We start from the raw sequence: 51,436 nt of genomic DNA, 5'->3' as shown, positions 1-51,436 counted from the left end.
TGTCACGCTCCCTCAAACCTGCAACAGCAAGCGCCATGTACTTACAATGGTGGGAGCAACCACCAGATGGCTGGAAACACACCCTGTGCCCCATGCCACTGCCCCGAACACATGAAAAACAAGTCCTGTGGCAACATGGCACCCCGTGAAGAATTGAGTCAGACAATGGACTTATTTCTGAAACAACCTCATAGACACCTGGGCCAAAGAGCGCAGAATTGAGTGGGCATATCACATCCCCTATCATGCACCAGCCTCTGGGAAAATCGAGCATATAATGGCCTGTTAAAGAGCGCACTGAACATAGAGGGAGCTGGGACATTCAAAAATTGGGATACACATGTGGCAAAGGCCACCTGGTTAGTCAACACAAGGGGTTCTGCCAACCAAGACAGACCTGCCCAATCAAACCTGTTACTTACTGTAGAAGGGAATAAAGTCCCCGTAGTGCACATAAAAAGCATTCAGGGTCAGACAGTCTGGGCTGTTCCTGGCTCAGGCAAAGGCAAGCCCATCCATGGGACTGCTTTTGCTCAAGGACCTGGGTGCACTTGTTGGGTAGTGTGGAAGGATGGGGAAGTCTGATGTGTTCCTCAAAGGGATTTAATGTTGGGTGAGAATAGCCCATGATTTGAATTGCATGATGTTAATTACTATATAATACCATAGGTCATCACTACTATAATTGCTATCTGTCACATTCATGGTATTACGCTAACAGTCACACAGATAACGATGAATGAATTTTGATAAAACTGGACAAGCACAGCGGTGTGATGGAATCAGAACAAGATTCAGCATGCGACGATCCAACACCACACACCATCTCTTCTGCACTGAAAGATTGTTGTGAGAGATGGAGCCCAAAGTCATTCACAGACTAAACAAACTCAGTGGACGTTTCATATACGTATATGAAAAGTGGTGATTAATTGGAAAATACTGGAAAGTGTGGGACCTGAGCATGACATACATGGTATGGAATAAGGGGTTGGTATTGTCCTGGTTTCAGCTAGGATAGGGTTCATTGTCCTCCTGGTAGCTGGTATGGTGCTGTGTTTTGGATTTAGCATGAGAATAATGCCGGTAACATGCTGAAGTTTTAGCTGTTGCGAAGCAGTGCTTACACTAAGTCAAGGACTTTTCAGCTTCCCATAGCACCCCACCAGCGAGGAGGCTGGGAGTGCACAAGAAGCTGGGAAGGGACTCAGCTGGGACAGCTGACCCAGGTTGGCCAAAGGGATGTTCCATACCATGTGGTGTCATGCTGAACAATTTCATGGCGTAGCGGGCTGTAGTAGGAGAAGGACAGCTGCTTGGGGATGGGCTGGGCATTAGTCAGTGGGTGGTGAGCAAGGGCATTGTACATCACCTGCTTTGTACATATTATTATGTCTCTTCCTTTTTTGTCTGATTAAACTGTCTTTGTCTCAACCCACAAGCTTTTTATATGATCATAGCACTAGTCAAATCTATTCCCGACCAAAAGATGGAGGCGCAAGGCTTAACAAGAGGGAGTCCCTGTCTTGGTAGAGGAGAAGGAGCACAGCCCGTCAACTGCCTCTTTTAGGTCTCCAATCTCTTCTTTCTCCCCCAAACTAACTTTTTTTCTATCTTTTCTCTCAGTTTGTCTTACTAATGCTAACACTAACTCCTTCTCCTAGCATTAACCCTTTTTTCTTACTGAGTGTGTCAGTCTCATTTCTCAGGTGACAAGTGATAAGGCAATGGCATCAAGTTGCCCCAACAGAGGTTTAGATTGTCTATCGGCAAGAATTTATTCATGAAGAGGTTGGTTGGTCATTGGAACATGCTGCCCACGGAGGTAGTGGAGTCGCCATCCCTGGAGGTAGCTAAGACATGTGGGGATGTGGCACTTAGGGATATGGTTTAGCAGTGGACTGAGAGTGCTAGGCTAATGGTTGGACACAGTGATCATAAAGGTCTTTTCCACCCCAAATAATTATATGTTTCTGTGAATTTTAAGAAATGAAGACCAAACTAAGAAATAAAGAATGGTGCCTTTTTAGTTTCTGAGCTTCCCACGATCTGATTCCCTAGTAACTAGCTATCTAGTGACAGTGTCAGGAAAACGGTTCCTTTTACTTTACAGGGCTGGGAAATGACTTGAGATAAAATGTAGACAGACAGGTAAAGAGAATATTTTAAGGAGGTTTATCAATATCCCATATTAATAGTAACACTATTTATTTTATCACTGCCTTCTACACTACTGACCACAGTCCTAAGCCAGAACCCACTGTGCTAAGTGGTTAAATGAGTGCCCAGAGCTGAGACAACGGAATCCTTGTTTACAACCAGAACTTGTGGTTATAAGGTGATCTTTATCAAGGAAAGAAAGCACCAATGGCTGAAGAGCACAACTAGTCAATATTCTTTTAATGACAGGGTGAAAAGAATTCTAAATAAATAAATACATAAAAAGTTACCACAGAAAGTAAGTAGTGTAATTACATAGCCTTGTTACCTGCCTTTTCTGAAGACTTTCCCATAGTTGACATACGGAATTGCAAGCTTACCTATATGTAAAGATATATTTACTTTATTCAATAATATTTACTCCTTATAAATTCACCAAATAAATTCCTGCTGTGGGATTTTATGGTAATGCAAGCAGACAACTGGCAATGTTGCCACCCAGATTCACCATCAGAATTCACAATCAGAATGTTGCGGGAAGGGATTGTGCCGCCCTAATCAGTGCTGGTGCAGACTCCACTTGAGTATCATGTGTGGGTTTGGGCACCACAATATAAGAAGGACTCAAACCTATTAGAGAGTGTCCAAAGGATGGCTATGCAGATGGTGAAGGGTGTAGAGGGCAAGATGTATGAGGAGCGGTTAAAGTCACTTGGTTTGTTCAGCCTAGAGCAGAGTAGGCTGAGGGGAGATCGCATCGTAGCCTCCGGTATCCACCCAAGGGGGAGCAGTGGGGCAGGCGCTGATCTCTGCTCTCTGGGGACAGCGACAGGACCCGAGGGAAAGGCACGGAGCTGTGACAGGGGAGGTTCAGGCTGGGTGTTAGGAAAAGATTCTTCACTGAGAGGGTGGTCGAGCACTGGAACAGGCTCCCCAAGGCACGGTCATGAGACTGAGTCTGCTGGAGTTCAAGAAGCATTTGGACAGCACTCTCAGACATAGGGTCTGGTTGTTGGGTGGTCCTGTGTGGATTCTTGTGGGTCCTTCAAACTCAGGGTATTCTGTGATTCTATGATTACTCTTTAACAAATTTCCAGTATCTGAGACTTCTTCCAGATGAATTTTTACTGTGATTTATATAGCTAGGATCAAGTTGTTTGACATACCTAAGTGCCACGCTCTCTTTCTGTTGAAAGACTTTGACAAATTATTATTTTTTACTACCATGTAAAAATATGCTTAGCTATATTAACTACACCTAAAAGAGACCGCCTTCTTTTCTCCTTCAAGTTAATCTATAATTACAAGATGATTTCCAAAATAGCCACTTTGTGCCCCGGTCCTCTGTTATTTAGCGTAATAAAGTTTGCTTTCATATGTCAAAAAGCAGCATGAAAAAATGAAACTCGTATATGTTTGTCAAAACTGAGTAATCAAAGGATACACCCATAAGCTGCAGCTTTTGAAAGCTAAAGAACCAAAGTAACAAAAACAATTTTGAGCTCAAGAGGTAAGATCTAACAAGGAGAATGGCTCTGCCAGGAGCATGTCAGTCCACAGCTGGCTCCACTGCTGAAATTTAGGAGGCCAGAATTCATGGAAATCTGCATGATTAAAAACCGTTCCCCTGCCTTATCAAGTACCTCACCCAGAGGGAAGTGTTGCTAGTATTTACCTAAGAGAGGCCCCATTTGTGCACTGAAGTACAGCAGTAAAAATAGAGATCCTCAGTGCTTTGGGGTCATTCAGGCCAAACCTCTGAGTGAAGAATTTCCTCCTGGCCTCTAATCTAAATCTCCCCTCTTTTAATTTAAAACCATTCATTGCCCCGGGATGACTGTACTGCAAAGATTGCTTCAAATGAGGGGGGAAAGAAATAACACAGCCAGACTTTTGGAAAACTCAGTGGCAGGAAACTGTCAAAGAACCTTCTTAGCCCAACGACAGTATTTAGAGATGTGTCAGTGTTAGCCCGTGCCTGAGGATTTTCCTGGAAACACAGAAAAACATAGAGGCTTCTGGTACTGAGGAGTAATTTGAAGAATTTCCAGAAGATCTCAAAGATTCATTCAAAGGACCAGATGAAACTTCCTTATTCCTGGCAGTGGGTTGTCTCCCCTGGAGCCTTCTTCCAAAAGAACTGACAACTCTCCTACCATTGGCTCCTTCCACTTTTGTGCTGGCAACTAACCTGAAAGCCATGCCTGTCAAAAGCATGTGCCGGGAGGAAAACAACTAAATCACACATCTCCTGAGGTCCACGGTATCTCTCCTGAGAATGCTGCCTCTCTGACAAAGCCAGAGGGACAGATACTCCCTTACCAGCCTTTCTCTACTGGATCTGCTTGCACAGTGCGCCATCTTCCCTACAGCCATCAGATGCTGGCCAAAGAGTGCTCTTCTGCTGTTAAATCCCCACTGCCCAAGTGCACTGGCAGCAGCAGAGCTGTGTAACTCAGCGAAGGGCCAGGATAGCACACTCCTTCTCTCAGTGGCACCACCTGCTGGAAATGAAAACAAACATCAGTCTTTAAAACAATCAGGTGAGCATTTTCCTGTGCTTCCCCGTATGCAATACTGTGCTAAGCAATAAAGTTGAAAAAGCAAGGGGCAAACAGCTGAATCTGTGGCTAAGACTAAACACTCTATAGGGCTCCATAAAGGAAGTGCGCCATGACAGCCTGTGCCAGATCTTGCCTTGCAACGCTGATGCTGTTCCCCGCAGTGCTGACAGCAGCCGAGGCTCCACATACTCAGAGAAACAAGTTCAACTGCTGCTGCCAAGATTGCCTTGCATTTGCTGGAAAAAGTCCTCACTTGCACTGCCAAACTCCTGATGCAACATTTCTGGGAGAAATGAGTGCAGCTGATTTTTGCCAAGGAACAGAAGCCCAGCTGGCTCTGAAGAGCAGAGCTACTGAAGGCACTACCTCGAGCTCTCAGCACTGTCCTCCTTGCCACCGGCCACAAAGGAGCAACACCACTTGGAAGCCAAGCATCCCCTGAGGGCTCAGCACTCTCATTCTGCAGCAAGCCGAGGACAGCAACATGCTCCACAGACAGGGCAGATGGCAGCGCTGGCTTTCCTTAGAAGAGACGTTCCTCAGGATCGTCTTGAAACTCACATGACAAAAACCACGCCAACCACCTGGAGGGACCTGCAGACGACTTGGCTCGGCCAGAAGCTCAGGTGGGTTACTGAGACACCTCTTGCAGCAGGCCACCAGCACCCTCTGTCACCCCTCCCAGGCTTCCAAGAACCTCCCACCAGCCTTACCCTCCAGCAGGCAGAACCCCCCTGCCTCCTCCCAATTATGCCTTCTCTTGTGACTGGTAGCCCAAACCGGCCTATGTGTCTGGCTTATGCAGTGGCCACGGGAACAAGAACTCCCTCCCCGTGCAACACACTGGGGGCTGACATTTTGTGGCGATGAGGGAGCACTCATCTCACAGTGCCTCTCTGATTGGCTGCGTGCTGTTCGAGCAACATGTCATGTGCTCGCCCGCTGATTCGTGGCTCGCTGCCTTTCGGCCGGGAAGCGCTAAATGTGAAAATATCTATCTACGATACGTGCAGTGTGTGCAAGTCCGGACACGTGTATGTATATCTACAAATAAATGCAATTATGTGTAAATATACACAGTGGTTTTCTACGCAGACACGCTATTTTATATACATGCATGCATGTATTTTCTTACATGTAATTGTATATGCATATTTGCATTCGTAAGACAAAGTAACTAAATACCTGTATATCTGCAAACGTATCGGTGCAGAGTAGATAAAACATTTCATGCTAAGACCTAGTGGAGCACATAATAAATTTTGTGAAAAAGAGTGGACTTTTGGACTCTGTCCCCTCAAATTGCTCCAGGAGCAGGGCCAACCTTTGGGGAACCAGAGCATCTGTCTGCCTCCATGGAGGCTAGCAGGGGCTCCAACGGGCCAGTCGCAGCACTGGGGTGTTGTGGATATCCCCAGCTCAGGCCAGGTTATTTTGGGGCACAGAGTGTGAGTGAGCAGCCGCGTGTCATTGAAAGGACCCGTGAGTCCAGTGGCTGCTTCAGGGACTCAGGTTACACAGCAGCAAAGACGAAAAACTGTCAAAAGAGATGATAATTAAGGAAGTTCAGCCAGGACCCCAGAAGGGCCTGGCAATTGGAAAACGAACATAGCAAAAAACAACAATAGCAAGAAACCATAATGGATTTGTGTGAGAAGTGTAAGGTCTTTCTAGAAACGTAGGAAGAAGGAAAAAATGAAAGAAGGAAACAAGGAAACAATTGAAGATGGAAAGAAGAAAAGGGAAGGGAAGGGAAGGGAAGGGAAGGGAAGGGAAGGGAAGGGAAGGGAAGGGAAGGGAAGGGAAGGGAAGGGAAGGGAAGGGAAGGGAAGGGAAGGGAAGGGAAGGGAAGGGAAGGGAAGGGAAGGGAAGGGAAGGGAAGGGAAGGGAAGGGAAGGGAAGGGAAGGGAAGGGAAGGGAAGGGAAGGGAAGGGAAGGGAAGGGAAGGGAAGGGAAGGGAAGGGAAGGGAAGGGAAGGGAAGGGAAGGGAAGGGAAGGGAAGGGAAGGGAAGGGAGAAAGACAGGGTGGGAGGGAGGGAGGGAGGCAGGCAGGCAGGAAGGAAGGAAGGCAGGAAAGAAAGAAAAGAAAGAAAGAAAAAGAAAGAAAGAAAGAAAGAGAGAAAGAGAGAAAGAAAGAAAGAAAGAAAGAAAGAAAGAAAGAGAGAAAGAAAGAGAGAAAGAAAGAGAGAAAGAGAGAAAGAAAGAAAGAGAGAAAGAAAGAAAGAAAGAAAGAAAGAGAGAAAGAAAGAAAGAGAAAGAAAGAAAGAAAGAAAGAAAGAAAGAAAGAAAGAAAGAAAGAAAGAAAGAAAGAAAGAAAGAAAGAAAGAAAGAAAGAAAAAAAAGAAAGAAAGGAAAGAAAGAAAGAAAAGGAAAAAAGAAAGTGTTCCGTTTTGCTGCCGCCTCGTTTACCAACAGAGGGCGGCCTTGCACTGTGCAGAGAGCATTTTAACACCGACTCGCTGGGCTGGTGAGAGGCCATAGGTTCTCTAGGCACGCAAATTATAGCTGTGTGCTCCAACTTCCTTTAAACTAACAAACAAAAACAAAAGAAACTAAACAAAAGAAAAAAAAAGATGTAAATCTGAATAATTCAGCTTCCCATTCCTCACAGTTAAACTAACACAGTCTAGAAAGAAGAAAGGAAGGAAGGAAGAAAGAAACTTCCTGTATTTTAGCAAGACATTGCAGCCCTGGTATAGAACCTGGTCGTAAAAGTACGCCACACATGCTCACTTACTCAAGTATCGGGCCACTGAAGAACACCAAAACAACCAGCAGGTGGATCCGGCTGTTAAGACTGAAGTGGCTGAGGTGGATCTGAACTGGTAAGAGAAGGGTGAATTATTTATAGATCAGTGGGTCCATGACACCTCACGCCATCAAGGAAGAGATGAAACATATAGGTGGGCTTTTGGTTGAGCAGTGGTCCAGACCATGGACAGTACTGGACAGGTTATTCAGGATTGTGAAACACATGCTGCAATCAAGCAAGCCGAACGGTTAAAGCCTCTCAGGTATGGAGGACAATGGCTGAAATATAACTATGGGGAGGTCTGGCAGACTGATTATGTCACGCTCCCTCAAACCTGCAACAGCAAGCGCCATGTACTTACAATGGTGGGAGCAACCACCAGATGGCTGGAAACACACCCTGTGCCCCATGCCACTGCCCCGAACACATGAAAAACAAGTCCTGTGGCAACATGGCACCCCGTGAAGAATTGAGTCAGACAATGGACTTATTTCTGAAACAACCTCATAGACACCTGGGCCAAAGAGCGCAGAATTGAGTGGGCATATCACATCCCCTATCATGCACCAGCCTCTGGGAAAATCGAGCATATAATGGCCTGTTAAAGAGCGCACTGAACATAGAGGGAGCTGGGACATTCAAAAATTGGGATACACATGTGGCAAAGGCCACCTGGTTAGTCAACACAAGGGGTTCTGCCAACCAAGACAGACCTGCCCAATCAAACCTGTTACTTACTGTAGAAGGGAATAAAGTCCCCGTAGTGCACATAAAAAGCATTCAGGGTCAGACAGTCTGGGCTGTTCCTGGCTCAGGCAAAGGCAAGCCCATCCATGGGACTGCTTTTGCTCAAGGACCTGGGTGCACTTGTTGGGTAGTGTGGAAGGATGGGGAAGTCTGATGTGTTCCTCAAAGGGATTTAATGTTGGGTGAGAATAGCCCATGATTTGAATTGCATGATGTTAATTACTATATAATACCATAGGTCATCACTACTATAATTGCTATCTGTCACATTCATGGTATTACGCTAACAGTCACACAGATAACGATGAATGAATTTTGATAAAACTGGACAAGCACAGCGGTGTGATGGAATCAGAACAAGATTCAGCATGCGACGATCCAACACCACACACCATCTCTTCTGCACTGAAAGATTGTTGTGAGAGATGGAGCCCAAAGTCATTCACAGACTAAACAAACTCAGTGGACGTTTCATATACGTATATGAAAAGTGGTGATTAATTGGAAAATACTGGAAAGTGTGGGACCTGAGCATGACATACATGGTATGGAATAAGGGGTTGGTATTGTCCTGGTTTCAGCTAGGATAGGGTTCATTGTCCTCCTGGTAGCTGGTATGGTGCTGTGTTTTGGATTTAGCATGAGAATAATGCCGGTAACATGCTGAAGTTTTAGCTGTTGCGAAGCAGTGCTTACACTAAGTCAAGGACTTTTCAGCTTCCCATAGCACCCCACCAGCGAGGAGGCTGGGAGTGCACAAGAAGCTGGGAAGGGACTCAGCTGGGACAGCTGACCCAGGTTGGCCAAAGGGATGTTCCATACCATGTGGTGTCATGCTGAACAATTTCATGGCGTAGCGGGCTGTAGTAGGAGAAGGACAGCTGCTTGGGGATGGGCTGGGCATTAGTCAGTGGGTGGTGAGCAAGGGCATTGTACATCACCTGCTTTGTACATATTATTATGTCTCTTCCTTTTTTGTCTGCTTAAACTGTCTTTGTCTCAACCCACAAGCTTTTTATATGATCATAGCACTAGTCAAATCTATTCCCGACCAAAAGATGGAGGCGCAAGGCTTAACAAGAGGGAGTCCCTGTCTTGGTAGAGGAGAAGGAGCACAGCCCGTCAACTGCCTCTTTTAGGTCTCCAATCTCTTCTTTCTCCCCCAAACTAACTTTTTTTCTATCTTTTCTCTCAGTTTGTCTTACTAATGCTAACACTAACTCCTTCTCCTAGCATTAACCCTTTTTTCTTACTGAGTGTGTCAGTCTCATTTCTCAGGTGACAAGTGATAAGACAATGGCATCAAGTTGCCCCAACAGAGGTTTAGATTGTCTATCGGCAAGAATTTATTCATGAAGAGGTTGGTTGGTCATTGGAACATGCTGCCCACGGAGGTAGTGGAGTCGCCATCCCTGGAGGTAGCTAAGACATGTGGGGATGTGGCACTTAGGGATATGGTTTAGCAGTGGACTGAGAGTGCTAGGCTAATGGTTGGACACAGTGATCATAAAGGTCTTTTCCACCCCAAATAATTATATGTTTCTGTGAATTTTAAGAAATGAAGACCAAACTAAGAAATAAAGAATGGTGCCTTTTTAGTTTCTGAGCTTCCCACGATCTGATTCCCTAGTAACTAGCTATCTAGTGACAGTGTCAGGAAAACGGTTCCTTTTACTTTACAGGGCTGGGAAATGACTTGAGATAAAATGTAGACAGACAGGTAAAGAGAATATTTTAAGGAGGTTTATCAATATCCCATATTAATAGTAACACTATTTATTTTATCACTGCCTTCTACACTACTGACCACAGTCCTAAGCCAGAACCCACTGTGCTAAGTGGTTAAATGAGTGCCCAGAGCTGAGACAACGGAATCCTTGTTTACAACCAGAACTTGTGGTTATAAGGTGATCTTTATCAAGGAAAGAAAGCACCAATGGCTGAAGAGCACAACTAGTCAATATTCTTTTAATGACAGGGTGAAAAGAATTCTAAATAAATAAATACATAAAAAGTTACCACAGAAAGTAAGTAGTGTAATTACATAGCCTTGTTACCTGCCTTTTCTGAAGACTTTCCCATAGTTGACATACGGAATTGCAAGCTTACCTATATGTAAAGATATATTTACTTTATTCAATAATATTTACTCCTTATAAATTCACCAAATAAATTCCTGCTGTGGGATTTTATGGTAATGCAAGCAGACAACTGGCAATGTTGCCACCCAGATTCACCATCAGAATTCACAATCAGAATGTTGCAGGAAGGGATTGTGCCGCCCTAATCAGTGCTGGTGCAGACTCCACTTGAGTATCATGTGTGGGTTTGGGCACCACAATATAAGAAGGACTCAAACCTATTAGAGAGTGTCCAAAGGATGGCTATGCAGATGGTGAAGGGTGTAGAGGGCAAGATGTATGAGGAGCGGTTAAAGTCACTTGGTTTGTTCAGCCTAGAGCAGAGTAGGCTGAGGGGAGATCGCATCGTAGCCTCCGGTATCCACCCAAGGGGGAGCAGTGGGGCAGGCGCTGATCTCTGCTCTCTGGGGACAGCGACAGGACCCGAGGGAAAGGCACGGAGCTGTGACAGGGGAGGTTCAGGCTGGGTGTTAGGAAAAGATTCTTCACTGAGAGGGTGGTCGAGCACTGGAACAGGCTCCCCAAGGCACGGTCATGAGACTGAGTCTGCTGGAGTTCAAGAAGCATTTGGACAGCACTCTCAGACATAGGGTCTGGTTGTTGGGTGGTCCTGTGTGGATTCTTGTGGGTCCTTCAAACTCAGGGTATTCTGTGATTCTATGATTACTCTTTAACAAATTTCCAGTATCTGAGACTTCTTCCAGATGAATTTTTACTGTGATTTATATAGCTAGGATCAAGTTGTTTGACATACCTAAGTGCCACGCTCTCTTTCTGTTGAAAGACTTTGACAAATTATTATTTTTTACTACCATGTAAAAATATGCTTAGCTATATTAACTACACCTAAAAGAGACCGCCTTCTTTTCTCCTTCAAGTTAATCTATAATTACAAGATGATTTCCAAAATAGCCACTTTGTGCCCCGGTCCTCTGTTATTTAGCGTAATAAAGTTTGCTTTCATATGTCAAAAAGCAGCATGAAAAAATGAAACTCGTATATGTTTGTCAAAACTGAGTAATCAAAGGATACACCCATAAGCTGCAGCTTTTGAAAGCTAAAGAACCAAAGTAACAAAAACAATTTTGAGCTCAAGAGGTAAGATCTAACAAGGAGAATGGCTCTGCCAGGAGCATGTCAGTCCACAGCTGGCTCCACTGCTGAAATTTAGGAGGCCAGAATTCATGGAAATCTGCATGATTAAAAACCGTTCCCCTGCCTTATCAAGTACCTCACCCAGAGGGAAGTGTTGCTAGTATTTACCTAAGAGAGGCCCCATTTGTGCACTGAAGTACAGCAGTAAAAATAGAGATCCTCAGTGCTTTGGGGTCATTCAGGCCAAACCTCTGAGTGAAGAATTTCCTCCTGGCCTCTAATCTAAATCTCCCCTCTTTTAATTTAAAACCATTCATTGCCCCGGGATGACTGTACTGCAAAGATTGCTTCAAATGAGGGGGGAAAGAAATAACACAGCCAGACTTTTGGAAAACTCAGTGGCAGGAAACTGTCAAAGAACCTTCTTAGCCCAACGACAGTATTTAGAGATGTGTCAGTGTTAGCCCGTGCCTGAGGATTTTCCTGGAAACACAGAAAAACATAGAGGCTTCTGGTACTGAGGAGTAATTTGAAGAATTTCCAGAAGATCTCAAAGATTCATTCAAAGGACCAGATGAAACTTCCTTATTCCTGGCAGTGGGTTGTCTCCCCTGGAGCCTTCTTCCAAAAGAACTGACAACTCTCCTACCATTGGCTCCTTCCACTTTTGTGCTGGCAACTAACCTGAAAGCCATGCCTGTCAAAAGCATGTGCCGGGAGGAAAACAACTAAATCACACATCTCCTGAGGTCCACGGTATCTCTCCTGAGAATGCTGCCTCTCTGACAAAGCCAGAGGGACAGATACTCCCTTACCAGCCTTTCTCTACTGGATCTGCTTGCACAGTGCGCCATCTTCCCTACAGCCATCAGATGCTGGCCAAAGAGTGCTCTTCTGCTGTTAAATCCCCACTGCCCAAGTGCACTGGCAGCAGCAGAGCTGTGTAACTCAGCGAAGGGCCAGGATAGCACACTCCTTCTCTCAGTGGCACCACCTGCTGGAAATGAAAACAAACATCAGTCTTTAAAACAATCAGGTGAGCATTTTCCTGTGCTTCCCCGTATGCAATACTGTGCTAAGCAATAAAGTTGAAAAAGCAAGGGGCAAACAGCTGAATCTGTGGCTAAGACTAAACACTCTATAGGGCTCCATAAAGGAAGTGCGCCATGACAGCCTGTGCCAGATCTTGCCTTGCAACGCTGATGCTGTTCCCCGCAGTGCTGACAGCAGCCGAGGCTCCACATACTCAGAGAAACAAGTTCAACTGCTGCTGCCAAGATTGCCTTGCATTTGCTGGAAAAAGTCCTCACTTGCACTGCCAAACTCCTGATGCAACATTTCTGGGAGAAATGAGTGCAGCTGATTTTTGCCAAGGAACAGAAGCCCAGCTGGCTCTGAAGAGCAGAGCTACTGAAGGCACTACCTCGAGCTCTCAGCACTGTCCTCCTTGCCACCGGCCACAAAGGAGCAACACCACTTGGAAGCCAAGCATCCCCTGAGGGCTCAGCACTCTCATTCTGCAGCAAGCCGAGGACAGCAACATGCTCCACAGACAGGGCAGATGGCAGCGCTGGCTTTCCTTAGAAGAGACGTTCCTCAGGATCGTCTTGAAACTCACATGACAAAAACCACGCCAACCACCTGGAGGGACCTGCAGACGACTTGGCTCGGCCAGAAGCTCAGGTGGGTTACTGAGACACCTCTTGCAGCAGGCCACCAGCACCCTCTGTCACCCCTCCCAGGCTTCCAAGAACCTCCCACCAGTCTTACCCTCCAGCAGGCAGAACCCCCCTGCCTCCTCCCAATTATGCCTTCTCTTGTGACTGGTAGCCCAAACCGGCCTATGTGTCTGGCTTATGCAGTGGCCACGGGAACAAGAACTCCCTCCCCGTGCAACACACTGGGGGCTGACATTTTGTGGCGATGAGGGAGCACTCATCTCACAGTGCCTCTCTGATTGGCTGCGTGCTGTTCGAGCAACATGTCATGTGCTCGCCCGCTGATTCGTGGCTCGCTGCCTTTCGGCCGGGAAGCGCTAAATGTGAAAATATCTATCTACGATACGTGCAGTGTGTGCAAGTCCGGACACGTGTATGTATATCTACAAATAAATGCAATTATGTGTAAATATACACAGTGGTTTTCTACGCAGACACGCTATTTTATATACATGCATGCATGTATTTTCTTACATGTAATTGTATATGCATATTTGCATTCGTAAGACAAAGTAACTAAATACCTGTATATCTGCAAACGTATCGGTGCAGAGTAGATAAAACATTTCATGCTAAGACCTAGTGGAGCACATAATAAATTTTGTGAAAAAGAGTGGACTTTTGGACTCTGTCCCCTCAAATTGCTCCAGGAGCAGGGCCAACCTTTGGGGAACCAGAGCATCTGTCTGCCTCCATGGAGGCTAGCAGGGGCTCCAACGGGCCAGTCGCAGCACTGGGGTGTTGTGGATATCCCCAGCTCAGGCCAGGTTATTTTGGGGCACAGAGTGTGAGTGAGCAGCCGCGTGTCATTGAAAGGACCCGTGAGTCCAGTGGCTGCTTCAGGGACTCAGGTTACACAGCAGCAAAGACGAAAAACTGTCAAAAGAGATGATAATTAAGGAAGTTCAGCCAGGACCCCAGAAGGGCCTGGCAATTGGAAAACGAACATAGCAAAAAACAACAATAGCAAGAAACCATAATGGATTTGTGTGAGAAGTGTAAGGTCTTTCTAGAAACGTAGGAAGAAGGAAAAAATGAAAGAAGGAAACAAGGAAACAATTGAAGATGGAAAGAAGAAAAGGGAAGGGAAGGGAAGGGAAGGGAAGGGAAGGGAAGGGAAGGGAAGGGAAGGGAAGGGAAGGGAAGGGAAGGGAAGGGAAGGGAAGGGAAGGGAAGGGAAGGGAAGGGAAGGGAAGGGAAGGGAAGGGAAGGGAAGGGAAGGGAAGGGAAGGGAAGGGAAGGGAAGGGAAGGGAAGGGAAGGGAAGGGAAGGGAAGGGAAGGGAAGGGAAGGGAAGGGAAGGGAAGGGAAGGGAAGGGAAGGGAAGGGAAGGGAAGGGAAGGGAAGGGAAGGGAAGGGAAGGGAAGGGAAGGGAAGGGAAGGGAAGGGAAGGGAAGGGAGAAAGACAGGGTGGGAGGGAGGGAGGGAGGCAGGCAGGCAGGAAGGAAGGAAGGCAGGAAAGAAAGAAAAGAAAGAAAGAAAAAGAAAGAAAGAAAGAAAGAGAGAAAGAGAGAAAGAAAGAAAGAAAGAAAGAAAGAAAGAGAGAAAGAAAGAGAGAAAGAAAGAGAGAAAGAGAGAAAGAAAGAAAGAGAGAAAGAAAGAAAGAAAGAAAGAAAGAGAGAAAGAAAGAAAGAGAAAGAAAGAAAGAAAGAAAGAAAGAAAGAAAGAAAGAAAGAAAGAAAGAAAGAAAGAAAGAAAGAAAGAAAGAAAGAAAGAAAAAGAAAAAAAAGAAAGAAAGGAAAGAAAGAAAGAAAAGGAAAAAAGAAAGTGTTCCGTTTTGCTGCCGCCTCGTTTACCAACAGAGGGCGGCCTTGCACTGTGCAGAGAGCATTTTAACACCGACTCGCTGGGCTGGTGAGAGGCCATAGGTTCTCTAGGCACGCAAATTATAGCTGTGTGCTCCAACTTCCTTTAAACTAACAAACAAAAACAAAAGAAACTAAACAAAAGAAAAAAAAAGATGTAAATCTGAATAATTCAGCTTCCCATTCCTCACAGTTAAACTAACACAGTCTAGAAAGAAGAAAGGAAGGAAGGAAGAAAGAAACTTCCTGTATTTTAGCAAGACATTGCAGCCCTGGTATAGAACCTGGTCGTAAAAGTACGCCACACATGCTCACTTACTCAAGTATCGGGCCACTGAAGAACACCAAAACAACCAGCAGGTGGATCCGGCTGTTAAGACTGAAGTGGCTGAGGTGGATCTGAACTGGTAAGAGAAGGGTGAATTATTTATAGATCAGTGGGTCCATGACACCTCACGCCATCAAGGAAGAGATGAAACATATAGGTGGGCTTTTGGTTGAGCAGTGGTCCAGACCATGGACAGTACTGGACAGGTTATTCAGGATTGTGAAACACATGCTGCAATCAAGCAAGCCGAACGGTTAAAGCCTCTCAGGTATGGAGGACAATGGCTGAAATATAACTATGGGGAGGTCTGGCAGACTGATTATGTCACGCTCCCTCAAACCTGCAACAGCAAGCGCCATGTACTTACAATGGTGGGAGCAACCACCAGATGGCTGGAAACACACCCTGTGCCCCATGCCACTGCCCCGAACACATGAAAAACAAGTCCTGTGGCAACATGGCACCCCGTGAAGAATTGAGTCAGACAATGGACTTATTTCTGAAACAACCTCATAGACACCTGGGCCAAAGAGCGCAGAATTGAGTGGGCATATCACATCCCCTATCATGCACCAGCCTCTGGGAAAATCGAGCATATAATGGCCTGTTAAAGAGCGCACTGAACATAGAGGGAGCTGGGACATTCAAAAATTGGGATACACATGTGGCAAAGGCCACCTGGTTAGTCAACACAAGGGGTTCTGCCAACCAAGACAGACCTGCCCAATCAAACCTGTTACTTACTGTAGAAGGGAATAAAGTCCCCGTAGTGCACATAAAAAGCATTCAGGGTCAGACAGTCTGGGCTGTTCCTGGCTCAGGCAAAGGCAAGCCCATCCATGGGACTGCTTTTGCTCAAGGACCTGGGTGCACTTGTTGGGTAGTGTGGAAGGATGGGGAAGTCTGATGTGTTCCTCAAAGGGATTTAATGTTGGGTGAGAATAGCCCATGATTTGAATTGCATGATGTTAATTACTATATAATACCATAGGTCATCACTACTATAATTGCTATCTGTCACATTCATGGTATTACGCTAACAGTCACACAGATAACGATGAATGAATTTTGATAAAACTGGACAAGCACAGCGGTGTGATGGAATCAGAACAAGATTCAGCATGCGACGATCCAACACCACACACCATCTCTTCTGCACTGAAAGATTGTTGTGAGAGATGGAGCCCAAAGTCATTCACAGACTAAACAAACTCAGTGGACGTTTCATATACGTATATGAAAAGTGGTGATTAATTGGAAAATACTGGAAAGTGTGGGACCTGAGCATGACATACATGGTATGGAATAAGGGGTTGGTATTGTCCTGGTTTCAGCTAGGATAGGGTTCATTGTCCTCCTGGTAGCTGGTATGGTGCTGTGTTTTGGATTTAGCATGAGAATAATGCCGGTAACATGCTGAAGTTTTAGCTGTTGCGAAGCAGTGCTTACACTAAGTCAAGGACTTTTCAGCTTCCCATAGCACCCCACCAGCGAGGAGGCTGGGAGTGCACAAGAAGCTGGGAAGGGACTCAGCTGGGACAGCTGACCCAGGTTGGCCAAAGGGATGTTCCATACCATGTGGTGTCATGCTGAACAATTTCATGGCGTAGCGGGCTGTAGTAGGAGAAGGACAGCTGCTTGGGGATGGGCTGGGCATTAGTCAGTGGGTGGTGAGCAAGGGCATTGTACATCACCTGCTTTGTACATATTATTATGTCTCTTCCTTTTTTGTCTGCTTAAACTGTCTTTGTCTCAACCCACAAGCTTTTTATATGATCATAGCACTAGTCAAATCTATTCCCGACCAAAAGATGGAGGCGCAAGGCTTAACAAGAGGGAGTCCCTGTCTTGGTAGAGGAGAAGGAGCACAGCCCGTCAACTGCCTCTTTTAGGTCTCCAATCTCTTCTTTCTCCCCCAAACTAACTTTTTTTCTATCTTTTCTCTCAGTTTGTCTTACTAATGCTAACACTAACTCCTTCTCCTAGCATTAACCCTTTTTTCTTACTGAGTGTGTCAGTCTCATTTCTCAGGTGACAAGTGATAAGGCAATGGCATCAAGTTGCCCCAACAGAGGTTTAGATTGTCTATCGGCAAGAATTTATTCATGAAGAGGTTGGTTGGTCATTGGAACATGCTGCCCACGGAGGTAGTGGAGTCGCCATCCCTGGAGGTAGCTAAGACATGTGGGGATGTGGCACTTAGGGATATGGTTTAGCAGTGGACTGAGAGTGCTAGGCTAATGGTTGGACACAGTGATCATAAAGGTCTTTTCCACCCCAAATAATTATATGTTTCTGTGAATTTTAAGAAATGAAGACCAAACTAAGAAATAAAGAATGGTGCCTTTTTAGTTTCTGAGCTTCCCACGATCTGATTCCCTAGTAACTAGCTATCTAGTGACAGTGTCAGGAAAACGGTTCCTTTTACTTTACAGGGCTGGGAAATGACTTGAGATAAAATGTAGACAGACAGGTAAAGAGAATATTTTAAGGAGGTTTATCAATATCCCATATTAATAGTAACACTATTTATTTTATCACTGCCTTCTACACTACTGACCACAGTCCTAAGCCAGAACCCACTGTGCTAAGTGGTTAAATGAGTGCCCAGAGCTGAGACAACGGAATCCTTGTTTACAACCAGAACTTGTGGTTATAAGGTGATCTTTATCAAGGAAAGAAAGCACCAATGGCTGAAGAGCACAACTAGTCAATATTCTTTTAATGACAGGGTGAAAAGAATTCTAAATAAATAAATACATAAAAAGTTACCACAGAAAGTAAGTAGTGTAATTACATAGCCTTGTTACCTGCCTTTTCTGAAGACTTTCCCATAGTTGACATACGGAATTGCAAGCTTACCTATATGTAAAGATATATTTACTTTATTCAATAATATTTACTCCTTATAAATTCACCAAATAAATTCCTGCTGTGGGATTTTATGGTAATGCAAGCAGACAACTGGCAATGTTGCCACCCAGATTCACCATCAGAATTCACAATCAGAATGTTGCGGGAAGGGATTGTGCCGCCCTAATCAGTGCTGGTGCAGACTCCACTTGAGTATCATGTGTGGGTTTGGGCACCACAATATAAGAAGGACTCAAACCTATTAGAGAGTGTCCAAAGGATGGCTATGCAGATGGTGAAGGGTGTAGAGGGCAAGATGTATGAGGAGCGGTTAAAGTCACTTGGTTTGTTCAGCCTAGAGCAGAGTAGGCTGAGGGGAGATCGCATCGTAGCCTCCGGTATCCACCCAAGGGGGAGCAGTGGGGCAGGCGCTGATCTCTGCTCTCTGGGGACAGCGACAGGACCCGAGGGAAAGGCACGGAGCTGTGACAGGGGAGGTTCAGGCTGGGTGTTAGGAAAAGATTCTTCACTGAGAGGGTGGTCGAGCACTGGAACAGGCTCCCCAAGGCACGGTCATGAGACTGAGTCTGCTGGAGTTCAAGAAGCATTTGGACAGCACTCTCAGACATAGGGTCTGGTTGTTGGGTGGTCCTGTGTGGATTCTTGTGGGTCCTTCAAACTCAGGGTATTCTGTGATTCTATGATTACTCTTTAACAAATTTCCAGTATCTGAGACTTCTTCCAGATGAATTTTTACTGTGATTTATATAGCTAGGATCAAGTTGTTTGACATACCTAAGTGCCACGCTCTCTTTCTGTTGAAAGACTTTGACAAATTATTATTTTTTACTACCATGTAAAAATATGCTTAGCTATATTAACTACACCTAAAAGAGACCGCCTTCTTTTCTCCTTCAAGTTAATCTATAATTACAAGATGATTTCCAAAATAGCCACTTTGTGCCCCGGTCCTCTGTTATTTAGCGTAATAAAGTTTGCTTTCATATGTCAAAAAGCAGCATGAAAAAATGAAACTCGTATATGTTTGTCAAAACTGAGTAATCAAAGGATACACCCATAAGCTGCAGCTTTTGAAAGCTAAAGAACCAAAGTAACAAAAACAATTTTGAGCTCAAGAGGTAAGATCTAACAAGGAGAATGGCTCTGCCAGGAGCATGTCAGTCCACAGCTGGCTCCACTGCTGAAATTTAGGAGGCCAGAATTCATGGAAATCTGCATGATTAAAAACCGTTCCCCTGCCTTATCAAGTACCTCACCCAGAGGGAAGTGTTGCTAGTATTTACCTAAGAGAGGCCCCATTTGTGCACTGAAGTACAGCAGTAAAAATAGAGATCCTCAGTGCTTTGGGGTCATTCAGGCCAAACCTCTGAGTGAAGAATTTCCTCCTGGCCTCTAATCTAAATCTCCCCTCTTTTAATTTAAAACCATTCATTGCCCCGGGATGACTGTACTGCAAAGATTGCTTCAAATGAGGGGGGAAAGAAATAACACAGCCAGACTTTTGGAAAACTCAGTGGCAGGAAACTGTCAAAGAACCTTCTTAGCCCAACGACAGTATTTAGAGATGTGTCAGTGTTAGCCCGTGCCTGAGGATTTTCCTGGAAACACAGAAAAACATGGAGGCTTCTGGTACTGAGGAGTAATTTGAAGAATTTCCAGAAGATCTCAAAGATTCATTCAAAGGACCAGATGAAACTTCCTTATTCCTGGCAGTGGGTTGTCTCCCCTGGAGCCTTCTTCCAAAAGAACTGACAACTCTCCTACCATTGGCTCCTTCCACTTTTGTGCTGGCAACTAACCTGAAAGCCATGCCTGTCAAAAGCATGTGCCGGGAGGAAAACAACTAAATCACACATCTCCTGAGGTCCACGGTATCTCTCCTGAGAATGCTGCCTCTCTGACAAAGCCAGAGGGACAGATACTCCCTTACCAGCCTTTCTCTACTGGATCTGCTTGCACAGTGCGCCATCTTCCCTACAGCCATCAGATGCTGGCCAAAGAGTGCTCTTCTGCTGTTAAATCCCCACTGCCCAAGTGCACTGGCAGCAGCAGAGCTGTGTAACTCAGCGAAGGGCCAGGATAGCACACTCCTTCTCTCAGTGGCACCACCTGCTGGAAATAAAAACAAACATCAGTCTTTAAAACAATCAGGTGAGCATTTTCCTGTGCTTCCCCGTATGCAATACTGTGCTAAGCAATAAAGTTGAAAAAGCAAGGGGCAAACAGCTGAATCTGTGGCTAAGACTAAACACTCTATAGGGCTCCATAAAGGAAGTGCGCCATGACAGCCTGTGCCAGATCTTGCCTTGCAACGCTGATGCTGTTCCCCGCAGTGCTGACAGCAGCCGAGGCTCCACATACTCAGAGAAACAAGTTCAACTGCTGCTGCCAAGATTGCCTTGCATTTGCAGGAAAAAGTCCTCACTTGCACTGCTAAACTTCTAATGCAACATTTCTGGGAGAAATGAGTGCAGCTCCTTTTGCTGAGGAACAGAAGCCCAGCTGGCTCTGAAGAGCAGAGCTACTGAAGGCACTACCTCGAGCTCCCAGCACTATGCTCCTGGCCACCGGCCACAAAGGAGCAACACCGCTTGGAAGCAAAGCATCCTCTCAGAGCTCAGCACTCTCATCTGCAGCAAGCCGAGGACAGCAACATGCTCCACAGACAGGGCAGATGGCAGCACTGGCTTTGCCTTAGAAGAGCCGTTCCTCAGGCTCATCGTGAAACTCACCTTACAAAAAATACCCCGACGGCCTGGAGGGACCTGTAGACAACTTGGCTTGGCAAGAAGAGTGGGTGGGTTACTGAGACACCTCGTGCAGCAGGCCAACAACAGCCTCTGCCACTGCTCCCAGGCTTCCAAGAACCTCCCACCAGTCTTACGCTCCAGCAGGCAGAACCCCCGTGCCTCCTCCCAGTTACGCCTTCTCTTTTGACTGGCAGCCCAAACCGCCTATGTGTCTAGCTTATGCAGTGGGAACAAGAAATCCTTCCCCGTGCAACACACTGGGGGCTGACATTTTGTGACAGCCACCATTTCATGATGGCCGACATTTTGTGGTGCGGAGGGAGCGCTCATCTCACAGTGCTCCTCTGATTGGCTGTGTACTGTTCGAGCAACATGCCCTTCACGCATTCTCTGATTGGTGGCTTGCTGATTTGGGCTGGGAAGCGCTAAATGTGAAAATATCTATCTACAATATGTGCAGTATGTGCAAGTCCGTACATGTGTATGCGTATCTACAAATAAATGCAGTTCTGTATAAATATACACAGTGGTATTCTACACAGACACACTGTTTTATATACATGTATACATTTATTTTCTTACCTGTAATCGTATATGCATATTTGCATTTCTAAAAAGACAGAAACAATACTGCACGTGTGACCAGGTGGGTGGTCCACCAGTCTTACCCTCCGGCAGGTAGAACCACCCTGCCTCCCCCAGTTTCGCCTTCTCTTGTGACTGGCAGCCCAAACTGGCCTATGTGTCTAGCTTATGCAGTGGGAACAAGAAATCCGTCCACGTACAACACAATGGGGGCCGACATCTTGTGACAGCCACCATTTCATGATGGCCGACATTTTGTGGTGGGGAGGGAGCGCTCATCTCACAGTGCTCCTCTGATTGGCTGCCTGCTGTTCGAGCCACGTGCCCTGCGCTCGCTCACAGATTGGTGGCCCGCTGATTTGGGCTGGGAAGCGCTAAATGTGAAAATATCTGTCTACGATATGTGCAGTATGTGCAAGTCCAGACATGTGTAAGTACATCTACAAATAAATGCAGTTCTGTGGAAATATACACAGTGGTTTTCTACACAGACACCCTATTTTATATACATGTATACATTTATTTGCTTACCTGTAATCGTATATGCATATTTGCATTTCTTAAGATACAGAAACAATTCTGCAAGTGTGACCAGGTGGGTGGTCCGCCAGTCTTACCCTCCAGCAGGTAGAACCACCCTGCCTCCCCCAGTTACGCCTTCTCTTGTGACTGGCAGCCCAAACTGGCCTATGTGTCTAGCTTATGCAGTGGGAACAAGAAATCCCTCCACGTACAACACACTGGGTGCCGACATCTTCTGACAGCCACCATTTCATGATGGCCGACATTTTGGGGTGGGGAGGGAGCGCTCATCTCACAGTGCTCCCCTGATTGGCTGCGTGCTGTTCGAGCCACGTGCCCTTCGCGTGCTTGCTGATTGGTGGCCCGCTGATTTGGGCTGGGAAGCGCTAAATGTGAAAATATCTATCTACGATATGTGCAGTGTGTGCAAGTCCAGACACGTGTATGTATATCTACAAATAAATGCAGATATGTGTAAATATACACAGTGGTTTTCTACACAGACACAATATTTTACATACATGTATACATTTATTTGCTTACCAGTAATTGTATATGCATATTTGCATTTCTAGAAAGACAGAAACAATACTGCATGTGTGACCAGGTGGGTGGTCTTCCAGTGTTACCCTCCAGCAGGTAGAACCACCCTGCCTCCCCCAATTACGCCTTCTCTTGTGACTGGCAGCCCAAACCAGCCTACGTGTCTGGCTTATAGAGTTGCCATGGGAACAAGAAATCCCTCCACGTGCAACACACTGGGGGCCGACATTTTCTGGCGGAGAGGGAGAGCTCTTCTCACAGTGTCTCTCTGATTGGCTGCTTGCTGTTCGAGCCACGTGCCCTGCGCTCGCCCGCTGATTGGTGGCCCGCTGCCTTCTGGCCGGGAAGCGCTAAATGTGAAAATACCTATCTACGACATGTGCAGTGTGTGTAAGTCCGGACACGTGTACGTATATCTACAAATGAATGCAGTTACATGGAAATATACACAGTGGTTTTCTACATAGACACACTATTTTATATACATGTATACATTTATTTTCTTTCCTGTTATCGTTTATGCATATTTGCATTCGTAAGACACAGAAACAATACTGCACATGTGCACTAATGTTTTAAGCAATAAAGTAGAAAAAGCAAGGGGCAAACAGCTGAATCTGTGGCTAAGACTCAGCACTCTATATGGCTCCATAAAGGAAGCATGCCATGACAGCCTGTGTCAGATGTTGCCTTGCAACGCTGATGCTCTTCTCCGCAGTGCTGACAGCAGCTGAGGCTGCACATACTCACAGAAACAATTTCAACTGCTGCTGCCAAGACTGCCTTGCAATTGCTGGAGAAAGTCCTCACTTGCACTGCCAAACTCCTGATGCAACATTTCTGGGAGAAATGAGTGCAGCTCCTTTTACCAAGGAACAGAAGCCCAGCTGGCTCTGAAGAGCAGAGCTGTCAAAGGCACTACCTCGAGCTCCCAGCACTGTCCTCCTGGCCACCGGCCACAAAGGAGCAACACCGCTTGGAAGCAAAGCATCCTCTGAGGGCTCAGCACTCTCTGCAGCAAGCCGAGGACAGCAACATGCTCCACAGACGGGGCAGTTGGCAGCGCTGGCTTTCCTTAGAAGAGCCGTTCCTCAGGCTCGTCTTGAAACTCACGTGTCAAAAAACACCCCAATGGCCTGGAGGGACCTGTAGACAACTTGGCTCGGCCAGAAGCTCAGGTGTGTTACTGAGACACCTCTTGCAGAAGGCCACCAGTGAACTCTGGCACCACTCCAGGCTTCCAAGAACCTCCCGCCAGCCTTATCCTCCAGCAGGCAGAACCCCCCCTGCCTCCTCCCGATTACGCCTTGTCTTGTGACTGGCAGCCCAAACTGAACTATGTGTCTAGCTTATGCAGTGGTCCATGGAAACACAAAGTCCCTCCCCGTGCAACACACTGGGGGCCAACATTTTGTGACAGCCACCATTTCATGATGGCCGACATTTTGTGGTGGGGAGGGAGCGCTCATCTCACAGTGCTCCCCTGATTGGCTGCCTGCTGTTCGAGCCACGTGCCCTTCGCATGCTTGCTGATTGGTGGCTTGCTGATTTGGGCTGGGAAGCGCTAAATGTGAAAATATCTATCTACGATATGTGCAGTATGTGCAAATCTAGACACATGTAAGTACATCTACAAATAAATGCAGTTATGTGTAAATATACACAGTGGTTTTCTACACAGACACACTATTTTACATACCTGTATACATTTATTTACTTACCTGTAATCCTATATGCATATTTGTATTTCTGAAGACACAGAAAATAAATGCCTCTATATCTGCAAAAGCATCGATGCAGGGGACATAAAATATCTCGTGCTAAGAGCTAGTCGAGCAGATAATAAATTTTGTGAGTAAGAGTGGACTTTTGGACCATATAGTGTTAAATCCATATGGCCATATAGTGTTAAAGGAAGTTGTTCCAACTTCCTTTAAACTAACAAACAAAAAAAACCTAAACAAACAAAATAAGAAAAAAGAAAAACACACAACGATGAAAATGTGAATAATCCATCTTCCCATTCCTCATAGTTGAACTAACTCAGTCTTTTAGATGAGATAGCTGCCTGCTGCAAATTTTATTCCATTATGGTATTGCCTCCTGTAGTCAGTTTACGTGGCAAGGTTTTGGTACCAGGGGTCCATAGGTGTGGCTTCTGTGAGGAGAATCTAGAAGCTGCCCCATGTTAGGTAAGGGCCCCGCTGGTGACCAGAGCCGAGCCAATAAGGAATGTTTGCGCCTCTGTGAGAGCATATTTAAGACTGGAATAAAAAAATAACACACACACAAAAAAAACAAACAACAACAAAAAAAAAACTGCTGCCACACAGCAGCTTGGACAGTGAGTGGAGAGTGAGAGGACTGAGAAACAGTCTTGCAGGCGCCCAGGTCCGTGAAGGAGGGGGAGAGGTGCTCCAGGTGCTGGTGCAGAAGTTCCCTGCGGCCTGTGGTGCGGACTATGGTGAAGCAGGCTGTCCCCCTGCAGCCCATGGAGTACCACGGTGGAGCAGGGTTCCACCCTGCAGCCCATGGAGGAGACCATGGTGGAGCACGTGGACATGCACCAACGGAGGCTGCGGCCTGTGGAGGACCCCTGCCGGAGCAGATTCTGGGCCAGACCTGTAGCCTGTGGAGAGGAGCCCATGCAGGAGCAGGTGACCTGGCAGGAGCTGCTGCCCATGGGGGACCCGTGCTGGAGCAGTTTGCTCCTGAGGGATGGACCCCATGGTCCGTCTGGACCACCATATCTGGAGCAGTTCTTGAAGAGCTGCTGCCTGTGGGAAGCCCACGCTGGATCGGTTCAGCAAGGACTGCATCCCGTGGGAGGGACCCCACAGCACAGGGGATGAGAGTAACCAAGAAGGAGTGGCGGAGAAGTGCTATAGACTGACCATAACCCCCGTTCCCCTGTTCCCCTGCACCGCTCAGGGGGGAGGAGGTGGAAGTGGGCGGATGGGGGGAAGGCGGTTTTGGTTTCTTTCCTTTGTTTCTCACTTCTCTAGCTTTTTAGTAATAGGCAATAAATCTTACTATCTCCCTCTGCTGAGTCTGTTGTGCCCATCATGATAATTACTGTGCGATCTCCCCATCCTTATCTCAACTCTGGAGCCCTTTGTATCATACATTCTCCCCCTTTTTCTTTGAGGAGGGGGAGTGAGAGAGCATTTGTGGTAGAGCTCGGCCGCCCACCCAAGGAAAACCACCACACCTCTTCATCTGCAATTTCTTTTTCTTTTCCACAACAACGGCAAATCGTTGCTCTACGACCAGCTCAAAGACATAAACTGCAGCATTTCGGTAAAACTGAAACTTTACAAGGACTAGGTGAACAGATGCAATGTCATGTCATTCCCTGAGAATGTACAAGTTACGGATAGGTAGAAAGCCTGCAAATACCCACAGAAATGCTATGTCAGTGTTGACTGTTATGTTACTCTTTTCTCTGCCAGGTGAATTTCAAGACCAGCCTGAGGAATACCTCTTCTAAGCCAAAGCAAGTGCTGCCAGCTGCCCTGTCCGTAGACCACATCACAGCCCTTGCGTGCTGTAGAATAAGAAGGTTTAGCTCTCAAAGGATGACTTGCTTCCAAGTGGCCTCTCTCCCTTGTGGCCATTGGCAGGGAGTACAGCGCTGGGAGCTCAAGGTAGTGCCTTCGACAGCTCTGCTCTTCAATGCCAACGGCGCTTCTGTTCCTCAGGAAAAGGAGCTTTGCTCCCTTCTCCCAGAAGTGTTGCTGCAGGAGGTTGGCAGTGCAAGTGAGGACTTCTTCCTGCAAATGCAAGGCAATCTTGGCAGCAGTACCTGAAATTGTGTCTCTGAGTATGTGGAGCCTCAGCTGCTGTCAGCACTGCGGAGAAGAGCATCAATCAGCATTGCAAGGAAAGATCTGGCACAGGCTGTCGTGGCACGCTGCCTTTTGGAGCCATATATACACTGCTGCGTCTTAGCCACAGTTTCAGCTGTTTCTCCCTTGCATTTTCCACTTTACTGCTTAAAAGAATACTGCATACGTAGATCCATGACATCCCCATTGTACCCATAAACACCATTGCATCAAGGGCTCTCTGCTTTCCAGGGAAAGGGGAACAAGGAGCTGGTGAACCCCAGCACAGGCAGTGCCCTCATCAGCGGTGCACAGCTGAGTGCCAGGGACAGGGTGGGACTGTGTCTGGGACTGCATATTCCAGCTTCTCATTCCTCATATTTAAACTAACACAATCTTTTAGATGAGAGAGAGATGCCTCCTGCAAATTTTATCCCATTACAGTATTGCCTCCTCATCTGCAATTTTCTTTTGTTTTCCCCAACAACAGCAAGTCATTGCCCTACAACCAGCTCAAAGACATAAACTGCAGTGTTTCTGTAAAATTGAAACTTTACAAGTAATAGGGGAACAGATGCAACATCATGTCATTCCCTGAGAATATAGAAGTTACGAATAGGTAGAAAGCCTGTAAACATCCAGAAAAATGGTATGTCAGTGTTGACTGTTATGTAAGTCTTTCCACTGCTAACTGAATCAGGTATAGAAGGAAAGGAAGAAAGGAAGAAAGGAATAGAGACAGTGAGAGAGAGAGGGAGAAAAAGATAAGGGGAGAAAGAAAGGAAAGGAAAGGAAAGGAAAGGAAAGGAAGGAAGGAAGGAAGGAAGGAAGGAAGGAAGGAAGGAAGGAAGGAAGGAAGGAAGGAAGGAAGGACGGACGGAAGGAAGGAAGGAAGGAAGGAAGGAAGGAAGGAAGGAAGGAAGGAAGGAAGGAAGGAAGAAATCTACCTGTACAATACAAGCATATTTTTACATGGTAGTAAAAAATAATAATTTGTCAAAGTCTTTCAACAGAAGGAGAGCGTGACACTTAGGTATGTCAAACAACTTGATCCTAGCTATATAAATCACAGTAAAAATTCATCTGGAAGAAGTCTCAGATACTGGAAATTTGTTAAAGAGTAATCATAGAATCACAGAATACCCTGAGTTTGAAGGACCCACAAGAATCCACACAGGACCACCCAACAACCAGACCCTATGTCTGAGAGTGCTGTCCAAATGCTTCTTGAACTCCAGCAGACTCAGTCTCATGACCGTGCCTTGGGGAGCCTGTTCCAGTGCCCGACCACCCTCTCAGTGAAGAATCTTTTCCTAACACCCAGCCTGAACCTCCCCTGTCACAGCTCCGTGCCTTTCCCTCGGGTCCTGTCGCTGTCCCCAGAGAGCAGAGATCAGCGCCTGCCCCACTGCTCCCCCTTGGGTGGATACCGGAGGCTACGATGCGATCTCCCCTCAGCCTACTCTGCTCTAGGCTGAACAAACCAAGTGACTTTAACCGCTCCTCATACATCTTGCCCTCTACACCCTTCACCATCTGCATAGCCATCCTTTGGACACTCTCTAATAGGTTTGAGTCCTTCTTATATTGTGGTGCCCAAACCCACACATGATACTCAAGTGGAGTCTGCACCAGCACTGATTAGGGCGGCACAATCCCTTCCCGCAACATTCTGATTGTGAATTCTGATGGTGAATCTGGGTGGCAACATTGCCAGTTGTCTGCTTGCATTACCATAAAATCCCACAGCAGGAATTTATTTGGTGAATTTATAAGGAGTAAATATTATTGAATAAAGTAAATATATCTTTACATATAGGTAAGCTTGCAATTCCATATGTCAACTATGGGAAAGTCTTCAGAAAAGGCAGGTAACAAGGCTATGTAATTACACTACTTACTGTCTGTGGTAACTGTGAGAAAAATCTCTATAATTTTCTTCTGAGAGGACCTTCTGTGAAGCTATTTTACTCGCAATTGCAATGGCGGGCGTCTTGCAATTAGGAGTGCATTTTAGTAGACATATCATAACTTTTTATTCCCTATTACCTGATACCTGATCAGCTCCCCTGTTTCCTCATTGGCTGAGTACTACAGGTTCACAAGCTACTCAACGCTCCTCTACACCATATATCTACAATTTTTTGATCAACCGTTTAATTTCTCCTTTTTCCTTTTTTTTTTTTTCTCCTTTCTTTTGTTTAGAGGTCTTCTGATCTTTGGTTTTTTACTGTTCTCACGCTGCTCATCCTGTTTTTCTCAGTCTTCTACCTTATTTTGGAACAGTGAGGCCTTCTACTGTCTACTTACCTTCTTACCATTGCTATTTACTGTGACTGCACAACTACATTTGAATACAGAAGGATAGTTTTCTACCGCGAAAACACACTGTAATTCAATAACATGTTCTACTGCAAAAACACAACTTAGTTTCTCACATAACTACTTATATATTTATTTATTTAGAATTCTTTTCACCCTGTCATTAAAAGTATATTGACTAGTTGCGCTCTTCAGCAAATGGTGCTTTCTTTCCTTGATAAAGATCACCTTACCCTTCCTTCCTTCCTTCCTTTCCTTCTATACCTCACTCGTACAGTTACCAGAGAAAAGAGTTACTTAACAGTCCATACTAATGCAGCATTTCTGTGGATATTTGCAGGCTTCTACCTATTCGTAACTTCTCCATACAACAGGAATGACATTACGTTGCATCTGTTCCCCTAATCCTTGTAAACATTCAGTTTTACAGAAACACTGTGGTTTCTGTCTTTGAGCTGATGGTAGGTCAACCACTTGCTGTTGTTGGGGAAAACAAAAGAAAATTGCAGATGAGGAGGCAATACTGTAATGGAATAAAATTTGCAGCAGGCAGCTCTCTCTCATCTAAAAGTTTGTGTTAGTTTAACTGTGAGGAATGGGAAGCTGCATTATTCACATTTTCATCATTGTGTGTTTTTCTGTTTGTTTATTTTTTTCTTTGTTTTTTTTTTTTTATTTTGTTTTTTTTTTTTTTGTTAGTTTAAAGGAAGTTGGAGCACACATCTATACTTTGCATCCCTAGAGGACTTGTGGCCTCTCACAACCCCAGCCCCTGTAAGTTCGTGTGAAAATAATCTCTGCACGGTGCAAGGCCGCCCTCTGCTGGTAATCGAGGCTGCAGCAAAACGGCATCGGGGACCTGAGTATCTTTATCCCCGTAACTCCATCACACCCGTGGGAGCCCCTTTTGAGCTCAGACCTGACTCTTCAGTCCCCTGGCCCTGTCTCTGCCCTGTCTCCTTGCAGCAGCTCAGATCTATGCTGTAGGTATCCCTTCTCCTGCACTGATCTCTCCTGCATCTAGATATTGTAGCTTGTCTCCAGTCCTGTTGCCAGCCCCATCTCCTCTGACTGTACTCCCTAGTCAGAATCTGGACCTCCTTCATTGTCTTCTGTGTCTGGGACAGGTGATGCACCCTGTCCCTGGCACTCAGCTGTGCACCGCTGATGAGGGCACTGCCTGTGCTGGGGTTCACCAGCTCCTTGTTCCCCTTTCCCTGGAAAGCAGAGAGCCCTTGATGCAATGGTGTTTATGGATACAATGGGGATGTCATGGATCTGTCTTTATCATGTTCCATGGTTCCAGCCTATGCATTGCTGATATGTTTCTACACAGACGTTACACTTTTCACAAGCAATCACTGTGGGTTTTTTTTTTGTGTGTTTTTTGGTTGGTTGGTTGGTAGGCTTGTTTTTCAATTGCCAGGGCCATCTGGGGTCCTGGCTTATCTTCCCTATCACCTTTTTGAACAGTATTTCTCTTTTGCTGCTATATAAGCTGAGCCCCTGAAGAAGTCTCTGCATTGGTCCTGTCACTACCAGTAGCTTGCCTGCTCACACCCTGTGCCCCAAAATAACCTGGCCTGAGCTGGTGACATCCACAACACCCCGGTGTTGCGACTGGCCCATTGGAACCCCTGCTGGCCTCCCTGCAGAGGACAGGTCCTCTGGTTCCCAACAGGTTGGCCCTGTTCCTGAAGCCATTTGAAGAGACAGGTACTGCAAGTCCACAACTACTCATTCACAGACTTTATTATGTGTTCCACTACCTCACAGCATGGGATGTTTTATTTACTCTGCACCAATGCTTTTGCAGATATACAGGTATTTATTTTTTGTGTCTTCAGAAATGCAAATATGCACATATGACTAGAGGTAAGTAAATAAATGTATACATATATATATAAAAGTGTGTCTATGTATAAAAACACTGTGTATATTTAAACATATTTGCATTTATTTGTAGATATACATACACGTGTCCGTACACGCACACACTGCACGTATCGTAGATAGATATTTTCCCATTTAGCGCTTCCTGGTTGAAAGGCAGCGGGCCACCAATCAGCGAGCGAGCGCAGGGCACGTGGCTCGAACAGCACAAAGCCAATCAGAGGGGTTCTGTGGTAATAGGGCTCCCTTCCCACCACAAAATGTCGGCCATCATGAAATGGTGGCTGTCACAAAATGTCGGCCCCCAGTGTGTTGCACGGGGAGGGAGTTCTTGTTCCCATGGCAACTGAATAAGCTAGACGCATAGGCCAGTTTGGGCTGCCACTCTCAAGAGAAGGCGTAATTCCGAGGAGGGAGGGGGGTTCTGCCTGCTGGAGGGTAAGGCTTGCGGGAGGTTCTTGGAAGCCTGCGAGCAGTGGCAGAGGTTGCTGCTGTCCCGCTGCGAGCAGAGGCTCTGTAACTCACATATCGCTTCTGGCTGAGCAAAGTCATCTACAGGTCCCTCCAGGCCGTCGGGGTGGCTTCAGTCAGGTGAGTTTCAAGACGAGCCAGAGGAACGTCTCTTCTAAGGCAAACCCAATGCTGCCATCTGCCCCGTCTGTGGAGCATGTTGCTGTCCTCAGCTTCCTGCAGAAGGAGAGTGCTGAGCCCTCAGAGGATGCTTTGCTTCCAGGCGGTTTTTGCTCCTTTGTGGTCGGTGGCAAGGAGGACAGTGCTGGGAGCTCGAGGTAGTGCCTTCAGTAGCTATGCTCTTCAGAGCCAGCTGGGCTTCTGTTCCTCGGCAAAAGGAGCTGCACTCATTTCTCCCAGAAATGTTGCATCAGGAGTTTGGCAGTGCAAGTGAGGACTTTTTCCAGCAAATGCAAGGCAATCTTGGCAGCAGCAGTTGAACTTGTTTCTCTGAGTATGTGGAGCCTCGGCTGCTGTCAGCACTGCGGGGAACAGCATCAGCATTGCAAGGCAAGATCTGGCACAGGCTGTCATGGCGCTCTTCCTTTATGGAGCCCTATAGAGTGTTTAGTCTTAGCCACAGATTCAGCTGTTTGCCCCTTGCTTTTTCAACTTTATTGCTTAGCACAGTGTTGCATACGGGGAAGCACAGGAAAATGCTCACCTGATTGTTTTAAAGACTGATGTTTGTTTTCATTTCCAGCAGGTGGTGCCACTGAGAGAAGGAGTGTGCTATCCCGGCCCTTCGCTGAGTTACACAGCTCTGCTGCTGCCAGTGCACTTGGGCAGTGGGGATTTAACAGCAGAAGAGCACTCTTTGGCCAGCATCTGATGGCTGTAGGGAAGATGGCGCACTGTGCAAGCAGATCCAGTAGAGAAAGGCTGGTAAGGGAGTATCTGTCCCTCTGGCTTTGTCAGAGAGGCAGCATTCTCAGGAGAGATACCGTGGACCTCAGGAGATGGGTGATTTAGTTGTTTTTCTCCTGGCACACGCTTTTGACAGGCATGGCCTTCAAGTTAGTTGCCAGCACAAAAGTGGAAGGAGCCAATGGTAGGAGAGTTGTCATTTCTTTTGGAAGAAGGCTCCAGGGGAGACAACCCACTGCCAGGAATAAGAAAGTTAGATCTGGTCCTCTGCATGAATCTTTGTGATCTTCTGGAAATCCTTCAAATTACTCCTCAGTACCAGAAGCCTCCATGTTTTGTTATGTTTCCAGGAAAATCCTCAGGCACGGGCTAACACTGACAAATATCTAAATAGTGTTGTTGAGCTAAGAAGGTTCTTTGACAGTTTCCTGCCACTGAGTTTTCCAAAAGTCTGGCTGTGTTATTTTTTTCCCTCATTTGAAGCAATCTTTGCAGTACAGTCATCCCGGGGGAATGGTTTTAAATTAAAAGAGGGGAGATTTAGATTAGAGGCCAGGAGGAAATTCTTCACTCAGAGGTTGTTGAGGCACTGGAACAGGTTGTCCAGGGAGGTTTTGGATGTCCCACCCCTTGAGGTGTTACTATTAATATGGGATATTGATAATTAATATATATAATGTTAATATTATTATACGATGTGTATTAATAGTGTTACTATTAATATGGGATATTGATAAATCTCCTTAAAATATTCTCTTTACCTGTCTGTCTACATTTTATCTCAAGTCATTTCCCAGCCCTGTAAAGTAAAAGGAACCGTTTTCCTGACACTGTCACTAGATAGCTAGTTACTAGGGAATCAGGTCGTGGGAAGCTCAGAAACTAAAAAGGCACCATTCTTTATTTCTTAGTTTGGTCTTCATTTCTTAAAATTCACAGAAACATATAATTATTTGGGGTGGAAAACACCTCTATGATCACTGTGTCCAACCATTAACCTAGCACTCTCAGTCCACTGCTAAACCATATCCCTAAGTGCCACATCCCCACATCTCTTAGTTGCCTCCAGGAATTGCGACTCCACTACCTCCGTGGGCAGCATGTTCCAATGCCCAACCAGCCTTCTCATGAACAAATTCTTGCTGACACACAATCTAAACCTCTTTTGGGGCAACTTGATGCCATTGCCTTATCACTTGTCACCTGAGAAATGAGACTGACACACTCAGTAAGAAAAAAGGGTTAATGCTAGGAGAAGGAGTTAGTGTTAGCATTAGTAAGACAAAGTGAGAGAAAAGTTAGAAAAACGTTAGTCTGGGGGAGAAAGAAGAGATTGGAAACCTAAAAGAGGCAGTTGACGGGCTGTGCTCCTTCTCCTCCACCAAGACAGGGACTCCCTCTTGTTAAGACTTGCACCTTCATCTTTTGGTCAGGAATACATTTGACTAGTGCTATTATCATATATTAGCACTATTGCAGTAAGTGTATGTTGTGGTTTCACCTGGCAGGCAGCTCAGCACCACACAGCCATATGCTCACCCCTCATCCCCCGTGGGCTGGGGGACAGAATCAGAGAAAAAAAAAAAAAAAGAAAAAAAAAAGTAAAAGCTCATGGCTTGAGATAAAGATAGTTTAATCAGACAGAAAAGGAAGAGAAATATAATGTGTACAAAGCAGGTGATGTACAATGCCCTTGCTGACCACCCACTGACTAATGCCCAGCCCGTCCCCAAGCAGCAGTCCCTCTCCTACTCCAGCCCGCTACCCCATGAAATTGTTCAGCATGACACCACATGGTATGGAACATCCCTTTGGCCAATCTGGTCAGCTGTCCTGACTGAATCCCTTCCCAGCTTCTTGTGCGCTCCCAGCCTCCTCGCTGGTGGGGTGCTATGAGAAGCTGAAAAGTCCTTGACTTAGTGTAAGCACTGCTTCGCAACAGCTAAAACTTCAGCATGTTACCAGCATTATTCTCATGCTAAATCCAAAACACAGCACCATACCAGCTACCAGCAGGACAATGAACCCTATCCTAGCTGAAACCAGGACAATACCAACCCCTTATTCCATACCATGTATGTCATGCTCAGGTCCCACACTTTCCAGTACTTTCCAATTAATCACCACTTTTCATATATGTATATGAAACATCCACTGAGTTTGTTTAGTCTGTGAATGACTTTGGGCTCCATCTCTCACAACAATCTTTCAGTGCAGAAGAGATGGTGTGTGGTGTTGGATCCTTGCATGCTGAAGCTTGTTGTGATTCCATCACACTGCTGTACAGGATCCCATTGGCCTTCTTGGCCACCAGGGCACACTGCTGGCTCATGGTCAACCTGTCGTCCACCAGGACCCCCAGGTCCTTCTCCACAGACCTCCTCTCCAGCAGGTCATCCCCCAGCCTGTACTGATACATGCGGTTGTTCCTTCCCAGGTGCAGGACTCTACACTTGCTCTTGTTAAACCTCATTTGGTTTCTTCCTTCCCATCTCTCCAGCCTGTCCAGGTCTTGCTGAATGGCAGTACTGCCTTCTAGTGTGTTGGCAACTCCTCCCAGCTTTGTATCATCGGCATACTTGCTGAGGGTGGACACTATTCCCTCATCAAGGTTGTCGATGAAGACGTTGAACAAGACCGGACCCAGCACCAACCTCTGGGAAACATCGCTAGTTGCAGGTCTCCAGCCACACTCTGCACCACCGATCACCACCCTCTGAGCTCGGCCAGTCAGCCAGTTCTCAACCCACCTTACTGTTCACTCATCTATCCCTCACTTTCTCAGCTTTGTTAGCAGGATGTCGTGGGAGACAGTATCAAAAGCCTTGCTGAAGTCAAGGTAGATGACATCTACTACTCTCCCGCCATCTACTCGCTGGTGATCATGGAAGGCAATGAGGTTGGTCAAGCACAATTTGTCCTTGGTGAATCCATGCTGACTACTCATAACCTTCTTCTCTTCCAATGCTTGGAGGTGGCATCCAAAACAAGCTGTTCCAACACCTTTCCAGGGACAGAGGTGAGACTGACTGGCCTGTAGTTTCCCGGATCCTCCTTCTTGCCCTTTTTTAAGACCAGAATGACATTGGCTATTTTCCAGTCCTCAGACACCTCTCCTGTTCTCCAAGACCTTTCAAAGATGATAGAGAGTGGTTCAGCGATCACCTCCGGTAACTCCCTCAGCACACTTGGATGCATCCCATCAGGGCCCATGGATTTGTCTGTGCTGATCCCACTCAGATGCTCCTGAACCACGCCCTCGTCAACCATAGCAGAGTTCTCCATTTCCCAGACTCTTTCTCCTCCCTTCAGGGTCCAGGAGTCCCAGGCGGGAATCTTTGAAGCAAAGACCGAAGCAAAGAAGGCATTCAGTATCTCTGCCTTCTCAGCGTCCCCTGTTACCAGGACACCCTCCACTTTCAGCAGGGGACCCACATTATCCCTAGTCTTCCTTTTACTGTTTACATACTTAAAAAAAAACTTCTTATTATCCTTTATCTCCTTTGCAAGCTTTGTCTCCAAGTGGGCTATAGCCTTCCTTGTCTCATCCCTGCAGGCCCTGACAACACTCCTATACTCCTATACAAGCCCTTTTTCGACGTCTTATAGACCTTCTTCCTTTTGATCTTGTCTATGAGTGCATTCCTCATCCATGCAGGTCTCCTGCCCCCCTTCCCCGATTTCCTACTCTTTTGGATGCATTGATCCTGAGCTTCGAAGAAGTGCTGTTTAAATGTTGCCCAGCTCTCACAAGCACCCTTGCCTTCTAGCAAACTAGCCCATGAGATACCCCCAGTTAGGTCCCAGCAGAGGTTGAAGTTGTCTCTTAAAGTCCAGGGCAGTAATCTTACTTTTTGGCTTACTTCTTCCACCAAGTTCCATCTTGAACTCCACCATCTCATGGTTGCTGCATCCCATGCTGCCCCCAACCTTCACATCCCTAACAAGCCCCTGCCTGTTGGTAAGAACAAGGTTCAGAAGCAGCCCCCGCCTCGTCGGCTCCTCCACTACTTGCGTCAGAAAATTATCTTCAACACATTGTAGGAACTGTTTGGACTGCGCGTGCCTGGCCAAGTTGCTTACCCAACAGATGTCTGGATGGTTAAAGTCCCCCAGGAGAACCAGCACCCAGGATTGGGAGGCTGCTTCCAGCTGCTTGTAGAAGGCCTCACTGACCTTCTCCTCCTGATCTGGTGACCTGTGGTACACCCCTACAACAGTGTCACCCATACCAGCCCACCCCTTAATTCTCACCCACACGCTTTCCACTTGTTCTTCACCCTCCCCCAGGTGGAGCTGGGTACATTCTAATTGCTCTCCCACATAAAGTGCAACTCCTCACCCTTGCTTCCACAACCTGTCTTTCCTAAAAAGGACATAGCCCTCCATGACAGCATTCCAGTCATGCAAGCTGTCCCACCATTTCTCCGTGATCGCAATGAGATCGTGTCCCTGTGACCGTACACAGATCTTGAGCTCATCCTTTTTATTTCCCATGCTTTGTGCATTGGTATACAGGCATTTTAGGAAAGCAGCAGGCATAGTTACCCCTAGAGGGATGCAAGAAGAAGATTCCGGATGGGGTATCGGGATCACTACCTTCTCTGAGGAGCCCTCAAACGATTCTATGGGGCAACTCAGAGGTTTTTCCTTACTATCTTCAACAGTGACAGCAGTGACATCTCCCAGCCCTTCTCTGTCACTTCTAACTCCCCTCCCTTTCCCCGCTGAACCTAGTTTAAAGCCCTGGTAATAACTCCAGAGAACTTATTCACCAATGTGCTTGTGCCCCACTTGGGCACAAGTTGGAGTCCATCGGCAGCCCTAATACCCTGCTTCTCAAAGGCCTGCCCAAGATCAAAACACCCAAAGCCTTGGTCCAGACCCAATACCCTCAGCCACTCATTTACCTGTCCTGTTCTCCTCCTTCTTTCTGGGTCCTGGTCACCCATCGGGAGGACAGATGGGAACGGATAGTAGTCGTAGTCCTCCGGTTTAATGAGCTGTGGCAGAGCCTTCCTAACGTCTCTGACATGTGCTCTAGGAAGACAACACACCTCTCTGGAGAGGTTATTCAGACAGCAAGCCGGAGCCTCAGTGCCCCCTGGCAAGGAGTCCCCGATCACTAAGACTCTCCGCCCTTTTTTTGTGTCACTGGTTTGGATGCAGTGCCCCATCCAGCCCCACCCCCTATACTTGGTACTTCCCTCAACCTTGACATGCTTCTCAGGGCCTGGGTTCTGACTACCGTCCAGACCGTCATCCTTTTCCCTTCCCTGCTTGAGAGCCTTGAATCTATTACCCGGGGACACCGTGGGGGTTGCTGGCACTGTGGGTGTTGGGGGCAGACACCTCCTTGTTCTTCAAGCTGAGACAAGGTCCAGCCCCTTTCCTCTTGTGGGCGGTCGAGCCCTCTGTCCTGCAGGTGAGCAGCTGGATTGGCTACTACCCCTTGCAGGAACTTAGGAGGGGGTTGCTGGGCCTCACTGGGGGCAGGTTGACACCTCCTATCCATCTCCCTCAGAGACTCCGAGGAGCCCCTAAGGCTGCCGGTTTCTCGCTGCAGCCCAACCATCTGCTTAAGCAGTTCCTTGAGCAGGGCACACCTGCACACATGACAGCCCTCTCTTCCCTCAGGACACAGGGGGGCCTCCAGATTCCAGAGCTCCTCGCAGTCTCCAGTCTGGACTGCCACTTTACCCCTCAGGGGATCCATCTGGGTGCCCACATGAGCCCAGAGAGGCTGTGTTCCCTCAGTTTGGGTTGCCACCTCAGCCTGGCTGCTGCAATGGCTGCTCACCATGGTGAATTTTAAGTTGTAAAAGGCAGAGTTCCTAGAGGAGAGGACAGGAGGAGAAAGGGTGGTGGGTAAGGGAGCAGAGGATCCTCTCTGAGCTCCTCCCTGCTCCGCCTGTACTGCCCCACCTGTACTGCCTGCGCTAACTGCCAAGCCAGTCCTGTCTGAGCATCCCGTTCGTGGTTCGCTCTTTGTCCCAGGTGTCTATGTGGTTGTTTCAGAAACGAGTCCTGTTGTCTGAGTCAATTCTTCACGGGGTGCCATGTTGCCATATGACTTGCTTTTCAAGCGTTCTGGGAAGTGGCATGGGGCACTGGATGTGTTTCCAGCCATCTGGTGGTTGCTTCCACCATTGTAAGTACATGGCGCTTGCCGTTGCAGGTTTGAGGGAGTGTGACATAATCAATCTGCTAGACCTCCCTGTATTTATATTTCAGCCATTGTCCTCCATACCTGAGAGGCTTTAACCATTTGGCTTGCTTGATTGCAGCATGTGTTTCACAATCCTGAATAACCTGTCCAGTACTGTCCATGGTCAGGACCACCGCTCAGTCACAAGCCCACCTAGATGTTTCATCTCTTCCTTGATGGCGTGAGGTGTTATGGACCCACTGAGCTATAAATAATTCACCCTGCTGTTGCCAGTCCAGATCCACCTCAGACACTTCAGTCTTAGCAGCCTGATCCACCTGCTGGTTGTTTTGGTGTTCTTCAGTGGCCCGATACTTGAGTACATGAACATCTATGTGGCAAACATTTACAACCATGTTCACTATCTGGGCAGCAATTTCTTGCCAAAATGCAGCAAGACAACCCCTCCCTCCCTCCCTCCCATCCTTCCTTCCTTCCTTCCTTCCTTCCTTCCTTCCCTCCCTCCCTCCCTCCTTCCTTCCCTCCTTCCCTCTTTTTTCTTTTTTTTTTTTTTTCAATTGCCAGGACCTCCTAATCTACCCTAATTATCATTCTGCTTTAACAGTTTTTCCTCTTTTACTGCTATATAAGCTGAGCCTCTGAAGCAGCCACCGCACTGGTCCTGTCACTGCCACCAGCCCACATGCTGACTCCCTGACTCCCTGTGCCCCAAAATTAACTGGCCTGAGCTGGTGAGATCCACAACACCCCAGTGCCACCACTGGCCTGTAGGAGCCCCCTCTGGCCTCCCTGCAGCAGACAGGTCTGCTCTGGTTCCCGGACATATTGGCCCTGCTCCTGCAGCCCTTTGAGGAGGCAGGGCCTGCCAGTCCACTGCTCCTCATTCACAAATGTTATTATGTGCTCCACTAGCTTTTAGCACAGGATGTTCTATCTACTCTGAACCTGTGCTGTTGCAGATATACAGGTAGTTTCTGTCTTTTTAGAAATGCAAATATGCATATACGACTACAGTTAAGTAAATAAATGTGCACAAGTATATAAAATAGTGTATCCATATATAAAAACACTGTACATTTACACATATTTGCATTTATTTGTATTTATACATACATGTGTCCGTACATAAACACACTGCACATATCGTAAATAGATATTTTCATATTTAGTGCTTCCTGGACGAAAGGCAGTGAGCTGCCAATCAGCAGGAGCGCAAAGGGCACGTGGCTTGAACAGCACGCAGCCAGAGGGGTTCTGTGAGAACAGGGCTCCCTCCCCGCCACAAAATGTCGACCATCATGAAATGGTGGGTGTCACCAAATGGTGGCCCCCAGTGTGTTGTAGGGTGAGGGACTTCCTGTTCCCATGGCTACTGTATAAGCTGGCCACATAGGCTGGTTTGGGCTGCCAGTCACAACAGTAGGCGTAATTGGGAGGGAGGACATGACGCTGGGAGGATGTGCCAGGGCAGATTGCTGGTGGCAGAGGCTGGTGGGAGGCTCTTGGAGGCCTGGGAGCAGTGATAGAGGCTGCTGGTGGCCCACTGCGAGGAGAGGCTCGATAACCCACCCTCACTTCTGGCTGAGCCAAGTCATCTGCAGGTTCCTCCAGGTGGTTGGGGTGCTTTCTGCCAGGTGAGTTTCAAGATGAGCCTGAGGAATGTCTCTTCTTCAGCTGAGCTCATGCTGCCAGCTGCCCTATCCACGGAGCATGTCGCTGCCCGAGGTGCACCACAGAATGAGAGTAAAGACCCCAGCTATGCAGCAGGCAGGTGACAGTGTGCTTATCTGGACGACGACCGAAATCTTTTCACATATCTCGTAGGTCATGCTGAGAGAGGCATCAGGTAGTTATTGATGCTCTTATATCTTTGTCTTCCTGTTTGTCTGATGGCCCAACCAATTAGAGCAGCCTGCCTTGTATTCTTCTTCCTCCCCTGTCTTAGTAGGAGTTCCTCTGCTTTCTAAATGACCTTTGTCATTCATTGTTTCATCTTGCATATAGGGGCAACAGAAGCTGGCACAGACTGGTTTCCTGGCCTGGCAGTGGGGTCTGTAACTCCGGTTGGAGTGGCTGCAGGACCTGTCACAGGGGTTGTGGTGGAATTGATTGTGGCTTTGGAAGCATAGGCCAAGACCTGGCACATTGCAATTTGTGTCTCTTTGGAATATATACAATATATGTACAATTTTTCTTTTTTTCAACCCTTTAATTTCTCTTTTCTTGTGTTTTGAGAACTTGTGATCTTTATTTTACTGTTCCCACACTGCTCATCGTGTTTTTCTCAAACTTCTACCTTATTTTGGAACAGTGAGGCCTTCTACTGTCCACTTACCTACTTAGCATTTCTCCTTATTATGACTACACAACTACCTTGGAATACAGAAAAGTAATTCTCTACTGCAAAAACACAACTTAGTTTCTCACAGTTCCCCCTCTTCTTTTCTTACTTCTATTGTTGTTTTGCACCTCTTCACATACTGCACTCTTGAGTTTTTCCAACATCAAGGTGCAATATTCTTCTTCGGATGTTACGGGGGATGACAGATATACAATGACATTATTATTATAATACCAACAAATAGTTGTTTGAGCCAATTCCATTCAGGTAACCACAAAGTTAGTTTCTCCCAAATGTTTCTAAATCCCCAGGAATTTTCATCTTGAGCCGCTCTATGTAGGATCTTGTTTTTTTCCCAAATATTTTTGAGATCAGTCAAATTCGTCCCATATGATCTACATACATACAGCAAGTAGTATTAATTATGGTGCATGCTCCTCCTTGTGAGCTTAGTAATGAATCTAATACTATTCGATTCTGGAGTACTATTTTTGCAAACTTCTTAACTCCTTTTGTAGTTCCTGGACTGCATCCAGAGTGTTATTTTCTAGTTTTTCAAAGATAGCTGATATATTTACAATAGGTGGTTTTTTTTTTTTTTAATTCACTCACCCCTAACTAAAGTAAAACCCACCTTCCAAAACTGTGAAATGCTCTAGAGAGGGCATGAACTAGAGAATTATCTGGAGTCCACTTAATTTTACGTGTGGTCTCAAGGGGGCTTCAGCTTTGTGGGTCTTCAGTAATAGTTACTTTTGGAATCATTGCCCAAGGGTGCAAGCTCCCTTCCATCCTAGGGGCAACACCTTCCTGGCTTTATGGCCACATAGCCAGTACCAGCCCTTGCCATTCGGGACAGGCCATCTGGTTACAGGATTCTCATGTTGTATCTGGTGTGCATTATGTATATTGCATTCCTGTGGCTACCATATTCGGTACAGTATGGATTATTCTCTACTTCATGGATATTTCCACACCCAGGTCAGTACTATTGCCCCTTGAGTTTCTATCAATGTTGTTTAAAAGGCATCTTTGATAACACGCTATGTTGTAGCCAGGACTGTGTGTAGGGAGCTCAACTTCAAAATCTATTCCTTCCCAGGACTGAGTATGATCTGTCATTTTTAGAAATCTAGAGAATCCAGACACAGTTGCTGCTGGAAACAGCAATCAGGGACAAGGTCCCTTCAGTCTTTCTAGGCATCTGGGTGCAAATCCAACAATTATTTTGAGATAGAATTCGAGAGGTGTTCTGGATTAATTGGAAATGCTGATTTTTCCCTCCATCCTATCACTAATCCATTAAGAATAGGTATTACTAAGATAAACTTAAAATACATCATGTCTATGTATATATACACCCCTGTAATAATTAAGAAAGACAATAAAAATCACAAACTAATAAGGATTCTTCTGGTGGGGATTAAATACCCCCCTTTCTCCCACTTCCAGGGAGTGTTCCCTGCAAACACTCTAATTCTGTGCAATCCAATCCCTTTTACTCATTAATTCATTAAGAATTCTTCTAAAGAGAAGTTAAAGGTTTACAATAGATAGTTTCAACAGTTTTAACCTTAACAGTCTTTCTTAATGCAGTCTCTCAGGTATCAGGGTTAACTGATGCTTTTACCCAGGTATGAGTGCTCCCTTTCTCAGCCGTTCTTCCTGCTGTCTCAGTAGTTGGGAGCACTTGGAACAGTCCATCCCACTCAGGTTGCAGCTTTGATTCTCTCCATATTCACATCAAAACACAATCTCCTGCTCGGAATGGATGGATCAGGACTTCCAAGGGTGGGGTTTGAGCTAATGATCCACAGGTCCTGAGAGATGACGGAGAACGACAGCCCGACTATATATTTCTTAAGAAAAGCATCTTTTGTCTCAAATTGAGGTAATTCATTCCCCTTGTCCAGGTACAGCAATCCAAATAATATTTCATGTGGTGAAACTCCCACATCTTTTCTTGGTGCAGTTTGAATTCAGAGAAGTGCCAAAGGTAAGCACTAGGTTTGGGGAAGCCCAGTTTCCAGAACTTAGTCAATTGCTTCTTTACTGTCTGATCCGCTCCACCCTTCCAGATGAGGAAGGATGCCAAGGAGTGTGAAATTTCCACTTAATTCCTAGAGTCCACATTAGCCCTTGCAATATTTCTGACATAAAGTGATTTCCTTAGTCAGAGTCAATATTTTCAACAATTCCATACCTGGGAATTATTTATTCTAGAATTACTTTAGTTACTATGTTCACAGTAGCAGATACTGAAGGGAAAGCTTCCACCCACCCTGACAAATGATCGACCAAGACTAATAAGTATTTAAATCTGCCTACTCTTAGGAGTTCTGTAAAATCTACCTATACATTTTGGAAGCATTGAAATCCTGGTTCTCGCCCCCCTTTGGGCTGACTGGGGATAATTTTCCTATTTACCTTTTGTCATACTACACAACTCCTGCATACTTGTTCAGCCAGAGTATATATATTCCTACACATGCATATTTCCATAGCACAGCGTCACACATTGCTTGAATTCCCCAATGACCCTCTTGATGTAAAACAGTTAATATTTGCCTCATTAGTACTTTATTCAGCATTTCTCTCCCACCAGGGAGTATCCGTTTTCCGTTGGACTTTGTGACTCCTAATTCCTTAAAAACCTCTTTCTCTTAAAACTTTTTAGTTCTTTTTAGTTTTGGGTAGGGGTAGCTCAACAATTCCAGAATCCTCTCTGGATTTATTCTCTGTTCTCCCTCAGACACTAGATGCCCTAAGTACTTGACTTCTCATTCTACGTATTGTAATTTGTTTTCCAATACTTTCAAGCCCTGTTTTCCCAGAAAGTCGAATCGCTTGTTAGTGGCTTCCTTCACAGCTGTTTTCTCCTGTCCTGACAATAAAAGATCATCCACATATTGTAACAGTAACACCTCCTCTGGAGGTTGGAATTACTCCAAATTTTTTTCTAGAACTTGCCCAAATAAATCGGTGGCCCTGTAAACCCTTAAGGTAAAATTGTCCGTCTGCATTGTTGCTTCCGCCCCATTTCAGGGTCTTTCCACTCAAAGACAAATATATCTTTGCTCCCAGGGTCTGAGAGCACCTCATTAATAACACCATATTTCCAGTCTAACAAGTTATTATTTGAATGCCCAATTTCATTATCAAATCCTTTCCCACCAAGTTAGTCCGTGCCTCGGGTACATACAATAATTGCCCAGTGACCATTCTATCCCTAGTCTCAGCTTGGGTAGTACTGTTATCCCAGCCCCTTCTACCCCCATCACATTTAGGGTTTAATTAGTTAATTTAAGCCCTGATACTCTACAGGCCAGTAATGGCCTAGCTGCCTCAGTGTATTGAGTTTATGTGGCAAGGTTCTGGTAGCAGGGGGGCTGCAGTGGTAGCCCCTGTGAGAATAAGAGCCAGTGTCAACCGGCTCCAAAGGGGCCTACTGCTGCCCAGAGACAAGCCATGAGCAATGCAGTTTGTGCCTCTGTGAAAGCACATCCAAGAAAAGGAAAAAAAAACTGCTGCACAACAGCAGCTGGGAGAGTGGGGAGTGAGAAACCTCCCTGCAGACACCAAGGTCGTTGCAGAGGATGGGGGAGGAGGCGCTCCAGGTGCCGGAGCCAAAGCGCCCCCCACGGCCCACAGAGAGGCCCATGGTGGAGCAGGCTGACCCTCCCTCCCCGCCGCAGCCCATGGTGTACCACAGCGGAGCACATCTCCGCACTGCAGCCGGTGAGAGGAGCCCATGCAGGAACAGGTGATGGGGGACAGAGGTGGAGTGTGTGTGTGTGTGTCCCCAGGGGGTCCCAAGCCAGACCAACCTGCTCCTGACGAATAGACCTCACAGCACAGACCCACACCTGAAGAACCTCCCAAAGAGCCACTGCCCATGGAAAAACCCACACAGAACCAGCCCAGGAAGGACGGCACCCCGCGGGAGGGACCCCGCACCAGGGCAGGGGAGGGAGTGACCTTGAAGGAGCAGTGGAAACGAAGCACCACGGACTGACCGCAACCCCACTCCTGCCCCCTCCGTGCCACTCAGGGCAGGGAAGAGGTGGAAGAGAGTGGATGGGAGAAGGTGCCCCCAGCTTTTTTCTGTGCTTCTCACCACTCCAGCCCGTCAGCAACAGGTAATACATTTTATTAATCTTCCTATGCTAAGTCTGTTTTGCCCACAACAGTAATTGTAGGGTGATCCCCATTGAGGTACACTTGAGGAGCCCTTGAGGTACACTTTTTCATTTATCAGGGAACTAGCTTTCTGAGAAGCCCCGACTCCCCTATTCTGAATTTATAACAGTAATCTCTCCTCCTTCTTGTACCCTCCAGATACTTCTATTTGAAGTGGCTGGCCTGGCCACACTTAAAACATCTTCTCAAAGCTTGTCCCTGCTAGGATTTAGGCTGCAACACAGGTAGCTTTCCTCTCCTGCCATTCCTTCATCTCTCTTCCTCTCCTTTCCTTCCTGGGCCCGATGCCTCCCAAAAGTCGCTCTATCTCCAACCCTCTGCCTCACTACCCAGTATGCTGTGAACACCGTTAGTTTCGCTCTCTGCTTTTCCTTCTCATATCCCCTCCTGACATACACCTTCATACTACCTACACTGTTCAGTCCATCCTCCCACGTTCTGGAGCTTTTTCTGTGTATCTTGACAGGCTTTAATCACAAAATGAACTTTCAAGAACCTTTGGGCTACCGGGTCCTCAGGATTCATCCCTGAGTACCTTCTAATTCTGACCCCGAGTCTCTCATATTATTTCTGTGTTGTGGGTTGTTACTATCCCAGTAGGATAAGCAGATATTTCTGTTCTATCGGAATTACTCTCAGTCCGGGAGGGAGTTAGTTCTTTCCCATTTTTGTATAGCTGCCTGCCAGATCATTCTCCTCCTAAACATTCTCCAGTGAATAACATCCTCAAGATTAACATTTCCCCCCTAGGAATACAAATTAGGCCTTAGAAATGGATTTGACTGTTCTGCTAGTCCTATAGGGTCCTCAGTTAAAGACTTTGTTTCTTAAAAAAAAAAAAAAAAAGAGAAAAAAAACACTTCTTAAAACTCCTAACCTCTCTGCTGGTAATGGGGGGGATTTCACATAACTTATTTGTCCTTGTCCCACTGGAACCTCCCTAAGAGGATACACAGGTAGTGTTAGTACTGTTAGTATCAAGGGAAGGCGAAATTCTCAATATCTCTTCTACATTGTTCTAATTCTTTCCAGAGCCTCGAGTGTGCTCCTTCTCCAGAGACAGCGTCAATTGCAGTCCCTGTCTCCTCTGCTATAAAGGATAATAAGAAAGGTTTTTTAAAGTATGTAAACAATAAAAGGAAGACTAGGGATAATGTGGGTCCCCTGCTGAAAGAGGCGGTTGTCCTGGTCACAGGGGATGCTGAGAAGGTGGAGATACTGAATGCCTTCTTTGCTTCGATCTTTGCTTCAAAAATTCCCGCCTGGGACTCCTGGACCCTGAAGGGAGGAGAAAGAGTCTGGGAAATGGAGAACTCTGCTCTGGTTGAGGAGGGCATGGTTCGGGAGTGTCTGAGTGGGATCAATGCACAGAAATCCATGGGCCTTGATGGGATGCATCTACATGTGCTGAGGGAGTTAGCAGAGGTGATCACCAAACTACTCTCTATCATCTTTGACAGGTCTTGGAGAATGAGGGCAGTATCTTATCAATAACTCAATATCTCTTCTACATTGTTCTAATTCTTGCCAGAGCCTTGAGTGTGCTCCTTCTCCAGGGACAGTGTCAATTGCAGTCCCTGTCTCCCCTCCTGGAGCAGCTGCTGCTGCCTCAATATTAGGTGCAATATTAGGATTATAGGGAGCATAACTTGATTCCTCCTCTGAAAAATGGTTCTTACTGTTTACATATAAATTTAAAGCCTGAATTTTCATCAGACTGTATTTTGGCCAAAATACTGAAGTTCCCTTTATTGTTTTTTTTAGGCCAGACAATTACAGAATATCTAACCTTTTTTTTTTTGGTTGTTTTTTTCCAAATCCTTATCATTCTCATTCTCCCCAAAGGACTATCTTTACGCACAGTCCGGGGGTCTCCACCCCCACTGTGCTGACTCTTGGAACCCTTAATCCCCATCTCTTCCTGACGTGCTGCTGTGGACTTTACCACCCACAGGGTACCACACGCCTTCTACCTAGGATTAGGACAGAGGTGGAATGTACTGCCAAGCACCTCACCATGCTCGGGGTACTGTACAATTAAGGGCCCCAAACCCCGAGACTCTCTTTTGCTCATCTATCCTTCGTCTGTCTCCAGCCGTGCCCCTCGTGGGACTGTGGAATTGCAGATTGGGACTCCACACTCATTTCACAACAAAAGCGCATCTCATTCACTCCGCACACAAGAGTCTCCCTGAACCCCCCCCCCCAAGGCAATATGCAGTAAAGTTTGCCTTACCTCCGTCCGTGTATGGAATTCCCGGTCCAGGTTACCAGCAGTTATCCCTGTGCCTGTGCTGTGTCTGTGCTGTGTCTGTGCTGTGTCTGTGCTGTGTCTGTGCTGTGTCTGTGTTGTGTCTGTGGTGGTCTCCTTCTCCCCAGTGCTCTGCAGAGCTTGTCTTTAGATTAACAGTCTTGGTCCTTTGCCGGCCATACTGAGACAACCCACCACCCCCGACAGGACCACTGAAATCAGTGGGGTGCACCTTCCTGTCTATGGTGGCAAGAACTCTCTGGTAGGTGACAAGATCCTGGGCGAGCCCCCAGATTGTGAGAAAAATCTCAATAATTTTCTTCAGACAGGGTCTTCTGTGAAACTATTTTATTCATGATTGCAAAGGCAGGCATCCTGCAAGCAGGAGTGCACAGTAAAAGTTTATCATAACTCTATATTCCCTATTACCTGACACCTGATTTCTCCCGTTTCCTCATTGGCTGAGTACTACAGGTTCTACAACCTACTTGACGCACTTCTGCACCATATATGTACAACTTAACTTGACCAACCGTTAATTTCTCATTTCCTTTTTTTTTTTTTTTTCATTCTTCTGGGCGACATTTAAACAACACTTCTTCCAAGCTCAGGATCGGTGCATCACGAAGAGTATGAAATCAGGGAAGGGGGGCAGGAGACCTGCGTGGATGAGGAAAGCGCTTATCGTCAAGATCAAAAGGAAGAGGAAGGTCTATGAAATGTGGAAAAAGGGCTTGTCCTCTTGGGAGGAGTAGAGGAATGTTGTCAGGGCCTGCAGGGATGACATAAGGAAGGCTAAAGCCCACCTGGAGGTGAAGCTTGCAAAAGAGATAATGGATAATAAGAAGGGTTTTTTAAAGTATGTAAACAGTAAAAGGAAGACTAGGGATAATGTGGGTCCCCTGCTGAAAGAGGGGGGTGTCCTGGTAACAGGGGACGCTGAGAAGGCAGAGATACTGAATGCCTTCTTTGCTTCGGTCTTTGCTTCAAAAATTCTCCCTGGGACTCCTGGACCCTGAAGGGAGGAGAAAGAGTCTGGGAAGTGGAGATCTCCCCCCTGGTTGACGAGGGAGTGGTTCAAGACTGTCTGAGTGGGCTCAACGCACAGAAATACATGGGTCCCGATGGGATGCATCCACACGTGCTGAGGGAGTTAGTGGAGGTGATTGCTGAACCACTCTCTATCATCTTTGAAAGGTCTTGGAGAACAGGAGAGGTGTATGAGGACTGGAGGATAGCCAATGTCACTCTGGTCTTAAAAAAGGGCAAGAAGGAGGATCGGGGAAACTACAGGCCAGTCAGTCTCACCTCTGTCCCTGGAAAGGTGTTGGAACAGCTTGTTTTGGATGCCATCTCCAAGCAATTGGAAGAGAAGAAGGTTATGAGGAGTAGTCAGCACGGATATACCAAGGAGAAATTGTGTTCGACCAACTTCATAGCCTTCTATGATGGCATCACCAGCTGGGTAGATGGGTGGAGAGCAGTGGGTGTCATCTACCTTGACTTCAGCAAGGCTTTTGATACTGTCTCCCGCAACATCCTGCTAACAAAGCTGAGAAAGCGTGGGATAGACAAGTGGACAGTAAGGTGGATTGAGAACTGGCTGAGCTCAGAGGGTGGTGATCGGTGGTGCAGAGTCCGTCTGGAGACCTGCAATTAGTGGTGCTCCCCAGAAGTTGGTGCTGGGTCCAGTCTTGTTCAACGTCTTCATCGACAACCTTGACGAGGGAATAGTGTCCACCCTCAGCAAGTATACAGATGATACAAAGCTGGGAGGAGTTGCCAACACACCAGAAGGCTGTGCTGCCATTCAGCGAGACCTGGACAGGCTGGAGAGATGGGAAGGAAGAAACCAAATGAGGTTTAACAAGAGCAAGTGTAGAGTCCTGCACCTGGGAAGGAATAACCACATGTATCAGTACAGGCTGGGGGATGACCTGCTGGAGAGGAGGTCTGTGGAGAAGGACCTGGGGGTCCTGGTGGACGACAGGTTGACCATGAGCCAGCAGTGTGCTCTGGTGGCCAAGAGGGCCAATGGGATCCTGGCGTGCACTAAGTCGAGTGTGGCCAGCAGGTCAAGGGAGGTGATCCTCCCCCTCTACTCTGCCCTGGTCTGGCCTCCCCTGGAGTACTGTGTCCAGTTCTGGGCTCCCCGGTACAAAAAAGACAGGGATCTCCTGGAAAGAGTCCAGTGGAGGGCCACAAAGATGATACGGGGCCTGAAGCATCTTCCCTGTGAGGAAAGGCTGAGAGACCTGGTTCAGCCTTGAGAAGACTGAGAGGGGATCTTATCAATGTTTATAAATACCTGAAGTGTGGGAGACGGAGGGATTTGGCCAACCTCCTTTTAGTGGTTTGTGGGGATAGGACAAGGGGTAATGGTCAAAAAATGGAGCACAGGAAGTTCCGCACTAACATGTGAAAGAACTTCTTCACGGTGAGGGTGACGGGGCACCGAAACAGGCTGCCCAGGGAGGTTGTGGAGTCTCCTTCTCAGGAGATATTCAAGGCCTATCTCTATGCCTACCTGGGCAACCTGCTCTAGGGAACCTGCTTTGGCAGGGGGGTTAGACCCAATGATCTCTTGAGGTCCATTTCAACCCCTACAATTCTGTGATTCTGTGATTCTCTCGTGACTAGAGGGCGTGTGATTTTTGTTTTTACTGATTTTGTACTGCTCATCATGTTTTTCTTAGCTATCCTCCTTACTTTGGGATAGTGGGACGTTCCCCTTACCTGCTTAACATACTCCCCACTGCTATGCCATACAATCACTTTTGAATACGGAAGGTTAGTTGAATTTTCCACAGCAAAAACACATTCTACTGCAAAAACACAACTTTGTTTCTCACATGTCTGATATACCAGGCCATCGAATCCACACAGTGCAATAAACCCAATTGTCCCTTTCCTCCCTGTGGCTGGAGACAGTGCCCCTCTAGTCCTGGTCATAGTATTCATTTCTGTGTCTGGGGGACTGCCTGATGGAAACTGGAGAAGCAATTTCTCAGGACCCTACCCCCCCCCCCCCCCCCTTTTGCTCTGGCTTTTCCTTGCAACTCACATAACTGTGTCTATAGGATTGAGGCAGATTTTCCATCCCATTTCCTCATGTGCCCTCCATGGTCACAGAGCTAAAATCACAGTGTGGCACTTTGTGTGTACCCAGTCTATCTTCTTTCTTGAACAGAGGGTCACTTACTCCAGATAGCTGAAACAGGTGTTCATACATATGGTGAGGAGGATACATTCTCTTTAATTTGGTGGACCTCTTGGGAAAGTTTCTCCAACACATTCTCTCTGAGTTGGTGGACTTCTTGGGAAAGCTTCTCCACAACCAAGATGTAGGCCAGTCAGGAAGAAGACAGACTTTCTTCATACTGTCAGAGTTGGCTAGTCCATTCATCCATCATGGGTTCCTCTCAGTCTTTCCAGGTCCTTGGTGCCAATGAGCTGGCATATGATGATGGTGCGCTCAGTGACCAGCTGCAGAGGCTGGAGTGGCCACAGGGGTTGGAGTGGCTGCAGGGGCTGCAGTGGCCACAGGGGCTGTCACTAGGGTTATAGTGGCATCGATTGCAGCTTGACAGGCATAGGCCAGGCCCCAGCACGTTGCAGTGATTTGTGTCTCTTTGGAATTGCCAGGGTGATAACACACCTTTTTCAAGCATTCTACCAGCTTTTTAGGATTTTGCAGTTGTTCAGGGGTGAATTTCCAAAGCACTGGAGGTGCACACTGCTCTAGATGCCTGCCCATATCCTCCCACACTCCCTGCCACTCATAACTAGCCTGCCACAGGACAGATCACTGGATGGCATTCGTAAGTAGTTTTTTTAACATTTAACATTAAGTCTGAAGCGCATTCAGGAGACATAACACTAACAACATGCTAGTCTGAACATCCCAGGGATATTCAAAATATTGAAGAGCTATTGTAACTTGCCTGGAGGAGAAGAGGGGGGTGAAGGAGAAAGGGAGAGTGAACAAGTAGGAAAAAATATCTCCCTCTGTCCCCTCCATAGATTGGCTCCCTGAAGAAAAAAGGTAATAGGTGTAATTGTTAATAGTTTCTGAGATATGGTTTCTAAAGTATAGAGTTGACAGCAGTGCTGAGTACAAATACCAGGTTAGTTTCCAGCAATTTTATCATATCATAAGCCAGTGTTATACCGCACAGTAAAATAATAATCTTAAACCAGCCCCCAGAAAGGATAAACAGCACAACAGGGAACACATACAGTAAGTAATGTACTATATAACTCAATTTGGAAAACAGGCACAGCAGACCTGAGATCAAAGCTATCAACATTGTGACTAGCAACTATTAAGCTGATCTAATACTTATACCAATTTTGGTTTAACACACTCTGGTCAGATCTGTTGTTATCTCAACTCTTCAAGCCCCATAATGGACACCAAAAGGACAGTTATGGTTTAACCCAGCCGGCAACTAAGCACCACACAGCTGTTCG

The 51,436-nt window shown here is 46.5% G+C and overlaps 3 long non-coding RNA genes across 3 annotated transcripts; 1 reads left to right on the top strand and 2 right to left on the bottom strand.

Annotated features, from left to right (window-relative positions):
- Positions 1–10,179: 10,179 nt before the first annotated feature.
- LOC310889496 lies at positions 10,180–14,241 on the bottom strand. Its single transcript, XR_014576587.1, has 2 exons — positions 13,230–14,241; positions 10,180–12,456 (listed from the first exon to the last, which is right to left on the bottom strand). It is a non-coding gene; the product is annotated as an uncharacterized lncRNA (long non-coding RNA).
- Positions 14,242–18,006: 3,765 nt separating this feature from the next.
- On the bottom strand, positions 18,007–22,704 carry LOC310889495. Its single transcript, XR_014576586.1, has 2 exons — positions 20,916–22,704; positions 18,007–20,295 (listed from the first exon to the last, which is right to left on the bottom strand). It is a non-coding gene; the product is annotated as an uncharacterized lncRNA (long non-coding RNA).
- A 4,341-nt stretch (positions 22,705–27,045) lies between these two features.
- LOC310889588 lies at positions 27,046–35,021 on the top strand. The gene is made up of 3 exons (XR_014576632.1): positions 27,046–31,216; positions 31,839–34,901; positions 34,977–35,021. It is a non-coding gene; the product is annotated as an uncharacterized lncRNA (long non-coding RNA).
- The last annotated feature ends 16,415 nt before the right edge of the window (positions 35,022–51,436 follow it).

The sequence above is a fragment of the Anser anser genome (genome assembly GCF_964211835.1).
Source record: "Anser anser genome assembly, chromosome: Z".
NCBI lineage: Eukaryota > Metazoa > Chordata > Aves > Anseriformes > Anatidae > Anser > Anser anser.
Note: the sequence above shows the minus strand (reverse complement) of the source record. Positions and strands in the feature narration are given on the sequence as shown.